Source organism: Cajanus cajan, chromosome 8, assembly GCF_000230855.2.
Source record: "Cajanus cajan strain Asha chromosome 8, NIPB_CcT2T_4, whole genome shotgun sequence".
Taxonomy (NCBI): domain Eukaryota; kingdom Viridiplantae; phylum Streptophyta; class Magnoliopsida; order Fabales; family Fabaceae; genus Cajanus; species Cajanus cajan.
Genome location: NC_138524.1, coordinates 56983515 through 57055603, shown reverse-complemented (window position 1 = coordinate 57055603; position 72089 = coordinate 56983515). Strand labels below are relative to the sequence as shown.

General features: G+C 30.0%; 4 protein-coding genes across 5 annotated transcripts; 2 read left to right on the top strand and 2 right to left on the bottom strand.

Annotated features, from left to right (window-relative positions):
- Positions 1-13406: 13406 nt before the first annotated feature.
- Positions 13407-14432, top strand: LOC109812955 (uncharacterized). The gene has a single exon (XM_020377038.3). It carries the CDS (start codon positions 13436-13438, stop codon positions 14183-14185), a length of 750 nt encoding a protein of 249 aa, XP_020232627.2. The 5' UTR covers positions 13407-13435; the 3' UTR covers positions 14186-14432.
- Positions 14433-43933: 29501 nt separating this feature from the next.
- On the bottom strand, positions 43934-46992 carry LOC109812962 (cation/H(+) antiporter 2). Its single transcript, XM_029274302.2, has 3 exons — positions 46653-46992; positions 45551-46543; positions 43934-45245 (listed from the first exon to the last, which is right to left on the bottom strand). Exons 1-3 carry the CDS (start codon positions 46803-46805, stop codon positions 44043-44045), a joined length of 2349 nt encoding a protein of 782 aa, XP_029130135.1. The 5' UTR covers positions 46806-46992; the 3' UTR covers positions 43934-44042.
- Positions 46993-55043: 8051 nt separating this feature from the next.
- LOC109812957 (small G protein family protein / RhoGAP family protein) lies at positions 55044-60556 on the top strand. 2 transcript variants are annotated; one of them, XM_020377041.3, is made up of 10 exons: positions 55044-55173; positions 55574-55695; positions 55788-56050; positions 56580-56642; positions 56725-56743; positions 57008-57106; positions 57244-57321; positions 57409-57653; positions 58616-58781; positions 60069-60556. In XM_020377041.3, exons 2-10 carry the CDS (start codon positions 55635-55637, stop codon positions 60212-60214), a joined length of 1140 nt encoding a protein of 379 aa, XP_020232630.2. In that variant the 5' UTR covers positions 55044-55173; positions 55574-55634; the 3' UTR covers positions 60215-60556. The 2 variants fall into 2 exon arrangements, with proteins under 2 accessions (XP_020232630.2, XP_020232631.2); XM_020377042.3 differs by lacking the exon at positions 55044-55173 and adding an exon at positions 55219-55351.
- Positions 60557-61079: 523 nt separating this feature from the next.
- On the bottom strand, positions 61080-63009 carry LOC145950665 (transcription factor DUO1-like). The gene is made up of 3 exons (XM_083062204.1): positions 62620-63009; positions 62175-62406; positions 61080-61697 (listed from the first exon to the last, which is right to left on the bottom strand). The coding sequence occupies exons 1-3, from the start codon at positions 62811-62813 to the stop codon at positions 61212-61214; spliced, it is 912 nt and encodes a 303-aa protein (XP_082918330.1). The 5' UTR covers positions 62814-63009; the 3' UTR covers positions 61080-61211.
- Between the last annotated feature and the right edge of the window lie 9080 nt (positions 63010-72089).

Sequence of the window (72089 nt, the reverse complement as noted above, 5' to 3'; positions counted from 1 at the left end):
CCAACCCTCCTCCTAGTGATTCAGACAATGATGAGCCTGCCCCACAAACTGTTGCTCCAATCTGTTTGGATAGGCAACGATTCCTTACCAAGTCTAAACAGCAAAGGTTTGCGGAATTGGAGCCTAGACAGAAAATTGCTGAAAGAAGAGTGGAGTTAAATGCAGGAGAATATATGGAATTTCAAGGAGAGCTAATAAGAAGGAAGTGGAACAAATTGGCTACCCCAGAAAATAAATATAATGAGGATATCATCAAGGAATTTTATGCCAATGCTTTCCCTCTGCAGAAGCATGATGAAACAAGGAACAGTTGGGTGAGAGAAGTCATAGTCAGCTATGCTAGGGACGCCATTAATGAATATCTGGGAAGCCCTTACAGCTTAGGAGATGATGGACTTGATGAGTATGGCCGACTGAAGAAGGCTCGTGCTTTTAAGGTTGATAAAATGGTGAAGCTTCTATGTTTGCCAGGTTGTACTTATACTGTGGGGGTGACAGGAAATCCAGTCTCAATTCTTAGAAAGAACTTGACTACTATTGCACGCATTTGGCAAAATTTTCTGTATTGCAATGTGTACTCTATTACACACATCTCTGATCTGAATATGCCCAGGGCAACCCTTCTCTACTTTATTTTGACTAAGGATGGCGTAGACATAACTTTAATTATTTCTGATGAAATACACAAGGTCGTCCTTTCTACTCCTTCTCTTATAGGAGTTTCTAAACCCCTGGGATTTCCAGGACTGCTTACAGGGCTGTGTAAGGCAAGTGGTTCTCGCCTCCCAAACAATTTGAACAAATCTCTCCGACCTCCAATCAATGCTTCATACATCAAAATCCACTGCAAGAGTGAACAGCAGGGTGACACTTCACGACCTAGATCTCAAAGACATTGGCAAGCATCTTCCTCTTCCCAAGTAGCTAGTCCAACATTCATGGCAAAAACAATTTTTTCTCAAGATAGAAGCATCTCATGTTTTTCACTTTTGCTCCATAAAACCTATAAATGATGGTATTGAGAACTTACTTTCTAAACTTACTTTCTAAGGCATTCATCATAAAATCCATATACTTGAATAATCTGCATTAAAAAATAATAAATGAAGAATTAGTTCATCGTATAATAAACATCAAACACCTACACAAGTCTTCAAATCACAGCCAAAAATGTTCAGAAACAATAATTAGCTTAATCTAATCCAGTCCTTCTAGGAGGTTCTGTCTTAGTGAATCTCATGCTGGTCAGTGCAGTATGTATTGGTTTATATGTTTACTACAACAGAAGAAGTTCTACCAATAAAACTGTTGCAGAGAGAAATTTGTGCAGTTTCACCTTTGGAGAGCAACAAATAACTTCAAAGAAGAATTGAGAAGGGGGTCTTGTGGCATTGTCTTTAAAGGAACAACAGATTAGGTTACTATTGCAGTTAAGAAATTGCACAAGATGCTCAAAGACAACGATAAGGAATTCAAAACAGAAGTGAATGAGATTAGCCAAACTCATCACAAAAACTTGGTTCGCCTACTTGGATATTGTGATGAGGGAGAACATCGCATTCTGGTATATGAGCTCATGAGCAATGGCACTTTAGCAAACTTCCTCTTCGAAGATTTCAAACCAAAATGGAACCAGAGTCCAGATTTCCTTTGGAAATATTATACAAAGCAAAAATAGGGAATCAAAATGGATATGAATCGAAAACTCACCTTAAATGGAAGCAATCGATCGAAGAACGACGTAGAGAAGAGAAAGCTTAAAAAGCTCTTGCGAAATCACTATCCCCAAATTGAACACTTAGCGAAATGCTTTCATCGCAAATTGGCTCAACAATTGTGTTGAGCGTGAAGTGAAGCTGAAGGTTTAACAAAAGAAGAAGAAGAAGAAGCAAAGCAAAGCATGTGTGACGCGAAGGAGAACGTGATCTAGGTAGGATTTTTTTATTTTAAATTTAAATTTTTTAACTCTTTTATTTTTATTCTTTTAATTTTTTAATAAGAATAAAAATATATTTTAATTAAATTGTATACGTGGTGACAAGAGTTGATAAATACATATCCGAATATTTAAACATTGTGGCAGCTTAAAATCGCCAAAACTTTAATTATTTTGTGGCGGTTAAAATAACCGCCAGAACTATAAAATTTTGTAGCGGTTTATTAAAACTACTGAAAAAAACGGCCACTAATTAACTAATTTTTTTGTAGTGAATAATTACTCTTGATTCTTGTGTGTATGTAAAAAAGATTGATTTTAATTGTGATGTCATATAACGATATATTGTTATTTGACGTCTTGAAAGTGGTGATCAAAATTAAAGAGACTTTAAATTATAAATTTAAGATCAAAGACTTAAGAGAAACTTGTGTGATTTTAGCTATTAAAATACAAAAAAAAAAATTGAAAATGGTTTATTTCAAAGTCAACCTTATTATATTTAAAATTTTATTAAGGAAATTTCAATAGTTTTAATGTTGCACATCATAAAAAACCATATGATTATAGCATTCATCTTAAAAATATGATAAAGTAGTGTTTCTTAATTTGAGTATGCAAAAATAATTGGTAGTATGTATTTTATGAATTGTACTAGCTTGATTTTACATATGCTTTAAAGTAAATAGGGTAGATACACACTTAATTCCAATAGTGACTTTTGGAATGTATTTTTATGCCTTTTAAAGTATTTAAAGGTAATACAAAATAGAGTTACATTTTACTAACTTTCCTACTTTCTTTAGCCATAATTTGTTTTCTCTCTCTTTCATTTATTTATCATTAGTGGGAGATTGTAAAAATAATGACATATAAGTGCTAATTATTTCATTAATATTATTGACATATTAACTATTTTGTTACTATTATATTAAAAGTTTTTATTAATTATTTGTCAATAAACTAATTCTTCAAACACTATATAAGAAGTGATATAGAGACAATTTTAATTTATTATACTTTCTTTCATACTAATTATTCTTTTGGATAGTACTTATGAGATTATTCTTTTGGATAGTACTTACGAGACTTACTTTGATCTTAAGTGTACATATTTAAATCGATGTGTAAACTTTACAGAGTAAACTAGATTTTAGATTGCAAGAGAGTTGCACTAAAATTTCCCTTCAAAATAGTAACCAGTACCATGACATTATTATTTTTCATTCATTTTGTATTTATATTTTCATATGGGCCATCATCGCACCGTAGATTGAATTAAACTACGGAGTGCAGAAATTTGCACTGTAGAAATTATTATTATTATTATTTTTCATTTTTCAATTTATAATTTTCAGATTTTTAAAAGAATTATACTATTTTTTAACAAAATAATTTAGTTAAGTTTTTAGAATATAAAAAACATATTTAATATTTAAATTAAATAATTTTTAAAGAATAAAAATTTAATAATTAAATTAATATTAAATAAAATTTTAAATAAATGACAATATTTTTATATTAAATATTAAAAATGGTAAAAACAAAGTACAACATTTGGAAAACATGAAATTACAAAACATGAAATTTTTGGAAAACACACAATATTTGATTATCAATTTCAAAATATATCTCACGAGCATCAATGTTCTATATTCTCGGGGCCCATGAGACCCGTGAACAAGAAACTATAAAACCAAAAATCCTAGAGTTAAGAAGGCAGATTACACTTTTGAATGCTCTGACTTTGAGGCTTGACCTAGGAAAAAACCCTAGTGCACCCCGTGGCCCGAACAATGTCTAATAACAATGTTAAATGTAAAACTTAAATCACAAATCCATGAATTTCTATAACATCTTGTAACTTATTACTTTTTTAGCCATTATAAATTTTTCTTTATTCTCTTTAACCATTCATATTTATTACTCAAGTTATTTTGATATCATTGTTTTGTCGATATCTAATAAAGAAAAATGGATTAATATTTCTGAATTTTGTTCAAGAAAAATGGATTATCAAAATACCTAACAATTGAATACTTTTTACGTGTGAGAATTTAACTTGTAATATTTTTGTGGAACTTTTTACGTGTGTTAGTTTATAGAGAGCATACTTTTAGTTGTCTCGGCAAAAATGTCCTTACCGTCAAGGAAATTAAAGTTAACAAGTTTAAATTGATAATGTTGTGTGTTTTTTAAAAATTTCATGTTCCGTAATTTCATGTTTTCCAAATGTTATACTTTGTTTTTACCATTTCTAATATTTAATATAAAAATATTGTCATTTATTTGAAATTTTTTTAAAAAAATTCTTTGAAAAATCGGTTACCCAATAACCGGTTTTTAATAATGCTTGGACCTCAAAAATGGGTTATTTACATAAATAATAATAGGTCCAGGTTATTTAAATAAAAAATAGTATATTAAAAAAAAAAGTCACTGCAGGAGACTTTTCAAAAAAAAAAAAACAAAAAATCATAAGTTTTTTCCTCATGACATTTTTTATATTTTCTATTTCAAAATATATCTCACGAGCATCAATGTTCTATTTGTGGGTGGTAGAATTTTACCCCCTCATCGTTTTCTGTCGGTTGTTATTATGAGTTCAATCTCTCACTAATTGCATGCACTATCTTCTATCCAAAATGCAAATGTGCTTTTTTTTTTTCTTGTGCTGAAATTCGCGGTAAAATCTATTTGTAATATATAAAAACAAAGCAACGTAAGCGTACGCTGACTCGTTGGAATATTAATTTTTATCACATCAATATATAATTGTTTATATGTTAATTTTACTATTTTGTTTTGTGTTTACATCTCTCACTACTTAGTAGTCTACTCAATCCACCTCTACCTCTATATGAGAATTCCAGAGAAGCTTTCCGACTGTCATTTTTAATGTCACAAACGATTTAATTTCACTACAATTAATTTTTTTTTATATTTATAAGTCTTCATTTTAATATTCTATCCAACATCAGAATCTAATATAAGAACAAAATAATTTGTTTTAACAATATTCTTAACTTATTTTTCATTCACATGATTTGAAAATTAATAACTCTTTATACAAACTAGTGAAACAATATTTTTCTAATGTGATATTCATTTTTGATTTTTTCTTATTGACATATGAATCTCTTTCTTCTTCTTTTTTTCACAGTTTTTAACAACGCAGTGAAATTACTTGAGTAATAAATATGAATGGTTAAAGAGAATAAAGTAAAAATTATAATGGCTAAAAAAGTAATAAGTTACAAGATGTTATTACTTTTTTAGTGTCCTTATTTATTTAACAAAATTCAGAAATATTAATCCATTTTTCTTTATTAGATATCAACAAAACAATGATATCAAAATAACTTGAGTAATAAATATGAATGGTTAAAGAGAATAAAGTAAAATTTATAATGAGTAAAAAAGTAATAAGTTACAAGATGTTATAGAAATTCATGGATTTGTGATTTAAGTTTTACATTTAACATTGTTATTAGATATCAATATCATTATTTTCAAAAGACTATGCTCATAGGTTATTGACTAATTTTTTTTTATTTACATAAAGTAATGATTTGTTGGGATACAACGTATTAGTTATATAAATAATATATACTACTATATTATAGTTAAAATTATTAGTTTACAGTTATGATGTTAGGAACATATTATCAACTATACAAGAATTATTGAATGATGTACTATTTAAAAAATTGTGTTGAAAATATATTTAAATTTAAATTTAAATATTAAATAATAATTACATGTGTAAAAATAAAAATATCTGTGCGAATACACGGAGCACCTCCAGTGGCAGGTGTTTAGTGTGTTGCTTATTGATAAGCAACGGTGCTTGTTAAAAACTGTCATTGGAGTTATCCTACATGGCAACTGAGTCTCTTAAATTTTTTTGTCAGTTGCTTGTACAAGCAACAGTCCTTAGCACTCAGAAGAAGAATTTCATTGGTTGAAATTGATCTATGTGGAATATGGACCACATTTATGAAAAAAAAAAAACCATGGTTCACCTCCTGTTCGTTCGTCCAGGGAGGTTTGGCAACGCTGGCCAGTGGCCGTTCGCGCGTCACCGGTCGCGCGTCGCCGGTCGCGTGTCTCCGGCAAGTCCCGTACGCCCCGCGTGCGCAGCTCAAGCAGTTCCGACGGTCCGCTCGAGAACAACCTCCGCCCAGCATGTGAACCGCCTCCGCCCAGAAGCCACCGGCCAAACCCCTCTGCCCCCATGCGCGACCCGTACGCCCCGCGCGGGAACCACCTCTGCTCCATATAGCCAGACCCGCGGCCCGCACGGGCACCACCCCTGCCCCGCAAGCGCCAGAACCCCTCAGCCGAACCCCTTTACCCCGCGTGCGACTACCTCCGCCTGTGACCCCTCCGCGCGCCAGTCAGAGAAGAGAGAGTGAAGAAAGAGTGAAGGGAGAAAGGGAGAGTGCAGAGAGTGAATGGAGAGTGCAGGAGAATAAACGTGAATAGAGAGTGATAGACTTTGATAAACGTAAATAAGAAAAAAGAGACGTTGGAGACACGTTGAAACGTGAATAAATTTATTTTTATTATTGTAATTTTTTGTATTTTTTTATTATGTAATTTCTTTTTATTATTAAAATTTTTGATATATTTTTTATTATGTAATTTTTTTTATTATTGAAATATGAGTTGTAAAAAAATTGAGGTGTCAAAAAGTGTAATATGAGTTGTAAAAAAGTTGAGGTTCTTATAAGCAATTTCTATTGGAGCAAAAGTTGTAAAAATATAGTATGAGTTGCTTATGAGTGACGTGGCACAATAAGATCCATTTAAAGTGGTTGGGAGATACTCTTAGTTTCGTATTACTAGTCTAAATAAAAAAAATACTTATTTCTTATTTTCTTTATTCGGTTAGAAACCGAGAGTCAAAACTTGAAATTAATATGTTTCAGACTTTCAGTGATATATCGAGTAGCAGTTCAATTATTATGGATAAAAATATTATTATAATATTGTGTGAATTTTATTTATTTACTATTTTTCAACTTGTGAGAGTGAAAATAATTATTACTTAAACCTATAACTTTACCTAAAGTTATATTAATATAAAGTTATATTAATAGAGGAGAATTGCAATAATTAAAGAATTAATCATCTATATATATTTTCAGTGTAAAAAAAAATTATACTAACAATTAATTAGAATCGTTAATAGTACCTTTTTTATTTTAATTTAATTAAATAAATAGATAAAAAGATATTATTAATGACTCTCGTTGACTGTTTTACACTGATAGTATATAACTAAAACAGTCTAGACAAAATGCCATTAAATTTTACGGAAGCAGATGAAAGAAGAGAACTGAAAATCGATGTTGTATATGTCTAGGTAAGTGAGAAGTTGAAGTACAATAATCATAGGATGCTATAAGCATAAAAAATGTGGGTCTAACTTGTTGGCAGGCAAATGAATGAAGTGATATCCTTATACTTGCTGAAGCATTACTAGCGACAAAAGTGATATTAGGAACAATTGCACTCGCCGCAAATATCCACCGATAAAACGTGGAATCACATGGAAAAGAGAGACGTAAACATAGAGAATTATACACGTACTGCCTAGGATGACAATGGGGTCGTCCCAGGGGTCACTAGGATACTCCATCTCAACAGATGAGAAATGAGATAAACATTTGTTTCATATCTCTTTTATATTTATATTTATAAATATTTGCATATATTTATATATATTTATGATTTTTAATTTTTTAAAATATATTACAAGTTAAAATTTGTATATGTTTATTTTATTAAAATATTAGAAATAAATAATTAATATTATTTTTTAAACTTATATTTAATGTTATTTTGATTGAAATATTAAAAATAATATTGAAAAATAAGGAGAGATAACATATATAAACATTTAACTAATCTTATTTAGTTGGGACCCATGTGTATGATTATTATTATATTTGCTTTTGTTCTGTTTATTAACGAATAAAAGAATATTTGTATCCATTACTTGTAGTTATGAATTTTTTTACTATCTCTAGTAGTATCTAACCATGCTTTAATTATATATATTTGACATATATGTAATTAAAAATTATATTTTGTATTATTTTATTGTTTGTAACTTTTGTGGGATAGAACTGAGAGTTGTGATAATTCTAAACTTAAGTTATAGAAGATAGATATTTATGCTGTTACCTATTATATTGTTATTGTAAGTTGAATAATTGTGAAATGATATTATATTATGTTGATATGTGATGTTGTATGATTAAGATTCATTATGTATCGATCTAGAATAATGTATAGTAAGGCCTTGAGTTGATGATTTATTTAAGTTCATTAAGTTTTTTAAACATGTGGTGTTGTGATGCGTGTCTTCATGGTGTTAAGTTGATAGTTGATTGGTGTTGATTAAGTTGCCTAGACATGTGATGTTGTGATACATGTCTCCGTTGAGATACATAAAGACTAGAAGAGAGAAAAATAGTTTACGAAAAATTTTATATCTCATTGTGTGGATATTAGTTATGATGCTCAAAGAAACTAGTTTTTGAAAGTTTTCGTATCCATTATGTGAATATCAGTTATGGTGCTTAGAGAGGCCAAAGTTGGAAAACCCTTCAATGAGTTAATTGACTCTTGAATGGGAAGGTGTTTTTCTTTAAGGTGTCTCCTTTATAATTTATGCAGCACAATGTGGAGGTTTGGTCAATCCATATTGTTATTGAAGTGACTTATTGAGTAAGGTGTGAAGTCGAGAGTTAAAATCCTTAACCGATTACTGGAAGGGTATATAGTACTTTAAGGGTAATCAACAGACTAATCTCATAAGAGACTTAAGTATGAATGTTAAGGTCGTGGTAAGCTCACACCCAAGCCATTTATACTGCTCACCATGTGATAAGAGATCACCATTAGATGTTATCCATGACGACACATTCGTTGTTAAGTTGTTTAGTAATTATTATTAGTGTTTAATAATTGATCCATTGTTAGCTATTGCTTCATTGTGTTTGAGGTTGTTTATAAATTATTATTGGTATTTAGTAATTGCTCAAATGTTAACTAATTGTTATGTTGTGTTTGAAGTTGTGAAAGTGTTATGATGTGTTTTGAAGTTTGTTTACCATCTATACTTGGTTATGTATATGATGATTCATTGTTAGTTGACCTTGTTTAATTGTTGTTTTCAATCTTTGGTGAATGATTTTCATTGAAGCTTTACTCAAGCTAATTATTTAGTTGAATTGTTTTTATTGTTTAGTTATAATTTTATTGTTGAAGTTGTTGTTATGATTTCAAGTTGGAAGACTAATTAATTTGTTGATTTTAGTTGATTTATGTGGCTGGAGTTGTTACTCTCCTTATATGTTGATTTGTCATTTATTCTATCACAACCTTACCCTTTCGTTTTCTTGTGGTTGCAACTATAATGATACTTGGTATGAGAGTAGAACATGATTTGTAAGTTTGCTTGGTTAGTTGGTGGAGAGTCATGTTGATGATAACTCCTTTTGGTGATGCTACTTTGATGTAGTGGTCTTTGTTTATACATTTGACTCATGATTAGGAATTATTATGTATATAGTGGTGTATTTATGTATATTAAATATATGTACAAGATTCGTGGTAAGTTCGTATGGGGATTTATGTTTTTCAACTAATGAACAAGAATTATTTTTTAATTTTTGTACCTTATACACAGTGATATATAGATCCATAAATTTTAGACTTATGCATAAAGTTGTAGCATTAAACATATAATTTCACATTTTTTTGAAATATAAACATACATCACAATTACTCTTTATGAGATTTTATATTTTAAAGACTTTGAATAATATTTTTATTTTTAACACTTTCAAAAATATATTTTGTATATAAATAACTAAACAATCATTTAATCTCTTGTATAAAAAATTTTTGACCCATCTTTTTTTTTAAAATATAGTATAATATAGACTTTTGTCAACCATCACCCTTTTGTGTGTGTGTGTTAAACAAGAGAAAAAGAGACATTTTGTATTTTGTTATTAAAAAAATATAAAAATGCATTAAAAATGATAAGAGAGTGTATAGTTAACTCTATAATAGCGAGTAGTTTGTTATAGATTATAAGATTGTACAAACTATAAAAAATATTTCAAAAGATTAATATATTGAATTTTAATTTTTTTTTACAAAATAATAGGAAATAATAAAACATATAATTTTAGTTTGATAAATGAGAGATTATATATATATAATAGAGGCATTTGCACCACACTCATACTCATAAATTTGTTCTTACTTATACATATTTATTATATGAATAATTATAAAACTGTTGTATGATAATTCTAAGATAGTTGATTATTGTTTAAATTAAATTTTTACTTCATAATAATTAAATTATATTAAGTATAGTAATATCTTAGATTGTTACGTTCAATACTTAAAATATTTATTATTATATATATTTTCAATCATATCAATTACTATTTTTTTTATCTCAAATATTTATACTCTATATGTGTTTTAAAAATCTCTTTTCCTTTTTTTATTAGCAAAGAGAACGTATATCGAAAAGGTTACAAGGATATCCATATCCATATATTAAATACAATGTTTTTTGTGCCATAAACCGTCAAATAAAACATTATAATTTTAAAAATTATGTTAACCGTCACAAACAATTTCATTTTTTAAAACACATTTGAACCGCCACAATTTATTAAATACCTTACTTATATTCCTTTATCGTTGAATAGTAAAATTACTTTAATTTTATTTGATGTTAACTGTGTTAAAAAATAGATCGAATAAATTTGTCATTTTAAATGTTGATAGTAAAATGTTAGAAATGTTTAATTGAAAAACTTTGATTAATAATTTTGTAATAAAAAATTGAACTTTAAACATTAAGACCTATAAAAAAATATGAACTGAAAATTATATTAAACTTAAAATATATTTAAATATCTCTTAAGGCGTCATAATTTCTATACGGCTTTTACATGGTTGTGATATAGTTGGGAATATAAATGTTTCGTTGGAGTATTTTTGTGGATACAGGAAAGAAGTACTGCTATTATATATCTTTATAGTATGCATGTTATTATGTTCCTATTATCAACTTTGTATGTGTAGAGTTTTCCTAAAGTAAATGTTTGAAAAGAATTAAATTAAATCTCATTAAGCATTATCAATAGTGATCTAATAATCATGCAGATTAGCAAACCAAATTGAACATGAATATCTTATATATGTTGGAGGACTCTAATTATCTAACAAATTAAAATGCATTCCTAATTTTAACTTTATCCAGCTCAATTTTTAAGCCAAATATTGCATATGCTTGCGGCCGGAATAGTATATGCAGTGCATATCGTCTTTAGTAGGAGTGTCTAAAAAATTTAAGTCCATATTAATCGGTTCATAATCGAATTAATCACATTTAAAAATCTAATCTGTTTTGAAAAATAAATTTAAATCGATTTATTTTGTAAAATTAGTTTGATTATCTGATCCATTTTTTTATAAAGTAAGTTAATTCAATTTGATTCAATTTTCTTAAAAAATTAATTTATATAAATATAAAATAAATAATCACATTGAGTTAATTTAATTTAAAAAAATATTTATATTTAAAAAAATTCAAACTGATATATTTTATGAAAAAAGTGGATCATTTAATTGATCCATTTAAATTAATTTAAATTTTTTAAAAATCTGAACCATAAACATTCTCGGTCTTTACTTTCTAATACTATTTAAACGCATTTCCTCATTACAATATCTCAAGGGAATTCATGCTTTCTCCCGAGATGTAATTTTTCGTGGGAAAATTTTATCTCTTGAAAAAAAAGTTGTGTAGTAAACTATTTCTATAAACTTTAGTGGAAAAAATTGAGTAGAACAAGTGACATTTGAGCCCAGCCGAACATAGCAAATCTCGTCCAATTTAAATTATAAGAAAAACATTACTTAGCTAGCTTATTATAATTTTAGTTAGCATTAGGAACCGTAAGTGAGTCAAAACATGAATTATGTTTCAGTGAATTATGTTCTAGTTGGTACTAGGTTCGTACACTCTCAAGCTGTAATGGATTATATGTTGTGAATTCACATGGAAATTGAAATTGTGCCGATAATTGTTACTCCTTTCCGATCGAAAGAGATATATAGGAATGCGTACACTATTAAATTTTCGTCCTTCTACTTTGGTTGTTCATTTCCCATTTATTTTCCAACTTTGCAACCATAAGAAGACAAAATCACCGACACAATTATTGAAGTTCCACCCCAACGGTGGTCCTTTATCAAAAGTTCTACCGCGACGTGAAGGAATATTGGCTTGGTACTTGAACCTGAGTAAGACGAATCTAGACATGTAAGAAGGTTAAATTAATTTTTTTTTTTTTTTTTCCGTTCATGGAGTATCGACCGCCGATAGCGGTGATTAATTTTCTCGCTACGTTGGAGACACCTCAAAGAGTGGGATAGTTAATCTCAAGATTTAACGCGACTGCATACACAAGGCAAGATTCGAACCCCTGACCTTACTTAAGCGTGGATCAAACCTTACTACTAAACTACACGCTTGAGGTTAGCTAAATTAATCTATATATAACTTCAGAAAAAATTTACTTTATAAAATAATTTTTCTAGTTTTAAGCATAAGAAAAAAATATTTAATTTATCAAGATAATAAAAACGTTTAAATTAGTTAATTATAATTAATAATATTATAATTTAAAAATTTATTAAAAAAATACGAATAAATTTAAATTATGTATGTGGTAGTTATATATAATTAATAGTACTACTCAAAATTATAAGAATGATTTTTCTGATCAATAAGCATAACCAATAATTTTAGTTGTCCAATAAATATATATTCTTTCATAAAAAATAGTATATTAACAGATTTATAATAAATTCAGGATATAAAAAAATTATTAACCGATACATTTGAAAGTGGACGTATGTTTTTTTTTTAATTATTTATTTATATATATATTTACATTTAAGATGAAAATAATACTCTCATATTTTTTATGTATAGAAATGGGAGTTGTAATTTTTTAGAATTAAGTTAGATATAAAATTACACATTGTTAAGACAGTATAATTTTATTTTATTTTTGTAATTAAGATATTTTCATAAAGTATCTACTTATAATGGTGACTAATTTTTATTAAAGATGATAGATACAAAATAAATATATTTTTTCAATATAATTTATTTCATATAAACTTTAAACTTCTAATTTAGCTAAAACAAAAGTAAACGCAATACTCGTTTGAATCGATATTGGTAGTATCAAAACTTATCTTGTTAATCGTAGTTAAGAGACAGAAGTGACTCTAAAGGGGCCACTCCGACACTGGCAGATATCATACCTTACAAAGAGATGATTATTACTCGGAATAAGGGACCCAAAACCCACATTATTAAGACCCCTCAAGTAGTATAAAAGGGGAGCATGGGTTGTGTTATTCATCAGCAACTAAACAATGATGAGTAAGATGGTTTCCTTAAGCTCCCTAGTGCTGCTCCTAGCAGCAGTGGCTCTATCCCATCAAGGGCTTGCTGATTATATCAAGCCCCCCGTAGGAAAAACACCCACTCACAAGCCCCCTATTGAGAAGCCTCCTGTGTACAAACCCCCTCTTCAGAAACCACCCATTCACAAACCCCCATATGGGAAACCACCTGTGCATGAGTCTCAATACCAGAAATCACCACTTGAAAAGCCACCACATGTGCAACCACCATTTCAGAAGCCACCACATGGTAAGCCACCTATGCATGAGACTCAATATGATAAGCCACCACACGAGAAACCACCACACCAGAAACCACCATTTGAAAAACCACCACATGAGAAGCCACCATATGGTAAGCCACCTATGCATGAGACTCAATATGAGAAACCACCACATGAGAAACCACCACACGAGAAACCACCATTTGAGAAACCACCACATGAGAAGCCACCATATGGTAAGCCACCAGTGCATGAGGCTCAATTTGTGAAACTATCTGTTCATAAGCCACCAGTTCACAAACCACCACATGGAAAGCCACCTGTGGACGAGTCTCAATATGTGAAACCATCTGTTGATAAGCCACCGTTTCACAAGCCACCACATGGTAAGCCACCTGTTCAGGAGGCACAATATGTGAAACCCCCGGTTCACAAGCCACCAGTGAAGAAGCCACCTCACCCAAAGTACCCTCCAACAAATAACACTCGTTTCTGAACTCTGTTACTAATTATCCGTTAAATAATTAAGAGGTGTAGCTGCTACCATTGCTATGCTTCGAATGCAGTTTATTTTACTAGTTCTGGTAACCTTTACTCTTGGCTTCTTCATTTATTTACAGTGTGCTTTGGCGGCCAAGACAAATGTATCACTAGTGATGCATGTATCATGTACGTAAAACATAAAATAAAAATGTTGCTTTTTTGAACTCCAGATTATGAATAAAAGGACTTTATGATTTAGATATGCAGTCTTTGTTGATATGAGTCATATTATTAGTTAATCCTAATTAAATTACTTCAACATAATATGCTCAACTAAAAGATTCTTGTCGTACCACGAGAGTGCATGGAATTTACCGTGAGGTAGAGACGGAAGAAGAGTAGGTAATGAAATTAACAAAACTGTATGAACCTAAACTAATTAACATGGACTTGCTTCGCTTCAGATTTAACTGGGTGATATCTTCACTTTCAGCATGAGTCCGTTGAGGGATATAAATTCAATGGAAACAAAATTTGGATAAATAAAATATATCTTTTAGATAATTATATATATACACACAAGAAGTAGCACAGATAATCGCTTCATCGTTTCTCCCCCACATCGCTAGTTATTCCTGATTTTGTGTTTGGATGAAGAATAAGGGGAAGAAGAAAGTGGTTGTGACTTGGTGGATTTGTACTTTTATGACTTCGTGAGAAAATGAAATGAATATGGGTTTGTATTTTATTTAAAAAAATTGACACTTGAATACATCCTAAAAAGGTGTCTGGCACCGCTAATGTGCAAACCCACCACCCAACCTGCACTTTCTTCCTGATGTCAGCTACACATTTAATTGATATTTATACTCCAAGGTGCTTCAATTATTTGATAGTTAATTTAGATTAAATTAACATAGTTAACTAATATATAAGTAATATATATTATTTAGATTGCATTTTTATTTTTATTATAATTTTGTTCTAAATTATTCTGTAATATAATGATACAAAATTTTAAAAATTAATGAAAATGCATATAACTTTATAAATAAGATATATAAATAATTATAAAAAAATTATGTTAAGTGTTTATTTATAATAAATTCACATCACAACATCCGTAACCCACATTGTAATAGCTACAGTGTCTACAATTGCAATTGTTAGCACAATTTATAGAAATTACAAAAATTCAATGACTTTCAATCACATACGGTTTTCCTTGGACATTGATTTTATCATGTTATTAAATTCAAAATTATTTATGAGGAAAAAAGTTAAGAACAATGAAAAATAAAGTACAAAAAATATAAAGCTAGCTAACTCTCTCAATTCCGTAATTTCACTGCGTTGTTAAAAACTGTGAAAAAAAAATAAAGAAGAAAGAGATTCATATGTCAATAAGAAAAAATCAAAAATGAATATCACATTAGAAAAATATTGTTTCACTAGTTTGTATAAAGAGTTATTAATTTTCAAATCATGTGAATGAAAAATAAGTTAAGAATATTGTTAAAACAAATTATTTTGTTCTTATATTAGATTCTGATGTTGGATAGAATATTAAAATGAAGACTTATAAATATAAAAAAAAATTAATTGTAGTGAAATTAAATCGTTTGTGACATTAAAAATGACAGTCGGAAAGCTTCTCTGGAATTCTCATATAGAGGTAGAGGTGGATTGAGTAGACTACTAAGTAGTGAGAGATGTAAACACAAAACAAAATAGTAAAATTAACATATAAACAATTATATATTGATGTGATAAAAATTAATATTCCAACGAGTCAGCGTACGCTTACGTTGCTTTGTTTTTATATATTACAAATAGATTTTACCGCGAATTTCAGCACAAGAAAAAAAAAAAGCACATTTGCATTTTGGATAGAAGATAGTGCATGCAATTAGTGAGAGATTGAACTCATAATAACAACCGACAGAAAACGATGAGGGGGTAAAATTCTACCACCCACAAATAGAACATTGATGCTCGTGAGATATATTTTGAAATAGAAAATATAAAAAATGTCATGAGGAAAAAACTTATGATTTTTTGTTTTTTTTTTTTTGAAAAGTCTCCTGCAGTGACTTTTTTTTTTAATATACTATTTTTTATTTAAATAACCTGGACCTATTATTATTTATGTAAATAACCCATTTTTGAGGTCCAAGCATTATTAAAAACCGGTTATTGGGTAACCGATTTTTCAAAGAATTTTTTTAAAAAAATTTCAAATAAATGACAATATTTTTATATTAAATATTAGAAATGGTAAAAACAAAGTATAACATTTGGAAAACATGAAATTACGGAACATGAAATTTTTAAAAAACACACAACATTATCAATTTAAACTTGTTAACTTTAATTTCCTTGACGGTAAGGACATTTTTGCCGAGACAACTAAAAGTATGCTCTCTATAAACTAACACACGTAAAAAGTTCCACAAAAATATTACAAGTTAAATTCTCACACGTAAAAAGTATTCAATTGTTAGGTATTTTGATAATCCATTTTTCTTGAACAAAATTCAGAAATATTAATCCATTTTTCTTTATTAGATATCGACAAAACAATGATATCAAAATAACTTGAGTAATAAATATGAATGGTTAAAGAGAATAAAGAAAAATTTATAATGGCTAAAAAAGTAATAAGTTACAAGATGTTATAGAAATTCATGGATTTGTGATTTAAGTTTTACATTTAACATTGTTATTAGACATTGTTCGGGCCACGGGGTGCACTAGGGTTTTTTCCTAGGTCAAGCCTCAAAGCCAGAACATTCAAAAGTGTAATCTGCCTTCTTAACTCTAGGGTTTTTGGTTTTATAGTTTCTTGTTCACGGGCCTCATGGGTCCCGAGAATATAGGGATCTCTTAAGCCTTTCCAATCTGGACAATACTTGGTGAGTGAAGGTGGGTCTTCGCCATTGCCGAGTATCCAATCGGATAATGGCCGAGTAGGCCTTTATGGGTGAGTGAGGTGGGTATCTGGCCGACGTGGCCCAAATCGGCTATATGCCGATTGACTCTGAGAGGTGGAGTCGGCCAAGGTTACAGTTGGGCGATTGCATGAGGGGAAATCATGTCGTGAATCGGCCTAGGCAGCGCACGGGTTTATAGTTGGCCTCACACGCACCAATCGGTCTATGACCGAGACAGGTCGCACGGGTTTATAGTCGGCCTCACACGCGTAAGAGATACCAATCGGTCTATGACCGAGACGGTCCAGATATCAATATCATTATTTTCAAAAGACTATACTCAAGTTATTTTGATATCATTGTTTTGTAGAATCTTGAATTGATTGAATGGGCTAGTCAGGCATCTCCATCGAGTTATTATAGTTCATTCTTTTAGAAAACGCAAAGGCATAACAATGATATTTTTTTCACCCTTAAACGTTTAAATTGTATGAAATTCCTAATATAGAAGTTGTAGAATTCTATATATCTTAACTTTTCAAGGACACTAAAAACATTCAATTCCACATTTATGAGTCTCAGAAGTGACCTACGCAAGACATATGTCAAAATGGACATAAATTAAAAAAATTAATTAGAATTTAGAATTAAAATAATTAATAGTCTATTAAAACAAATCTCAATCAGTAATTCATCAATTTAAAAAAATTCTAAATGCCAAATAAACTCAATTAATGTACTAAATATGTATTAATTATACACTTTAAATGTCCAATATTCAAAGACACATCTTGTCATTCACTAAAATAATAATATATATACAAAATATAACACACACATATAATAAGCATATCCAATAAGATTATGCTTTATTATGAGATATAAGAGGATATAATAAGTTTTTACTAAAAATAAAAACAATTAATAATTAAAATTAATTATAGATACTTATACTATTAATGTACGTATCCACGACCATAACCCACCAGCGTATATAGACTCTTAAGTAAGAAAATTTTAATATAAAATAGAACATATCTGATCCACACAACCATCATAAATAGATTTTCGATTGTCAGAAAGTATCCAAACAAAGATAAACTAACACACGTAAAAAGTTCCACAAAAATACCAAGTTAAATTCTCACACGTAAAAAGTATTCCATTGTTAGGTATTTTGATAATTTTTATGTTTAAGTTGCAATAAAAAGGATAAGAGGTAAAAATTAATTATTAGCTAATTTAAATGAATAAAGGTAATGTTTTTTTATAATTAAGCTATTTATTGCAATTATCATATCTCCTGATTATTAAAATTACAAATTAAATAACGATTTATAATTTATATAAAATTTTAAAACCGTAAAATTTTAAGTTGTAATTTTTAATAATTTTACCAAATAATAAAAAACGTATAAGCGTGAGTTGATTGAAAGCATATATTTCTCTTTTAAAATAAATATCAAATAGAGACCTTTCGATATCTACTCTTGTTCTTCTCTACCTCACAGTAAATTAATTTGATGAGACTTGGAAAAGAATGTTTTAAGGTGAGCATATTACTTTGCATGCAATGTTATTTTGCACAATAAATAATTTTTCAACATATGATAACTTGAGTAGGAATAGTGTGAAAGGTCATTATGCATGTCTTATATGTGAAGAAAATATAAGTTATACCTAATTGAAATATGGATAAAAGACTGGGTACATTAGGCATCGCAAGTTTCTAGTTCGTAATCATTCATACCGTAGATTGAAGAAAACATTCAATGAATATCAGGAGGATGAAATTGCCTCGACACCGCACAATGGTGAAGAAGTATATCAGCGAGTGAAGAATATTAACATTGTGTTCGAAAAAACGTAAAAAAAGTCAACCAAGAGAAATATCTAGAAGAAACGATCAATATTAATTCTTTAATCTTCTTTATTGGTGCGCATATTACGTTAAAGTATTTTGAAATAATTAATAATATGAATATATGATTGATATGAATGAAGAGCACAGTAGCATGTAAATGATAAGGTTGTTTTATTCATATATAATTAAAATGGAGTAGAAAGCAACATAGAGTCATAGATGGTTTGGGTTTGGAGGTGGTGGACTCCTCGGTGGTGTCTTATGAACTGGTGGCGGCTTGTAGACAGGTGGGTTAACATCTTCTTCAGCTTTGTGATGTGGTGGTGGTGGTGGTGGTGGGCCTGGTGGCCAGATACCACGTGCCTGAGACTCATGCACACGTGCCTCTGTTGGTGGCTTGAGAGAAGCAGATGATGCTTTCTCTTTCTCAACTGCAAGCCCTAGAGTGAGTGCTGCAAGTGCAAAGAGTAAGACTAATAGCAACCTTAAGTTCAAGGAACCCATCTTACTCATCATTCTTAATTTCAACTCATGAATAACACAACCAATATTCCTCCCTTTTTATACTACTCCACTTGAACGCTTTTACTCATACCATATACCTGCATGCATGTCTCAATCCAATTTTCCTTCATGTTCTGCCTCCAACGCTGCTTTGTTTTTTTCAATAATTGTTTTCTATTCGTCATTTTGTCTTCCTTTTGCAAATATGGAAAATGAATTGAAAATCAACAAGTACGAGGACCACTTTCTTTTCTTTCTTTCCTTTTTTCATTTTACAATTTACAGTGAACCCATACCTTCTCTCCTTTCAACATGAGGCTTTAACTTCCTTAAATTTTCCTTTAATTTCCATGGTTTGCCCTTGATACTGATCGATAATGCTTAATGAGATTGAATTATTTAATTCTTTTTACACAATTTGTTAGAAATACAAGATCGGAACAGGCTTAAATAAATCAAATATGGTTATTACATTCACGAATTTTTGCTTAATTTCCTCTTATTTCGGTGTGGTATGCATTACATCCTTGCTTGTCATAATTCCCATATTTGAAATGACTCAAAAGTTGACAACTTTTCTTCTCAAATTAAAGTTTGAGGTCCCCTTGCTTATATATCATGTATATTGAAAATTTGAAAACCTTCCTGTTTTGATGCAGAAATTAATTATGAAGTGTCCATTATAGCAATAACTGCTATAAATTAAAGGGATCCGGTCCCGACTCCCGATGCATGCATTGTACTTTTCTTCATAGCTTCTATTTCTCACTCTAGCAACCCACGTGCCCACTTTCTCAATTCCTCAGTTGTTTCTTCTAAATAAGTTTGTCACAGTCAGCAATCTCCCCACAGTTGGTGTTATTATTAATTAAGTTTATACTGGCTAATTTATTTTATAATAATTATTTAAGGTTATTTACATAAAACAAGAATTCTAAACATAATAAACCTTTCTATTTTCATAGAGTGATTTTAATATTTTTTAATATTTTTTATTATATATTCTTTCATTTTTTATTTTATAATAAATGTATATTAGTTGTGATGTATAAATTAATTAAAATTTCTTTAGATATAAGACTATAATTGATAATTAAAAAAATTAATATTATTTTAAAATTTAAAAATGACAAATAAATAAAAATAAAATTTTACTAAAAATCTGAAAGATAAAAAAAACAAAAAAATATTATGGTTTGAGACAGAAGAGCTTGTAGTACGACTTATTAGTTCTTATGATTGGTGATTTAAAAAATAATGCGGGCAACAATGCTTTGGTATATAGACAAATACAAGGGTTCTGTTTTTTTTTTCTTCAAAAGTTAAAATAGTTTATAAAATATTACACGTTAATATATATATATATATATATATATATATATATATATATATATATATATATATTCAAGTCCCACCAATCCTAGATCATTAAAAAAGGGTCACTTACCATTTATCTACGTACTAAGCTCAATAATATTGGACGTGAGGGGGCTGTATCAGGAAAAATCTAAGTCCCACATCGACTAGAGATTAGGCAATTAAATAGTATATAAGTGGAAAGCAACCCTCACCTTACAAGCCGGTTTTGTAGGGTTTAGTTAGACTTAAATCTACTATTCTAAAATGATATCATAGCTATCCTAGATTCTTAAAAATGAGTCACCCACCATTTATTGATACATGCACTATGGGCATGAAGGGACGTGAGGGGGGTGTATTGGGAAAAACCCAAGTCCCACATCGACTAGAGATTAGGCAATTAAATAGTATATAAGTGGAAAACAACCATCACCTTACAAGCTGGTTTTGTAGGGTTGAGTTAGGCTTAAATTCACTATTCTAAGAATATATATATATATATATATATATATATATATATATGAGGAGGGATCCATTTAATACTTACCACATTTAATAACTCATGTTTTACATCAAATTTCAATGGTCTAGCCATTGAATTTAAAGTTCTTAAAAAATAGATCAAATATGTAAATTTTTAAAAAATTTAAAAATCATTTGATACTTCATTTCATTAATTCAAATTGAGAGATAATCATAAAATCATTTTATACATTAATTTGAATTTATGAAACGAAGTATTAAATGATTTTCAAAATTTTTAAAAAAATTTAAAATTTGATCTATGCATTAAGAATTTTAAATTCAACGGTTGGATCGTTAAAATTTAATATAGAATATAAGTTATTAAACGGAATAAATCTAAGTAGACTTACTATTAGTGTAAACGGATATATATATATATATATATATATATATATATATATATATATATATATAATCCAAAGTTAGTTGGTTGCTTTCTAAGGTTGATGTTAAAAATACTTTTGACAAAATTAATATTGAGGAGTTCCAAGGGATCACTCTTCCGGATTTGGTTTTCCGATCATCCTCGTATTCATTGCAGTTGATCATGCATTGAATTTGCTCCTATGTGTGAAATGACTCAAAAGTTGACCATTTTTATCCTTTATTAAAATTTTGAGGCAAGGGCATTTGCCTATTCCGACGAAGTTATCCTCTTATACAAATTAACATTCCCTTACTCAAGTTTATAATTGGTTGTCTGGTTTGAAAGTTAATTTTGAGAAGCGTAGAAGGTGGTCTAACTACAAAATAAATGCTTATAATAATATTCCTTTGCTTAATTAGTAACCTTAATTACTTCGGATTTCTTGTTCCTTTGGTAGAAAATAGCTAATTTTTCCATCTAGTTAAAATGCTTTTGAAACATTTTTGTAAAGGGAAAGTCATCAAAATACACGTGGAAAGATCATAACACTACACAAAAGATATCTACCTATATAAGATATCTACCTATATATTGTTGGTTACATGGCCGATGTCTCATATACTGTATACGTATAAGTTCCTCAAGATATAACATGATTGTCTTAGTAAAGATGAGGAGCAGAATAAGCAAGAATTATAAGTAAGAAAAACCTACAAAGAGAGAAGAGAGCTTGTGTATGAGAGAGTGTTTAAAAATTGAGGCACAGACCTCTATTGAAAGGCTTGAGGAGCTCGAGAGAAGCTCATAGATTGTACAAAAAAAAAATAAGGAGAAAATTCATATATACTTATCAAAAAATGAAATTTTTTTAGTATCAAATATTTTATCTTAATAGATCTAGTCAACAACAAACAAAGATGACGAAATCAGATAAAAAATTAAGATCAAGTCAACATTTAAAAACATAACAGTAAAACGATCATTATTTGGATAAGCCTCATTTAAATAAAATAATTTATATAATTGAAAATAAAAGTATTTTCAAATCCCATAATTACATAAGTAAGAGGGAGGCAAATCAATGAATTTATTAGATCTAAACAATGAGAGACTTCTTTTGAAATACTCTCATATATATATATATATGTGTATGTTTGTATGTATATATGTATGTATGTATATACTTGACCGATGGTACTTCGATAAATTTGTTGCTCCTCTTATGGCTTATGTACCTGTTGAAAGAGAAAGTGGGGTACCTACAAAAAAGTACTTCAACTCCCAAATCAATCTTTGAGAATGGAGAGATCAATGCTAATCAATTTTAGTAATTATGAAAATGTATCTTTTTTGTCTTTAATCATCTTTATTTATACTAATTTTAATGAGTTTAGACCCACAAACAGGTTCATGAAAAGATCCATTAGTGTTAACATTTGTAATATCGAGTAACGCAAGTCTTTGTTATTATGAGCCAAGGACTTCTCGACTTAACCCTTGCGTATAATTATGCCAAGAAGTTTTCAGATTTCTCTTTCTAGTGTGTGTTAGTATTTGTACCAAGATATGGGACCCATTAGGGTTTACAAACAACTTGTTTTATTCATAATGTTCTTTCGACATTAATTATATATATATATATATATATATATATATATATCAGCTTTGGAAACATTTCATTTACATTGTCAATATTAAATTATATTCGGCTTTACACCATTGTCATCAAGATATTTATATAGAATAATTAATGATAATGTCAGAATGACAAGTTGATTTTTATTTATAAAAATTGCAATGATGGCCTCTGGTTTAGCCGGAATGTAGTTTGTCCTATAATCAATAATGGTGGCCTTTGGGTTAGAGATGTTAGCCTTAATTGGTTTGGAGGTTGAAGGAGATCAGCATCTCTAGGTGAAAATCTTTTCCCATAAAAACTTGGGTGGTTCTAATATTAACCATGCATGAAAACGGGCTTCAATACATACGAGGGGCAATTTTCTAAATTTTTTCTGAAATGGATAACTTTAGGAAAAAAAATTCTAAGAATGGGTAAGTGGTGATTAAAAAATACGACTTTTAAATAAAAGTCATATTTTGTGTGCAAATTGAAATTTTTTCTTTTTTACTTTAAAATAATATATATTTTACATAAAATTAAAAAAATGTTTTAAAACATGACTTTGTTTATTTAAAAAAAAATAGAGATTATGTTTATGAAACACTACTATCATTTTATAAACATGACTTATCTTATTTTTAAAAAAAAATCTAAAATTTACCCATTTTTAAAGATTAAAAAAAAAAACCTAGTAACTCAAAAAAGCCTTCAATTCGCGCATATGATGCGTATCAGCATTGTCCATAACATAATATTAAATCAGTTATTGAATTTAATTTAGCTCATAGATTAGCGCCCGACCTTTTCTATATAATGTACATGTAGAAAAGTTTAAAATTAATAACTTGTTCCTACTATAGGCTCATCATAGTAGTATTTATCTATATTATTAATAAAAAGAGATTATTTTATTTAATGAATATATTTATTTGAATAATTTTGTCTTTATATATAATTACATTTCTTAAATTATTCTCTCTCTTTTTTTTTATAATATTTTTCAAAAACAAACTTTCATTATTACAATTATTTAAAAATTGTTTGGATTTTTTAATTTGAAATGAGAATATAATTTTAGGACTTTTTTCTCTCGACTTGCGGTGTTTCCAAGTATCTCCTCCCCTCTTCACCCAAGCCTCCTAATGGTAGGTGGATGGGTCCTTAGACACTCTCCTTCAAGGATAAGGTGCTTTTGGACAAGGATCTCGTTTTCAAGTGAGATAAAGTTGACCTCATTAAAAAAAGTTTTTTTTTGTATTGAGTATGAAGATGATAACAAGTTGAAACCTTATTGTTTCATCAAGGATTCAGTGGGTGGAGAACAACACTCCCCATGGCACGACGCTATTATTGTCAAGTTGTTGGGCAAAACCAAAACCATTGGCTTTGTTACCATGCATGAGAAGTTGAAGACCTTGTGGAAGCCAGCGAGGAGTTTTAACCTTTTGGATATTTAATTGGCTATTGCTTTTACATGGTCAAGTTTGATCTCCCTACGAATAGAGAGAAGGCGATAACAGAAGGGCCCTAGCTAATCTTTTTATCACTACTTGCAGTTCACGAATGAATACTTGATTTTGTTACGTCAAAGGTTAAAATTGACAAAACTCTTGTTTGTATATGCTTTCCTTGCTTAGATATGGAGTATTATGAGGATAATGTGTTGTTGGCCTTGGCTACAAGAGTGGGAAAACCTCTAAAAGTGGATTTGACTTAAATGCCTCTAGAGGGCAATTTGGTAGAGTATGTGTTGAAGTTGATCTAGACCAACAAATAGTAGGGAGAGTGTGGTTCAGAGACACTTGGTTCAAAATTGAGTACGAAGGGTTGCACCTCCCTTGCGCTGGTTGTGGGGGTTATGGTCACGTCACGCGATCTTGCCCTTATAGGTTGAAACCATTGGTGGTGGTTAAGTAATCTCCCACAACGACTAATATGAACCTTGTAGGATCAAAATTTCAGCATCTTAGAACAAGAATTTCTTTAAACAATTTTATAATAAAATAAAGGAATTAGAAAGAAAAAATTTGAATTGTGGTAAGAAACGGAATAACAATGCCACAATCTTTAAAGATTGATAAGTTAAGAAAGATTCATCACTTTGAATTAGAAAATTTAAGGATAAAAATAAAAAATAGTTCCTAAGAACCTAAAGAGAGAAAAACCTTTCAATTAAAAAAATATCCAAAATTTGATTAATTCAATCTCCGTTGAAATCTTACAAAAAATTCTTATTTATAAGTTTAGATGGACAACAAGATATAAATTCTCACTAAGACTTCATTTAGAAATAAATTCCCACTAATTCTCAATAACACTTAATTTCTACTAGAAGTGACTCCCCGCTATTTCCCTAACTATCATTATGATTTAGGAAGCCTAAAAACACTAAAAACTAACCTAAACAATATTAAAAGACAAATGAATTATTTGAATAAAAGAAATATAAAAATTACATTAATAATCAAGAAAACAGATTAAGAAACTATTTAGCCCAAAAATCTAATCAAACTACAATCCATCAATGCTTCTTCTTAATCATGTGAATTTGGACTTGTCATGTTATCTTCAAATTGGACTCAAATCTTCATCAACATGTAGAAAATCACTAGTGCAAAAACATGTTTTTACGTCACCTAAATTACGTCGGAAAGAGGAACAACCGACGTTATAAAAACGCGATGGCAGAACGGTAAATATATGAAAGCTAATTTACGTCGGACCCACACCTGTCCGACGTAAATTAGTTCTCTATTAGGGTTGTTATATTTATTCTCTGTCTATTCCATCCAGTGCCCGCACTGCGTCATAAAATCTTCGTCTTCGATCTCGAATTTTCGGAATCTACAAAAACATTCTAGGAGAGGGCTCGTAATGATCTTCTCAAAGATCACAAGGTGCTGAAGTGGCAGGCTGGATAGGGGGGAGGACCCGTAGGTTTTTGTGAAAGGCTCATACTCCCGTGCACCCCTTCTACTCTAAGTTACGAAAGCCTCTAAGTTCTTCTACGTACTCTAAGTCTCGAAGCTCCTTGTTTGCACACATTACTCTAAGTCTAAGTCCTGTAAGAGTCTGCACTGAGGTAAGTTTCGTCTACCCATTATTTTGTTTATTTTTTGTTTCATCTTCATCTAGAACGGGCCGTTCTGCAAGCAGAGCAGGCCGTTCTGCTTCATTTTTTAGTTTGTTAAATTTTAATTGGGATGTGCAGGGCATCAGATTTTCCTAGGCATTATGATGGTGCGTGCCTTCAGATGAGAATGACATACAGTCCAGCTGCACACTTTTTTCTCTTTTTGGTGCAATGGACAGATTATCATCGACTTGCTGGAGCCTTGAAATGAGTGGCTTGAAACTTGGACAAGATGAAGGATTTGCTTCATGTTGTAGGTCTATGTGGATGGGACAACCACCATGTCTACACATGAAAGAAAAGTAAGTACCCTTTTTACGTCGGGCTAGCCTAAGAACCGACGTAAATTTACGTCGTCCATTTATAGGCGACGTAAATTTACGTCTCCCGTATTAACGTCGGCTGCGATTCCGATGTAAAAAGCTGAAAATACCCGACGTAAAAAGGGTATTTTGTACTGGTGAATAATACTAGACGATATATCTCCATGGGCCTTGTCATGCAAATTAATTCATCTTTTTTATTCCTCAAATTCTTCCAAATGCAACCTTTGGTAGATTTCATCATTTCCTCTTCTAGTAAGAAATTCATCCTCGAATTTGACACTTTATTATTTATGTGAAAGAAAACACAAGTATTAGTTTTAGTGAAAACTAAAAATCCTACTTTTAAGGAGACTTGAATCCTTTACAAAAGGTAAATCTCTTATTATTTATGATTTACATATCCATCCTCCTAGATCAAACATAAGCACAAGGAAACCACCAAACAATACTAAAAGAAAATTCATCCCATTCTTGGATCTTGAGCAATTAAACATAAATTTCATAGCAAAGTCAATCCAATGAGAAGTAAAATCAATTAAAGAAATTCTAAAACTATGAACTAAAAATTTAAATTTATCCTTTTGATGCATATTCCATCTTTCACTAAACTTAACCACATCATGCCTTATGTGATTCTCAAAAAATATCCATGTCTTATTAAATTTTCTCCGTGAATTTCTCTAATTAATAGATCATGTAGTCCATATTTATGCACACAAAATGTCATATTTTGACACAATGTCCCTTTATTAAAGAATCCATCATGATCACTTTCTTTACGGATAGTAAAACACATGGAAAAAGTCTCATGGTAATCATACAAGCCTAAATGATGTTCATTATTCAAAAAAATCAAGGACTTTGCACCATCACCTAAAATAATATAATTTAAACCAAAAGCAACATGCAATTCACAAGATTTTTGGATTAACACATGATTCACATCAATTAAATCGCAAAGTTAGAGATGGTGTAATCCAAAATTTTCTTCCCTCTTTGGTTGCATTGGTCCACATGTGCCTCCACTTTTTCTCCAAATTGTCTTGCCCATTGATCCTTGATATACAATTCTAAATCAAGCATCAAAACAAATGAAGTTCCATAGTTAGGTGTACAATCAAATTCAAAAGAAGAAATGAACTCATTCAAATTAGAAGAAGGAATTAGAGTTTTGTGTTTCTCCTTTGGAAGATCTTATCCACTTTCACATTTAATCAAAGAATTAGAATGTGAGGCTTGACATTTCACCTTAGGAAGCTTTTCTTCAATATCCTTCACAAGAGAATCATTAGAATAAAATAAAGGCTTAGAATAATCACAAGAAAACTCATTTTTCTCTTTATATTTTGCTCTTTGTTTTTCACTCTCTTTTTCAATTAATTTCTTTTCTCTCATCTTTTTTCTTGTAACTCCTTTTCTTTTTCGCTCATTTCTTTCTCTTTTATCTCTTTTTCTTTCACCTCTTTTCTCTCTTTTCTATTTTCGTTCTCAACTTAATTGCTTCCTTTGGTGAAAGTAGAACAAATTTTATCTTATGACCTTTATGTATAAGAGAAATCTTATTATCATTTTCATGGTGTTTCACATTTCTTTCAACTTGTCGTGGTGTACCCAACAAAATATGTCATGCTTCTATGGGAGCTACAACATCACACAACACAAGATGGTAAAGCTCACTAAAACTTGTTGGTCTACAAGCAAATCACCTTCTGCACATAACCATTTCAAGGAATAAGGTTTAGGGTGTGGGGTGGTTTCATGGTTAAGTTTGCTAACCAACCTAGAGCTATCCATATTAGTATAATATTACCTCCATTAATAATCAAAGAACACATATTCCCTAGAACAAGACATCTAGTTTGAAATATGCTCTCCTTCATTTGAACCTCTTCCCCATCCTTATGTTGGATACCTAACAACCTTCTACACATCATCATCTCCCTCTCTAGAGGTTTGGTACCATATCCACTATCATTAAAACTAGAGGTATTGGATGAGTTACTTAAACATAACTTATTAGTGACAACTCCATTGTCCCCAATGACCATGGTTTTCTTGTTTAGACAATGTAATGAAATATGGCCTTTACCTAAGCATTTAAAACATTTAATTGAATGACTATTAGAAGTAGAAGAAATACTAAGGTTAGGAACTTGTTTACCATTTGGAGACTTTGAATCTTGTTGCTTAGTTAAGAAAAATCCCTCTTTGTTAGATTTTTCCTTATCACTAGAAGAATCATATTGATAGGTCTTTTATAGGAATGCTTCCTTTCAAGTTATCTTTTTATAGGAATCCCACTTGGTGCACTGCTGGAAACCTACTTCCTAAGGACCCCTTTGGAATAGATGAGACTTAGAAAAGTGAAGGATGATAAAGTTAATTTAAAAAATTATAGGGTACTTACCTTGTTTTGTAGGGTACCTACCTTTGGAGGCCTACCCTACCTTAGAGGATGGATTGAAAAATTATATACCTATATTTTTTTTTCATATTTGTCAAGTGAAACCTCACTTGACAAATATGAAGACCACATTACCAATATCAACTTTTTTTAGTTTTTGTAATACCTATTAGTGTGATTTGTGTGTGTGTGTATCTTGCACTTTGGTTACTTTAAAAAAACACATACAAGGTAATGGTTTTGAGTATAGGTCGACAAATTGTAAACTTGAATGACTGCAAGTTCAAGCTCTATCTTCCTCATACACAACCTTGTCTACCTAACCAATTATTGCATGATGCTCAATCCGAATAAGAAACACAACCACAAAAATAGTAAGGAGAGTGAGCATATATATCAAGCATGTATAACACATAAGCAACATGGATAGTATCCAAACATACACCACACCATTCAAGCCAACTCAAAATTTTCAATAATAATACTCAATAGCATATTTAATAAGTTAATCTTATAACCATCCACATTCACTATTCAATGAATCATGCATTCTTACTTCTACATGCGCATGTGGTACCGATCTCCAACATAATCAAAGGCGCTCCAAATACAAGGCAGGCTATGGATTGGATCACCACACACTAGGTGACCCTCTCAATCCAACCTTAACTAGGAGACAATCTATTCGGATCTAGTTGAGGCATTATAGTTGGTCGTGTTCACCTCTCATACTCATTAGAGGTTGCCTACCATAACATCCACGAGGCCAATGTAAAGACCATAAAGACCGTCTACATAGATTTATACCAATTCCAAGGAAATTATGCATGAATGCATGAACTCTCACACCACATCATCACACACAACAATTAATACAAAATCTTGTCACTATCATTATTAGTTTGCTATGCCTCCCTATTTGGACTTCCTTACAAAACTAAGCCTCTACCTGAATTTTCTCATCTCATCACCAACATCACCTACTTACTCTTAATATTTCATCTTATTCATCCTATCCACCTCTCCTTTATAGATTCTACTTTTGTGGTATAAGAAGTTTGATGATTTTCTATTAAACTTGGTTTTTTTGAGAGTCAACTATGTCAACTGCATTTATATATTGAAAAGAGGAGAAAAATGTGATCTTTTCTTGTCGTTATACATGGATGATATTCTTCTAGCAAGCTCTAGCAAGGATGAGATTTTTATAATCAAGGGGAAATTAAATTTTGAGTTTAAGATGAAAGATATCGATGTTGTTAAAAGGATACTTGGGATGTATATTGTGAGAAACAAGTCAGAGGGAGAATTATTTTTATCTCAATATGGGTACATACAAAAGGTAGTGGAGAGGTTTAGGATGCATAAATCTAAACTAGTTAGCACTCCTTTGGGTCATCTCACAAAGCTCTCTATCGCAAAAGCTCCTAGCACCAAAAAGGAAAAAGGGGAGATGTGTTTCATTCCATATATAAGTGGAGTAGGGAGTATCATGTATGGCATGGTTTGTAGCATACCTGATTTGGCTTATGCTATTAACATTGTTAGTTAATTGTTATTATGGGGTATGTTGATGCAAACTATGTAGGAAATATGGATACTAGGAAATCTTTATCTGGATACGTGTTCACTTTGTTTGGAAGTGTTGTTAGTTGGAAGGAAAATTTACAACCCGTGGTAGCTTTGTCTACAACACAAGCAAAATACATTGTTCTTACTGAAGGAGTGGAGGAAGCTTTACGATTAAAAGGGATGATTGGTGAATTGGGTATATTACAAAATTGTGTGACAGTTCACTATGATAGCCAAAGTGTTATACACCTTGCAAATCATCAAGTTTATCATGAAAGTACAAAGAACATTGATATAAGGCTTCACTTTATCATATATGTGGTTGAATATGGAGAAATTCATACCAAGAAGATTGCGTCTAAAGACAAGCTTACTTATATGTTTACGAAATCTCTTACGACATCCAAGTTTAATCATTGTGTGGACTTAATCAACTTTGTTTAATGTTCATTTTGAAGTGGGAGAGTAGTATTATTGTGAAAGGGTTCATTTCTAAAGATTTAGAGTCAAAGTAAAGAATTCTTAATTGTTACTCAAAATCTTTTGCATCATTTGTATGTTTTGTAAAGTCTTTCGTCTACATAGTTTTATAGGCTTAGTCTGACTCCATTAGTCTGATGGGTTCAGACTATATATGCAATTTGTCTCCCTTAATCAGATGGGTTTAGTCTGTCTTCATTAGTCTGATGGGTTCAGTCTATTCCATTTTATAAGACTTAGTATTAGTCACTACAAGAAAATTCACTATTACAGACGGCCAGAATTCGTGGGAAATGCCAAAAATTCGTGGGTAATAGTGCATTTCCGACGGATTACCGAGGGACACTAATCCGTCGGTAAATTGCTCGTCTGAAATATTTACCGACAGATTTTTATCCGTGGGTAACTTTCCGACGGATTTTCCCACAGATTTATCCGTGGGTAATTTACCTACGGATTTACCCACGGATATATCCGTGGGAAATTATCCTGAAGGAATTTTTCGTGAAAATTATAATTTTTTTAATTTTAATAGATTTATTAATGTAACAACCCTCATATTTGGCCTCTCAAGGGTTCTATTTCACGATATTTTATTGTTTAGCATGTTTTATCCTTATTTGTGCAATTTCTGGGAAACTTTCCAGAAGGTCACCCATCCCTGTACTACTCCAGGTCAAGCACGCTTAACTGTGAAGTTCTGATGAGTAGGCTACTGAAATGTATATGTATGTTGTCAGTATAACTTGTACAAATTAATTCATTTAAGTCATCCTCAAATATACAATCTCATATTTGTACTATAATAATAATATATAATAATTTTATATTACAAATAATAATAATTAATAATAATAATAATAATATATTTAATTATTATTTATTTATATGTACTTACTTTTATAATTAACATCTACTTATTTTTATTTAAAATTATAATTTAAATTATTTAATTTTATAATTTATAATGATAATATAATTTATAAAATTATAAATATTTATTTATTACATACTTATAAATTAAATTTTAATATTTTAAATAAATTATTAATTAATTTAATATATTTATTTACCTTAAATCAAACATATAAAATTCAAAAAATGTATTTATCCTTGTTTTTTTTTCTCTAATTATCAACTATTAATAAAATACTAACTTAAAATCTTATCTAATTATATATAATATTCTCATATCAAATTTAAAACCAGATATTAGTTATACAAAAATATTAAGATCATATAGTAAATTGTCAATAAGATTTTAGTTAAATAATTTAAAATCATTAATGTTTTAATTATATTATTAATTAGCAAATAATTTATTCAAAAACTAATTAATTTTTTATATTAATTATTAGTAAAATTTAATAACTTTTAATTTAACAATTAATTGGATCGATAAAATTCAACACACGCCATGAGTTATTGAGCGGAATAACTTTACCAAGAGTTATTTTGTAAGTTATCTTTAATCAAACATATAAAATTCAAAAATGTATTTATCCTTGTTTTATTTTTTAATTATCAACCATTAATAAAATACTAACTTAAAATCTTATCTAATAATATCATAATATTTTCATATCAAATTTAAAACTAGTTGTTACATTTTCGACAAATATAAATTTGTCTGAAATATTTCATCAATAATATAACTTTTCCTATAAAAATTTTCTCATTGAAAATATAAATTTTTCGAAAGATTTAATTTTTTTTTATAAGAAATCATCTTCGATTAATATAACATCTTGTATATATGATTTAAGAGTAAAATATTTTTAATTTAACGGTTGAATTTACAAAATTCACATTTAATATAAAGTTATATGTAATCTTGTAATTGATTTTGTCTAAAAAGTAATAGATAATCATACCCTTAACTGATTTTTATTTTATATTTTCTAATTTTATTTGTAATAATATGATTATATATTTAAATAGTTTAATTTTAATAATTTTTTAAGTATATTTTTGTCTTTTCACTTAAAATATTTGAATTTCTATATTTTAATTTGAATTATTTTTTAAGTATATTTTTGTCTTTTTGTCTTAAATTTTTGAATTTCTATATTGTAATTTTAATAATTTTTTATTTCTATTATTTATTAATTCTTTATGTTTTATAACATTATTAAAATTTTATAATTTTAATCTCTATAATTTTATCTTACTTTTTATTTTATAAATATTATTTGGATTATTCATTTTATAATTAAATTAATTTTTTTAAATTTTTTATGAGTTTACATTCTAAGAATGTATTGAAACCCCTCAATCTTTAATTCTACTGATCGTACTATATCTTATTTTTAAATTTGAACTCCTAAACTTTATTTGTTATGTATGACATTTTATTTTGTATGAATGAACTTGTTTTGATTTACATAATTATGATTGATTTAATATCTTTAAATACGATAATTGTTTAATACAATTTTGAATTTAAAAATAATAATTTTTCACAGAATTTCCCACGGATTAGTCCGTGGGAAATTACCCACGGATAAATGCGTGGGAAATCCGTGGAAAATTCTGTGAAAAATTATCTTTTTTTTTAATTCAAATTTGTATTAAATAATTATCCTATTTAAAGATATTAAATCAATCATAGTTATGTAAATCAAAACAAGTTCATTCATACATAACAAATAAAGTTTAGGAGTTCAAATTTAAAAATAACATATAGTACGATCAGTAGAATTATAACATAATATCTAATAATCAGAATATCCATGTTGTTGTTATCTAATAATCAAAGATTGAGGGGTTTCATTACATTCTTAGAATGTAAACTCATAAAAAATTTTAAAAAATTAATTTAATTATAAAATGAATAATCCAAATTATATTTATAAAATAAAAAGTAAGATAAAATTATAGAGATTAAAATTATAAAATTTTAATATTGTTATAAAACATTAAAAAAGAAAATAATTAATAAATAATAGAAATAAAAAATTATTAAAATTAAAATATAGAAATTCAAAAATTTAAGACAAAAAGACAAAAATATACTTAAAAAATAATTCAAATTAAAATATAGAAATACAAATATTTTAAGTGAAAAGACAAAAATATACTTAAAAAATTATTAAAATTAAACTATTTAAATATATAATCATATTATTACAAATAAAATTAGAATATATAAAATAAAAATCAGTTAAGGGTATGATTATCTATTATTTTTTAGAAAAAATCAGTTACAAGATGACGTATATTTCCCTTTATCTATTACTATAGATAATCAAACAACTATATATTTAACTATTTTTCTTCCATTCATTTTCTCTGTCTTTATCTCTACTTTCTATATATAGATTCATTGAAGTTTTAAATACTCATATTTATACTCGTTACTTTGTATTTTACTGATTTACATAAATATAAAATTCAGAAATCAATAAAATGTAAATTTAAGAAATTACTACAACTTAAAGAGATATTTTTAAATCAATCAGTTATTAGGAAAAAAAATAATTATTTAGTGTAATTATTTTAACTTTAATGTTTTAAGTTTTAAATAAAGAAGATTTAATCTAGAAAAAATTTTATTAACCTCTACTTGAAGTTTTTCTCAATAACGTCATACGTATATCTCTTCTCAAATTTTTAAGTGAGTATTAATTTTCTTATTTATTTATTTAAGTGACACATACAACTACTTATATAAGATAATACTATTTATATACTATTAAGAGAAAATAATTTATTAATACAAATATCAATAATTAAATGAGATTTGATCTCTTAGTTCATTATTTCAACTTTTTTGAAATTTATTTTAAATATCATGCACACTGTGATTTAAAAAATATATTAAATTTAAGTAATAATTTAAAAAATGAATTGAAAAAATATTATTTTCAAAATTGAAGATCAATGAAAGTTTTCATGAAAATAACATAGTATTGGATGTAATTTAGAAATATAAATGATAGATACATATATATGATTTGCAGAACATAATTTAACTTTTTTTCCCCCTTATTTAATTAATAACGTTATTTTCAAAGAGATGAGTGATTTTTAAAAATTAAAGAAAAGATACGTTATTCTTAAATTTGAACGTCATGTGTTGGTATTTTTCAAGATAAGTAAAAAAAAACACATTTATGCTAATTAGTTTATAATTTATAATAACCTAATTAAACATATAATTATATATAGGTAAGTCATACCTCACTCACTCTGATTTATATTTATCTTATTCATTACAATATATTTATATTTTGAAAACACCCATATAATAATGAAAATATTATATAGTGCATTGTTGTGTGTAGCGATGAGATCAGGATTTCTTGCATTTAAAAAATAATTGGCTTATATTTTATTTAATAATTTCAGACGGATTTAAATCCGTGGGAAATTCCGTCGAAAATTTCAGACGGATTTAAATCTGTGGGAAATTCCGTCAGAAATTTCAGACGGATTTAAATCCGTGGGAAATTCCGTCAGAAATTTCAGACGGATTTAAATCCGTCAGAAATTCCATCAGTTAAAATTCCGTCGGAAATTTCTAACGGATCTAAATCCGTGGGAAATTTTCGACAGATTTTTGTCCGTGGGAAATTATCCTTCGGAAATTTAACTTTTTCTTGTAGTGAGTGTTTTAGATTCCTATATGTGTGTGTATGTGTGTGTGTTTTGGGGTTCCTTTCTAAGAGTGCAACACGGAGAGAGAAAAGTGTGAATGGAAAAGTGTTAAGTGTGAGCACAGAAAGTTGGGAAGAAGATAGTAGAAAGGAAAGGAGAATCGATTAGAGAGATTAAGGGTTTTTAAGAAGAGAAAAAGTTACTCTATTATAAAGACTTGATCTTGTTTTTAGATAATAGAATCCGCTTTCTTTTTGAGGATGTAGATCAAATTGGCTAAACCACATAAATTTGTTGTATTCTCTTCTCTCAATCTTTTTCGTTTGCTATTGCATTTTTCTTATGTTTACGTTTTACGTTCTTGTTGAATTTTCTCATTTCTACATGTTTTAACTTATTCTTGTATAAGATTTGTTCTTGTTTATTTTCTTTCTTGTTTCAGAACCATCAATTTAAACTTGATGTTGCCAATGGGGAAAATCCTTGAAGATTCACTAGTGGAAAAAACACTTTTAAGATCGGTCATTTTTGAGTTTTAAGATCGGTTGTTTGACCGATCTTAAAAGAGATGATCTTAAAAGTTGGACGTTTTAAGATCGGTCGTCAATAGCCGATCTTAAAAGTCAACTTTTAAGATCGGTCACTCCAACAGCTGATCTTAAAAGATGGATTTTTAAGATCAGTCACGATAATAGCCGATCTTGAAAACTGGACTTTTAAGATCGTTCATGCCAGTAACCGATCTTAAAAGTTAGACTTTTAAGATCGGTCATGCTAATAGCCGATCTTAAAAGCTGAACTTTTAAGATCGGTCATGCCAATAGCCGATCTTAAAAGTTGGACTTTTAAGATCGGTCATGCCAATAGCCGATCTTAAATGTTAGACTTTTAAGATCGGCTATTACCATGACCGATCTTAAAAGTCCAGCTTTTAAGATCGGCTATTACCATAACCGATCTTAAAAGTTGTGAATTTTTTTTAAAATGATTAGTTTGTTTTAAGAAGGTTTCTGAACAAAACCTGCAAATTAATACCAGGCAAATGATATATTTTCAATGGTCCAGATTACATACAAAATACAAGAGAACTTTTTGGAAACATATTCAATACAATAATGTATACATAATAAGTATTTCATAAAGAATAAGTCCTGACTAGTTAGTGTTTCAATGAAAAATGTAGCCCATTGCTCCCTAATGATGTTGATGTCTTCTGATGACAATGGTGATCGATCTATAAATATCTATAAAAAAAAATTAGAAAAATTAGAAGTATTCATAAAACATGACAAAATGAAAATTTAAAATATATAATCTCAGATAAATGCAATATGGATGGTGGCAATAGAAAATTATTGGTGAAATGCTCACAGGTATAATCATCATAAACCTTAAAAAAAAAAAAATCAAGAGAGCTTTGGACTACCTGTATCTCTGTTCCTTTCACTTTGTATGTTGACCATATCACAATATCAAGAGGACAGATTAATTAATTAGCATCAATTGGAGACAAGAACAGAAGCTACGTTCCACTTCAATTCTTTGTATTATGTGTAGGGTGGGTGTGAAATGATATAATAAGACCCCATTATCCATTAATTAACTCCCCTTCTAAGCAAAGGAGAAATTACTAACGACAAATTTATTATCAAAATCATAGTCATTATTATATCAATCACTAACACTACTATAGCCACTTACTTATTATAACCATAATTTCTCTAATAGGACAAGCAAATAATCAAATTAAGTGTGAGAATATGAGCTTCACATATCAACAGAAGTTTGATTTTAAAATACAAAATGTAATTATAGAAACGTGACAGAAGTGGATGAACAACAGAGTAGAAGAATTATTATTTTGTGCTGTAAATATATTATAATTTTGTGACAGAAGTGGATTCAAGGGAAAGGGCTTCTTTGAGGGAAAGAAGCTTCTAGATGATGCTTGCACGAAACAAAGGATTAGGGGAAAGGGCTTATGCCCGCGCGCGGGGAAGGAGGAATGCTTGTCTATATTACCTTAAGCAATGGACGCACGGCTTCTTTCTCCGCTTCAAAATCAACACCGGCAACCGTCCTTGCTCTCCTTTCTACGATCCAAAATCAACGAGTTTTTTTCTCCAGTTCAAAATCAATTCCGAATAACAAAATCATCAATTCAAAATACAACACCAGAGAAAAATCATGTTAATCAATTACTACCTCTATATTCAAGTACAAATTCTCCTCTTCGAGCAACTCTTCAAGATTCCCTATATCTACCTTCGGACTCGACTCCAATATCTTGATCTACAATGTTTCCATGCGATAAACTAGTAAATGAAGTAGAAACTGAAAATAAAAAAAAATGCTATGAATTTTGAAACCTCTTCCTTCGTTAGAGGAGCGGTCTGGTGCAAAGGATTCTCCACCGGCTTCGCGAGTTCGACGGTTAGTGGAACTGAAACATAAATAACGAGAATCGTAGCACAATACAGAGCGAGACGGCGCAAGATAGTGAGTGAAGTTCGATTGTGATACCTTGAGCGGGTCGCCTACTACGCAGGACATTCAGGAACTCTGATAGGAGCTTGCTCTGAGATTCTTCAATGCTTTATCCTTAAAATTTAGAAAGAACTTTTAAGATCAGTCATTTAAAGAACTGATCTTAAAAGTACTTTTAAGATCGGCTAAAATATGATCGATCTTAAAAGTTATAACTTTATTTATAAAAATGTCACCATGTCACTTTTAAGATCGGTTAAAATATGACCGATCTTAAAAGTTGTAACTTTATTTACAAAAATACCAATATGTCACTTTTAAGATCGGCTAAAGTATGACCGATCTTAAAAGTTGTAACTTTATTTACAAAAATGCCACTGTGTCACTTTTAAGATCGGCTAAAATATGACCGATCTTAAAAGTTGTAACTTTATTTACGAAAATGCCACTATGTCACTTTTAAGATCGGCTAAAATATGACCGATCTTAAAAGTTGTAACTTTATTTACAAAAATACCAATATGTCACTTTTAAGATCGGCTAAAATATGACCGATCTTAAAAGTTGTAACTTTATTTACAAAAATGGCACCGTGTCACTTTTAAGATCGGCTAAAATATGACCGATCTTAAAAGTTGTAACTTTATTTACAAAAATGTCACTGTGTCACTTTTAAGATCGGCTAAAATATGACCGATCTTAAAAGTTGTAACTTTATTTACGAAAATGCCACTATGTCACTTTTAAGATCGGCTAAAATATGACCGATCTTAAAAGTTGTAACTTTATTTACAAAAATGTCATCGTGTCACTTTTAAGATCGGTTAAAATGTGACCGATCTTAAAATTTATAACTTTATTTACAAAAATGCCACCGTGTCACTTTTAAGATCGGTTAAAATGTGACCGATCTTAAAAGTTGTAATCTTATTTACAAAATTGCCACCACATTACTTTTAAGATCGGTTCTCTAATAACCGATCTTAAAACCCCGATCTTAAAACTAATTTTTGTACTAGTGATTATACACATTGCATACGTTATCGCCTCACATGTCTATTTTGATGTTTAATTTTGTTTTCTTAGTTTTGTAGGCCTAGTGTTTGTGGAGGCTTAGCGTCCCCAAAACATTGTTAACACCAATTTTGAATACCTGCCTAGCTTGTTCCGGCGTTCCCAAAATATTGTTAACACCTATTTTTGATACACTATTGCGGGTTGCATCAATTGTCCCGTGGCGGAGGCTAGGTGGGCTAAGTCACTGTCGAATCATGGCGCTTGGGCTGCTGCGCTCTTAAGTAAAAAGAGTTGCGCCCTGACTATCAGCTATAGCTTTTGGCCTAGTGGTAAGCGCTCGATCCAACAATTGGTATCAGAGCCAAGGTCATGAGTTCGATACCCAGCGGGGCAATTGCTGAGGGGGAGATTGTTGCGGGTTGCATCAATTGTCCCGTGGCGGAGGCTAGGTGGGCCAAGTCACTGTCGAATCATGGCGCTTAGGCTGCTGCGCTCTTAAGTAAAAAGAGTTGCGCCCTGACTATCAGCTATAGCTTTTGGCCTAGTGGTAAGCGCTCGATCCAACATACTCGCTTAGCTTGTTGTGAAACCTGCCAACTTCTGGTGATTCTGTGACACCCTTACTACCCCAACACATATATTGTAATAATAAAAACTTACAAATAAATTTTTCAATTTCGGTAAAAGGGTTCACATGAGAATCTTCAAAATTATCCTTCAATAACCACAATAATAAAAATGAAACGCAAGAGTTTATAAATTTTTTTCAAAAATAACATTTACAATTCCAAATCCAAATAAAAACATATGTTCTAAAAATCCTCTGCCCCGATGTCACAATATCAGAGCATCCCCACAATTCAACTATTGGCATACTAGATGCCACTCGAAGCAGGATCTCCCTCACCTAAAACATCCACAATTTGTACGGTGAGAAAAGAAAACATTCATATGTAAAGCACATACACAACAATGTAATCTCATTACAATGAAATATTTACAAGCATTTCTATATATATAATAACTCTATCAATCATGCATCATTTTCACTTCAAAATTCGCAATCACACCCATTTATCTCAAATCTTGCAATTAACATTATCATTTTCACATTCATAATTCACACAATCTTACAATTAACACTATGCCAAGGCCATGCCACAACTGACATAAGTGATACGGGCTAATTGCCTCACTCATCCCACACCATGCCAGGGTCATGCCCTCCCTGTAGCATCACTTACCCAGGGGTCGTGCCATCCCTAGTCATTGATGTGAGGAACCACAATCACATGACAATCCACACAATCTCTTGCAATTAACCCTATGCCAGAGCTGCCATATTCGACATAAGTGATACGTGTTAACTGTCTTACTCATCCCACACCATGTTAGGGTCACGCCCTCCCTGTAGCATCACTTACCCAGGGGTCGTGCCATCCCTAGTCATTGATGTGAGGAACCACAATCATAATCATATTCACATTCATACAACATCTCATCTCATAACTCAATTCCATACACACATCAAATAGATCCAAAATAATGGGTTTCATACATATCAATCAATTCACATTTTAAATCATCAATTTTTATCAAATAATATAACAATGATATTCATAAATTAATATAATAATCAATAGAATTAGCAATTTAATATAATTTTAGCATAAACAGTAAAACCCCTAATTGTTCCAAAACCTAGCTCACAGGCACTTTTCTACAATTTCGTTCTCTCTCCCAGATCATCATTCTTACAAATTATTAGCATATTTATAATCCTCAACACATACAGAATCTAATGGTATAATTAATTCCTCAAACAGAAATAATCCAATTTTCCCAAAACTTAACCTATAGGCACTTTTCTATAATTTCGTTCTCTCTCCTAGATCATCATTCTTACAAATTATTAGCATATTTATAATCCTCAACACATACAGAATCTAATGGTATAATTAATTCCTCAAACAGAAATAATCCAATTTTCCCAAAACCTAACCTACAGGCACTTTTCTATAATTTCGTTCTCTCTCCTAGAGTATCATTTTTACAAACAAATCATATATTTGTTTTCCTAAATATATACAAAATCATATGAGACCAATAATTCTCCAAACAGAAATAATTATAAAATTTCTCATAATCCTAAGGGTTCTTCCTCTACCCATTCCCTCATGTAACTCTACATATAAATGATCCCCTTTTCCCCCGTACCTGGATATGTAGAAGCTGAATTTATACGAGATCTGGTTGGTCTCCCTCGTTGGGTTCCCCTCGGTCTGAAGCAGAAAGTAGAGGGAAAAGAAGAGAGAGCAGAAGAAAAGAAATCAGAAAATGAGAGGTGTGCTTTTTCAGAGTGGCAGACAACTCAATTTATAGGCCTCAGACTTCGCCAGAACGGCCCGTTCCAATTTCGGAACGGCCCGTTCTGGACCCCAAAATCGTGGGCAAAAATCACACCCAGAACGGCCCGTTCCCAACCCAGAACGGCCCGTTCTGGTTGCATTTAATACTCACAACTATCGTAGCCCGTTCCAAGCCCGTTCCCACTTAAAGTATAAAGCAATTTTTAATAGTCCAGAACGGCCCGTTCCAACTTGAGAACGACCCGTTCTGGCCTACGAATTAACATACAATCTGGTAATCTGGAACGGCCCGTTCCAATTCCGGAACAGCCCATTCCCAGCTACTAAATCACATACATTTTGGTAGTTTGGAACGGCCCGTTCCAATTCCGGAACAGCCGTTCCAAGCTACTAAATCACCTCTATACCTTTATAAAATTTACCAAAATACCCTAAAAATAAAATAAAATTGAAAATACGAAAAATGGGGTGTTACAGATTCCATGCATTATAGCAAAATTGCAAGATTTTCTTTTAATATTAATGTTTTCTTATATCAAGATGATAGTATTGAACCACTTAGACTTTGGATGGTATGCAGTTGTAGTGGAACTAGGTATATGTAGTTTATTGAGCATTTATTTATTATTTTTTTAATCAATCATGGATGTTATATGTCCTGTTCAATCTGTTATCATGTCTTAGTTTGTATAAAATGTGTAATAACCAATTTTCTTAAGTAAATTTTGGTGTCTTTTATTTATATATATTGAGAAAAACTCAAGTCCCACATCGATTAGAGATTAGACAATTAAATAATATATAAGTGAAAAACAACCCTCACCTTACAAACCGGTTTTGTAGGGTTGAGTTGGGCTTAAACCCACTATTTTAAGATGGTATCAAAACTATCCTAGATTCTTAAAAATGGGCCACCCATCATTCACGTATTGAAAAAAATCCAAGTCCCACATTGACTAGAGATTAGGTAATTAAATAGTATATAAGTGAAAAACAACCCTCACCTTACAAGCCAGCCGGTTTTGTAGGGTTGAGTTAGGCTTAAATTCATTATTTTAAGAATATATAAATTTTAAACTAGGTAAGAAAGGGAAAGAGATTTGAGGGAATTTTTTTTTTGTCTTTTTTGGTGGTTTTGTGTGTGGTGCAACTTTCCTTGTGTATTTTTATATTTTCTACTTATACTCCTAGACCGAGTTAGAGGTTTGAAATAGTGGCTATAATGATGTAATGGTATGGCATGTTTGATTTTTTAGAAGACGCTATAATTTATGCATGCTTAATCATACTTAAAGTTGATGTTTATTTTGTTATAAAGTATAAGCCTAAGCTTACTATTGTCACTATTGTGGTATTGTGTGTTGTTTTCATGGTTAATTAATTGTCATTATGATGGTGAAATGAGAAGGATGTGTGACTAATGGAGCATTTACATGTTATTGTTTGGATTTTATATTCTGTTTTATGTCTTGTTTTAACTTTTAGCATGTTAATGTTGGATCTAAAATTAAGAAATTATTTAAATGAAAAACTATGACTGGCATTACTGCGATGCTTCTGCCACTCATGACGATAAGTTCAAGTAAAAGACTATGATACACGTACTTACCGAAACAGAGAGCATGAGTTGTATACGGCAACAACAGGCTCAAATAAAATTAAACACTAACTTGCACTCTTTTTTTTTTTTTAAAAAAAAATACAATCTTATTTCATACATATAATTTATAATTGTATCCTGTTTATATATATATAAAAAAAAATCTTTCTTAATAAGGTTAAAGAGAAGATGTTTTTTTTTTGTCCTGTCACAAATATCTTCAATTCATCTGTTGATTTCTTGTTTGATTTGTAAAGAAATCGGAGAGAAAATAAAAATAATATAATTTTATACGCTTATAAATATTAATAGACTAGTGAAAAATAAAATCTTGCGATAATTTAGTAAACACGATTTATATATTATAAACTATTAAGAGAATAATAATGCAATTCGTTATTTTCCTATCCTTAGAAAAGTTAAATAAGAATATTAGACAAAATCATTTTGAGAGCTCAAGCCCTCTCAAGTCTCAAACCCAAAGTCATAAAAGTAATTAAATATTAGACTAAAATGCAATTCCCTATTTAATCAACAATTTCTCCATGATCAACTAGATACTTGAAACTTTAAAAAAAATGTACAAAGTTTTTTTTTTCTAAAAAAAAGGTTTAGCATCCTTACATGGATACAAAGCAAAGATTGTCGGATTTGTACAAGATATGTTGATAAAGCTAAGTACATGAACAAGTATTGTACTAAAATAAGAACTAATCATGCAAGAGGCCTTTCTTGGCATCTCTATGTTGTTGAACAATCAAAACCGAGCCATGAATATCAAAGTCTGAAGAGGCCAAGACATCACCCACTGTTCCAAGTTCTGGACACTCTTCCCAGTCACTCATCCCAATTGTCAATGAACTCTGTCCTCTACCACCTTTTCCTACTATAAACAAAGAGTACATGTCCCCTATCTCCTTCAATGACTCCACTGTTTGTGCTCCATCCGTCACAAACTTCTCCACATACCCTATTTGTCCAGAAGTCACATACCTGTTGTAGAAATCAACCATGAAGGTGTTGTCAATCTCATTCACTGTCTCCTCCCCAGACAGTGACATCAAAATCTCTTTGTCGTCAGATTCTCCACTCTCAATCTGATCATTCTGTGATGAAGAAGTCAGCAGAAATCTTATGATTGTCAAGTTCACACGTGGACTACCTGAAATTCTTAGGCTCCAAGCAATAGCCTCACGATCATCAGGGCCTCCAAAGAAAAGTGTTGCAACGTTTTGTACGGCTTCAGATGATACTAGTTGTGAGAAGCCAGGTACCCTTGCAAGTCCTCTTTCTACTATCACACCAACTGAACAAGGAGCATGTCTCAGCACCTTCTGATTTGTGATCCTTATACCCTCTTTCCCACTTTCCAATTTTCCATCAATTCGTTGATGCTTGTGGAAGGGGACTAGAATAACCGACACTTGAAGATCTTCTGCTTCATTGCACACATCTTCATACAAAGCTGGGAAAGAAGACACTGCCCTTCTTTGGTGGATCAGAATCTGTGTTTCTGTTGTGAATGTATCCAAAGCATTGTTGATTTCCACCACATCATTGCCACCATAGTCCTCGTCATCGCTCAGGTCAGCGTTTTCCTTTTCATGGAACAACAGGTTGGACTTGATCTTCTTCACAAGCTCTATTAGGTGCATTAGGTAAGTGGTGGATGGTGACTCTCTTGAGCCATGCACTGCTAGTACTGTGGCTAGGATGGAAGATACCTGACGAGGGTCATACACACAAGCCAGAATTCGAAGCTCATCCTCCGCTTCCTGTGGCTCAATTGCAGTGTGGTTGTTTGCAAACATTTTTTCTTCCCCTCTTACTAGGAAAGCAACAATCATTCCTGATATTATTGTGTTAAGTACTATTGATACCAACAAAACATTGTATGCATCTGAATCAAAAGTCTGTAAATCAACACGAGCCATTGAATTAGTATATGGATTTGAAATTTCAATTTTGATTAAGAGTATGTGGATAAATCTCTCTATAAGTGCTTCTAGGAGAAGAAAATAAGAAGATGTGATGCATTGTACTTGTCTATAAGCTAAAGTCAACTTATGCACCTTAACTTTTGGACACATTAAATGATCAGTTTCAATAGAAGTTAAGTGCATAGGTTGATTTTGGCTTACGTGATTTCTTTTCCTGCTACCGGAGTTGATTTTATTCGATCAGGGTCTAATTGAACCAAGTCAAGAAATATACTCACAATCACTTGCTTTGCTGCTGCACCAATGAATAGAAGATCAGCATAACCTCTAGTGTTCAATATGAAGCCAAGAAAAATTCCTTCACTGGTAGAGATTTTAAGGTACCGGCAAACTATGAGAGTACCACCAAGCTTGCTTCCGATGCTCAACAATATCAGTATGGCCATATTGCCTGCACGCTCCAGGCTCTTGAAGACATTTATGAGGTCACATTGTAAGCCTAAGTAGCCAAAATATACTGGAAGTACAAAGTTGTATATAGAATAACCAAGTTTATGCAGCAATGTTCTAGCTGTTTTGCCTTCCTTAGGGAACAACAAGCCAATGATGAAACAACTAATAATACTGTTGTAACCCCAAATTTCTATTACCATTGAGCTAGTTAGAAGCAGGAACAGAATGAGTAACAACTCAGGAGCCTTGAGGTACTTCTGGTTTCGGTGTCTTGCGTTTAACCAAACGGCTAAGTACCTGTTTATGATAACCACCAAGGCAGTGATTATAAGGCAACCAAAACCAGCAGTTATGTGGTTTTCTTTCCTCCAGTTAACCATCACATTGAAGAACAACAAGCACCCCATTTCTGTGATCAATGCAGAAGACACCGCGATTCGCCCCACAGTTGATGCTGCAAACCTCAACTCTGCTGCCAAACGAATCACCATAGGGGAGCTTGTGTATGACACCACTAGCATAATGATCATGCAAAAATAATACAAGGGGGCATTGTCAACGGTATTCAACTCTTGGTGCAAATAGAAGGAGACAGATAGACCAAAAACACCACCCATTATTGCACCACCACAGGCTACTAAGCTAACCATACGCAGATTACGCATGGTGTAGTGGATATTCATCTCTAACCCAAACAAAAACATGAAATGTATGCGACAAAAGAAGCTCACAACTTCATAGTAATTTACTGAACTTGCGGGAAAGAATGTAGCCTTTATATACTCAATATGTGACATTGGACCTAGCACCAACCCAGCCTGTTGAACAATGCAACTAGAGTTAATAAAGAAAACTTCAATTTCAATACAATGATTGAGAAAAGCATCAATGTTAATTAACAAGTCAAGGTGGTTGATGATTTATTACCAGAATTTGTGCAACGGGTCCAGGTTGTCCCACAGTCCTAAACACAACGTTAAAGACGTGTGACACAACAAGAATGCAGGATACTTGCATGCCCATTGAGCTTAGAGGGTTAACCAGATCATTGTTACAGAACATGCTGTGAGTGGCGTCCATTGTGCTTCTTGTGTTTGTCAATATTCAAACAAAAGGTCAGAGGAATTCAATGTTGGAGAAGCAATTCATATGACTTTCTAAGTTCTTACAATTGTTTTGCATAAGGGGGTGATGAGCTATGTGTTTCAGATCCTAAATTATTGGTGGAAGACACGTAACAGAACATTAGGCCCCTTTTACTTTTTCTTCCTTTACTTTAGCTAATGCTAACAATTAATTATTTATTGTAGAAATCAAAATAAATTTTATACATTACATCAATTAATTTATTATAATAAAAACTATCTGGAGAAGGAGAACCACCACAATAACTTGAAACCGACGACACACATAAACATAAAATGAAAAATATGTTATAATTTGAGTTTGATCTTTGAAAATTTCGTCGACGTGAAACCATTTAAATATATTGACTATAGTCTACGGCCCTTGGTCCAATCAACTATTACTAGTTATTAACAAGTTCAATGACAAGTATTTATTGTTGCCAATTTTATGGATTCATTTTTCTGTTGTAATATAGTTTGGCCTGGAAATATAAAATGTATAGAAAGATGTTGAAGCAAATTAAAATTGTAGGCATGCGTTCGAGGGGTATTAAAGTTTCAAATGCTAACTTCTTGAGAAAGTAGAGAAATGAGACTTGCATCAAATTAAAGCATTACCCTGATCTTGATTTAAAAACTTCGGAAAATAAGGGGTTTTTTCAATTTTCATTTTCAATGAAAATCAAATTTTGCGGTAAAAATACGTATAGTTTGATTTTTGAAAACATTTTCCCAAGAAACATTTTCAAATTGAAGTCCAAAGCTGGGAAAAAAAAAGAGAAAAGAACATCGTTTTCAATGTTTTAAAAGAAAATGAAAATTGATAATGAAAAAGTAGCGTATCACGTAAATACAATGACATTTAACTTCCTTTTTCTTCTTCAAACCGCGCAACATGCGCGCGGTCGTGGTCCTGGGGAAGGGGATATTGAGGGTTGCTTTTACAACCTTCAGCTCATTCGATCAGTTGCAACTAGGCATATTTTCTCATAGCATAAAAAAAAAAAACACTTTTTTTTTTTTTAATGTAGCTAGTGAAAGTATGTAATTGAGTAAGATGTTTACATAAATATATCCTCAATCTTTTCGCATATTCTTATGTTGGCCTAATACAATATAGAATATGTTTAGGTACAAGCTTAAAATTTTTTTAAATTTTTTTATTAAAAAACACTTTATTTTTAGTAAAAAAAAATTCTCAAAAATCTTTTTAGATTGTATTAAAACAAACTTATAGTGCCTTCTATGTTTTAAAAGTAAAATAACTAAAATAACTATATTAAAATTAAATAAAATATGTATATTAATTAATAGTATGTATATTTCAATCATAAGTGTTTGAATTTATGATACAAGGTACAAATTATCCTAAACCCTAACCACTCACACGAGATAGTTTTGATACAAGGCATAAATGTGCATGACTTTGCATTTTCCTTTTAGGTTTTTTTCCTCTTTGTAATTCTTTATTTGAGTCATGGTAAGATTATAATGTAGCGAATGGTGAGTCATAATTCTCAACCATAGCTCTCCCAAAATCCAAAGCATATAGATAAACTTTATTATATTACCCAAAGGTCATAGCTTTTTCTAGAGATGAAAATAGGTAAACATAGACTTTGAATATATTGATCGGACATATTTTATAAGATTAAAACCTAAGTTTAATATATTATCTATTATAAACTTTTTTTATAATCTTGATTTGACTTTTTTAGAAGTTTAGCTTGATTTATTAATCTATTTAAAAATTTATTTTACATTAACAAGTCAATAAACCTTTTTTATCCAACAAGCCAATAATTTTTTTTTAAATAAGTCAATAAATATATTTTTAAAAATGCATGTGAGTCTATTTTTAGATTTGTCCGATAAAAAATAGTTTATTCCATTATAATTAAAATTTAGATTTTAAAAATAAATAAAAAAACTAACATAAGAGATACAACTCAAATATACTCATGTACACTAATTACATGAATGCACATGTTGTGATGAAAGAGAGTAATCTTATAAAAAAAAAATTTAAATCAACTCTTATATATTAAATGCGAATAACTATTTTATGCAAGAGTATTTTAGGGACTGTGACAAGAATATTTTTAAGGATTCTTTTAGTTAACTTCTTAACCACTTCATTATTTATTTATCATATTTATTTATGAATTAAAATTTTAATATTTTATAATAAATTATCAACAATTAAAAATAATCATGTACCATAATATAAATTATTTATCTTAAAACAAAATATATTCATTCTTTCTATAAAAATTTATGTACTTAATTTGGTTGTATCATGTTTTGACAGTAAGATGAAACACCTAATGGTTTTTCAACTTTAACTTTTATGTTATTGTTTGAAACATGAAGAGGCTTTGTTGTAAAGAATATTTGGTAGTTGAAGCCTGTAAAGACTTTGTTGTAAAGAATACTTGATTGTTATAGCCTGGAAAGACTTTGTCGTTCAAAAAATACTTGGATAGTTGCTTGAAAAGACAAGTCAAAGAATAATTAGGTTGACCCAAAAGTAGCTTTTGAAAGAATATTTGTATATTTTTAAAAGATAATAGAACTTGATTAGGTTGAATAAGAAATGGACATAGTCTTGGTAGTTGAAACGAATCAGTATAAAAATATTGTGTGTTCTTTAATCTTGATTCTTTGTTTGCATTCTTAAGGTTTTTTATACTACTTAATTGTTTCAAAAAAGCATTAAGTTTTTTACTGACACTTTGTTAAACTCCTTTCTAATGTCTTTCTTTTCTCCACATATAGATAATTTGATTTTTTTATTATAAATTTATTTATTTTATTTTTATTAATGTAATGTGAAAATTAAGTTTTTTATTATAATATATGTAACATTGCATGCTTTATATGCTTTATTATTTAATAATACTATATGTGATATTTAAATGTGGATTTGTTGTATTTGTTGTTGTTTTAAAATTTTAAGGGTTAAAAGATCTTTGAGAGTTAAGTTATTTCTGAGTTGTTTTTAGTTAAGGTCAAGTTGAGCAAGTTTAGGAGAAAGTATTTAAGATTTTCTTTAGACTTGAACTTCATAAATTCATATCCTAAAAAATGTTAGAGAAAAGTTGGAGAGATAGGCTTTAAAGCTAGAAAGATAGGCTTTGGAGCTAGAGAAATTCTTTTCTTCTTTTGATTCTACAAGAATATTCCATATCCTTCCCTTAGCTAAATAGTAGTGGTAGATTGGTGGATTCAAAGTTGTGAGATGAGAATCAAGGTAGAGTTAATCGTACGACAAGCTCTCGAGGGGCCTCTATGCTCTATCATTCTTCCTTTCTATTTTCTTACTTTCAAATGATTCGAGGTATGAAAAGTTTCTTGATTGATGTTGTTGAATGGTATCAGTTGATTTCTAATAAAATCCTTCCAATATGTGGATGTTTGGAGCAAATGGAGAAGTGGGATCTCTTAAGTTTTGAGTTTTGGTTGTTCTTGAATGTGTTGAGATAAGAATTGATGATCCATGTATGTTAATAGTTATGTGTTGTACATTTTGCTGAAATTGATTTGCTTAAGATGTGTAAATTCTGAATTGCTGAATGCATGTTGGATTGAGTTGGATTTTTGCAAGTTTTGAGCCAAAATCATGATCTTGCTTTGTGTATAAATCACCTTCACGTCAGGCATGCCTTCATCATGTCGAGTATGATGCAGTTTAGGGACTCTCTATCTCACTTGTGTTAGGTGCGAAATAGTTAGTTTGATCATAAGTTAGTTAGGAACCCTCTAATTTAGTTATGTCCACTAGTGCAAAAATTAGTTTTAAAATCGAGTTTTTAAGATCGGTTAAAAGGTGATCGATTTTAAAAGTGACGCGGTAACAATTTTGTAAATAATATGAACACTTTTAAGATCGGTTAAATTTTAACCGATCTTAAAATTACTTTTAAGATCGATTCTTCTATGACCGATCTTAAAAGGTATGTCTAACACAACTTTTAAGATCGGTTATAAAAGAATCGATCTTAAAACCACTTTTAAGATTGGTTCTTTTGTAACCGATCTTAAAAGTTGTGTCAAACATACCTTTTAAGATCGGTCATAGAAGAACTAATCTTAAAAGTACTGTAACTATTTAAAAAATGCAATGCTCTCCCTTAGTCATTCTTTGTCACATGTGCCTCCCTTAGTCATATTTTAAGATGAATAAATATATTAAGTTAATTGATAATTTATTTAAAATGTTAAAATTTAATTTATAAAAATAATATTTTAAAAGAGAAGGGTTATAATAATACTGGTGTAACTTTTACTAAGTATTACACCGCTCAATAACTTTATATTAAATGTGAATTTTATAAATTCAACTATTAGATTGAAAGTTTTTTACTCTTAGCTCATATATACAAAATTTTATATTAAATTCAAGATGATTTGATACTTCATTCTTATAAAACAAAATTGACGTAATATATACATTTCAAAATATATTAAAATATGAACACTTTGATTACCTTCAAGTGGTTGTTCAATTTTAACAAAATTTGATATAAACATATAAAGTGATATGAACTTTCAATCTAACGGTTAGATTTATAAAATTCACATTTAATATAAAGTTATTGAGCGGTCTAATACTTAGTAAAAGTTACACAGGTGTTATTATAACCCTTATCATTTTCAAATATATAAATTATTATTTAAACTTTTAAATTTATAATAAATAATTTAAATTGTATCATAATAATAATTTTAAATAGAAATAAGTAGATTGTTAATTACACAAGTAAGTATATATATATAAAGATTAATTAAATATAATATAATTATTATTATTGGTAATATAATTATTATATAATTTTTTATATTTTTATAGTGGTCTGGACACACCAAAATGAGAGGGATCTAAAAATAGTATAAGTATGAGATTGTATAGTTGAGGATGGCTTAAATGAATTAATTTGTACTACTTATACTAACAACATGCATTTGCTTTTCGGTAGCTTATCTCATCAAAATTACATAGTTAAACGTGTTTGACTTGGAGTAATATAGGAATGGGTGACCTTCTAGGAAGTTTTCCAGAAAATGTGTAGCAAGGACAAAACACGTTGAAAAGTGAAGTGTCGTGAAATAGCATCCTTAAGAGGCCAAATATGAGAGTTGTTACATTAATAAATTTATTAAAATTTAACCTGATACTTTTAAGATCGGTTATTTCGTAACCGATCTTAAAAATTGGACTTTTAAGATTGGTTAAATAACCAAACTTAAAAGTTCAGCTTTTAAGATCATCCCTTTTAAGATCGGTTCTTTAACCAATTTTAAAAGTAAAAAATAACCGATCTTAAAAGTCTTTTTTCCACTAGTGGTCATACGTGGAATGAGAGGCGTTAGGTGTGATTGTTTGAGGAGTTCTCTAATGTGGTGACGTTAGATGTAAGATTTGTGATTCCAAAACAAACAAGTCAATAGTTATCTCTTTAAACAATGTTGAGCATGAGTTTTGTAGCATCGGACATAGGTCAGCCAAAAACTCTTTGCCTAAATAACGTTAAATGTAAGATTAGTAACAATGGGTATGGTGTACACAAGAACTCTTTATCTCATTCTCGCCAAATGCAAGTGGTTTAGTGTTGGGCATGGGTCAACCAAAGGCTCTTTGCCTTATTCACATGGGGCATTGGGTGAATGACACTAGACATGGTTATGCTTAATGGAACTTGTGTTTTAAATGCTTAAATGTTGAAAGTATGTTGATGACTTACATGATGTTTGATGAGGATTGAATTTAGTTCATTACATATTGACCTATGATAATGTATGGTGATGTTTTAAGTTGTTTATGTTGGAAGTTGGCTATTGTTTGAAGTTGATTAAGTTAAAAGTTGTATACTACTTGAAGTTGTATGCAATAAATTGTAGGTTGTTAAGTTGTATGATACATGTAAAGTATGTTTTGAGTTGATGTTGCATAAAAACTAGAGGAGAGAAGAATTGTTTTATAAATTAAAATATCTCATTGTATAGATATAAGTTGTGGTGCTCTGAGAACCAAAAGTTGAAAACCCTTCAATATGTTGCCTCCTAAATGGGAAGTTGTTTCCAAGTTGTCTCCTCTAGGTTTTTCAGTTGAAATAGTGTAAGGGAGGCTGAATTGTACTTGCCATAAGTGGTTATTAAGTAAGGTACAAGGTTAGAGACGAAAATTCCTAACCAAGTATTGGAAAGTGCATAATATTTAGAGGGTAGTCGGCGAGCTAATTTCATATAGGTTTAGTTATGCAAGCTAAAATTGTAGTATACTCACACTTAAGGTGTTTTATCCTTGACACTAGTATTGGAATTTCCTAATTTAAGTAGTGAAGCTTGAGAAATCAAATTAAGTTGTTAAAAGGGCACGAAGTTGTCTATAATTGGCATAGAGAAGTTAGGTTAGACATTGTAGTTCGATAGGGTCAAGCCACTTAGATTACTTACCTCAATTATAGGAGATCTCCATAAGTTGATATGTGTGACAATACATTAGTTGTTTAAGTTGTTCATTGGTGTTTAAAGTTGCTTATGTTGAGAATGTTGTATGATGTGAGTGATGTTGAAGTTGTTGAGCTTTAAGTTAATTTGTTGATTTAAGTTTATTATGTTGTTGAAGTTATTACTTTCTTATTTGTTGTGTTTTTTCCTTTCACAAGTTTAGCCTTCTTTTTTCATGTTGTTAAACTATAATGATTATATTTGGTATAAATGCAGCACAAGATTATGATTGAAGGGTATGTTTGGTGGATGATCATGTTGGAGAGGAGCTTATTTTATTATATTATTCTGATATAATATTTTGCATAGCGATACTTGACCGACAATTAGGTTTTATACTTTCAGTATTTTGTACCTTTGATGTATATTGTATATATGCACAAGGCTTATATGTAACCCCATAAGGAACTTTATGTTTTTAAGTCATATTGACAATAATTATTTTATATTTTTTACACCTTATACATATATTTGTTGCATGAATGTCCAGGTATTATTGCACGAGAAAATTCTAGTATAGTTGAACTCTTTTATTTTTTTTACTATACTAAATGTAGTGACCTGACAAGTCGTTACAATATAATGATATATATCTAAATAGGTTGGCTTATTAGACATAACAATGGTTTTTATAAGCTTAAGCCCAAACTTTTAAAAATAAATATTATTTTTAAAATCCTAAATCTAATATTTTTATTAAATAAATCAAATTTGGTTAGACTTTAAGCAAGACAAACTATTGGTCTTTATTTAGAGCCCAACCTATTCTCATCTATAATTCTCATTATCAAAGAACATGTATCATTTATTTTAAAGATTTATAAAAAAAAATTAAAAATAACACGTAAATAAAATATCATAAATAGTTGCGGTATGATCACATAATCTTTTAATGAATACATAAGTTGTTAAAAGTGATCATTAAGGATGGAAACCATAGTTTCAAATTTTAGAAGAATGAAAAAAAAAATTATAGGGACTAAAATCGAAACATGCTCATTTTACAGGAACTAAAAATATATTTAATTCTAAATTATATTTTAATTTTATAATAAACTATTTATTTATAATGTAATATAAGTATATTTTAATTATTTTTAAAATTGAAATTCATCATAAAATTAAAGAAAAAATAAATTAATTAAAAGATATGAGAGATTGAGTAGAAGGATTTAGATGTGAAATGTACAACTTAAAAATTAAAATACTAGTTAAAAAAAAAAACAATAATAAATTGAAGAAAAAAACAAAACAAGATAACAACTCAATCAAGTCACTCAGATCCCTATGTATCTATTATAATTTTTTGGTAGATAGTCTTCTTTTGGTAGATGTATCTATTCTAATTTAAAAATCAGTAATTTATATTCTAATATAAGATTAATTTTGTTATTAATAATTTAATTTAAAAAATTGAAATTCAGTTTCAAAATAAAAACAATAAATTGAAGAAAGATAAACGTTATAAAAAAATCCTAAAAAATTTCACATGGAATTTTTTTTTCCTCTTTTCTAAAAAGAAAACCCTCGGTATCTTTTATAATTTAATAATAAGATATCTAATTAGTAATTAATGCATTTCACATACTAGTTAATATAATTTCTACACATTTTAAAATTAAAAAAAAAAAAAAAAAAAAAAAAAAAAAAAAAGTGGAAGTGAAAGACAAAAGAAGTACCGTTATTGGGTGCTTAGCTGATCCTGGGACTTAGTCAGAGCAGTCTCATTCGTATTCCATATCTTTGTTATGTGCTGCCGTCTTTTCTGAAAATTCCGTTTCTCTCTCTCTCTCAGCTTTCGCATAATCAAGGTAAATTTTATCTCATTCTCTCTAATTCGCTTCGTTAACATGTAGGGTTTTTTAATTCCTTCGATTTTCGTTCCCCTTTTTTATCAGATTCTCTTGTTTGGTTTTCACTTTTCAGCAGTACTACCCCTATAATAGGGCTGATCGATTCTCTTCTTTGGCTTTTACTACGCAGTCTATTGTTAGTTTCATTCGACTATTATATATGTGTGTATATAGATATGGAAAAAAAAGAAAATAAAAATATGGGTTTGATTGATTATTTTGAATTTTGAAGAAATCGATGAAAAAAACAACTAACTCGATTCTGTTTCATAAGGATTTTGGATCGTATTAATGACTAGAATTTTGTCAATTACTGTTGTTGACTCGTCTTATATGGGTCCACTTCTATGATATGCAGGATCAAGTAACAACTGTTGGGTTTTCCATTGCGTTTGATTTTGCTGTTAGCTTCAGCTTCAATGCCTTCTATCATGTCACCTCAGTGGCAAGACAAGGCTGCTGGTTTCTTTTCTTCCTCTGGTATATATCTTTCACTTAATCTGTGCACCTTTCTCTTTCTTTCTTTACTTTCTGGTCTCTTTTTGTTCAAAGACGAGTTTCATTTCATGTAGGGGTCAAGATTAAAGAAGCTAAGGAATCAGCAGGGACGTTTGTTGGCGAGGTCACTAAGGATACAAAGAGTAACGTGGCTGAAGTGGCAGGGCGAGTTGGGTCGATGGTCAAGAGTCGGTGGGCGCTTCTTCAGCAGCCTTCCACAAGACATGCTGTGCAGGATCGGTTGATATCGGCGGCTGCTACTACTGGTACACTCCTAAGGAGGGGCTTCTCCGGGACAAAGGATAAGGTGGTTGTGGGAAAGTCCAAGGTTGAAGAGGTAACGTTGTTGAGTAAATGATTTGGGATTGCGATGGATAACTTTTTAGAAAGGCATGAATGCATATGACTTGGTTTCATTGTTTTCTGTTTTTGTTTACAAAATTTTGAAAACGTGAAACATAATGAACATAGTGTGGCATTTTTGTAAATGTTGGCGAAAATATATGAAGTATGAACTAAAACTGAAAGCGAAAATAAAAAACAAGCACTGTCTTATCATTGGTATTTATTATTACCGGTAATCCTTTCCTTTGGGTAAAGGGAAGGCCTTATCAAGGTGATTTTGGATTATATAGTTCTGTAAGGTTGATGTTGGATTACTTGTGGTTTGGTTGTAGATTGTTTAAAGCTGTTATTCAGAACTTGGTATAATCAAATGGGTCTTTGAATTCTTTTTCTCTCTTCTATCCTTTCCTTCTCTCTATACCTTATCTGCTAGTCACTTGCATATCATTCACAATGCATTTTCTCTGCACCAATTTGATGCTCATATTCTTTACATTTAGCGTCATGTTCATTTATTTCAGGTGGCAAAAATAACAGCACAAAAAAGTAAGACTATCTTAACAGATATTGAAAGATGGCAAAAGGTAAATGTCATTCAGCTAACTTTGACCTATTTTTACCTTATTCATCATTTTCAAACATTCTTACTATAATTTTCTTTCGCAGGGAGTTGCAAGCACTGATGGTAAGTTTCTCAAACTGCATGACTGAGAGAGAGCAATTGTTTTCATGCATCACAGTCTTTTGTTGGCTATGTAGAATTAGTTCCATTGTTCCCACAGGCATTTTGATACTTCTACAGTAACATTTTTGATTATTAGTTGATTATCAAGTTATATAGCAGTATAGCATTCTTTGTTTTTCTGTAAGGTTTTGCTTTATAATTAAATTTGTTGCCTGCCTAGTGCCTGCATAATGATACTTGATTATTCACTTATCTTGACCCCAGCATTTGGAGTTCCTATTGAGGTTACTGTGCAGAGGCAAGATTGCTGCAGACCTATTCCTCAGATATTGGTCAATTGTGCAGATTATCTTATAGTTACAGGTAGCTGCTTCTAGAGTAAGCTTCCACATCCATGCATCAATCTATGTTTTTCCTTTTTGATGCTTTGTTTTGATCCAATAGTTTTTTTTAAAAGCATTTCGATCCAATAGTAATTTCATTAATGTTATTTTAAGCAGGATTGAACTCGCCAGATCTTTTTAAATCTGAAGGGGATAAAAAGGTTATTCACCAGTTGGTTTCCCTATACAACCAAGGTAATTCAATCATTCTATCAGTAATGGGTATGTTTTCTTTATTATATTTGGATGATGTTATACTTGCTACTATGATTGCATGTTCAGATCCAACTGCTTCAGTGCCTGATGGCACAAATCCTGTTGATGTAGCAGCTCTTGTGAAATATTATCTTGCTAGCCTTCCTGAGCCACTTACTTCATTAGAGCTTTATAACGAGATTAGAGGTGCTCGTTCCAGCATATATTCCATGAGAAACATACTCAAGAGGCTTTCCACTGTAAACTACATGACTCTGGAGTTTATAACAGCACTTCTACTCCGTGTTAGCCAGAAGTCACTTCTCAACAAGGTAGGAGACTTCCCTATGTCAGCATGTGTGTGTTTATTTAGTCAAAGCCGGGGTGGGTGGGAGATTGGGTTTCATATGCATGGTGAGCACTTACATTTGTTTATTGAATAATGAACTATGTATGGTTGAATCTCCTGGCAGATTTCCTTTCCCTTTGTTTATGATATAAATTTTCTCTCCTATAAATAATCTCCACACACTTAATATACCTGCTTTGTTATGCAAATAACTTTCAAAACAAATATGGAAAAGGAATTGAATCTATGCATTCTATTTGTTGTTTTGTTATCATCCTTATCATTTGAAGTTGTTAATTTCCTTTATGGTATTTAATTTGTGTCCATATTATTAAACCTTGTATTTAACTAAAAGGCATTGCTTTTGACAGCTGAGGTCTTTTAAACTCTTCAGCTCGTTTTGTGTTTTTTTTTTTTCTTCCTTAGCTGTCTCTGACTCATTTTTATTTTCTAAAATGTGTTTAGACACCAACTTACCTTCATATTCTTATTCTTGATTTTGTTAAGTTTGGTTTTTTATTTTGTTTGATCAATATATTATTGACATGGTAAATGGAACACACTATTGTCCAATATATTTATATTGGAATTTGGAACAATAAATTTTATTATTCATAATGGAACAAGAGTAATCATCAGGGTAAACTATCCTTGTAAAAAAAAAAAAAAGAAGAAAAAAATATAGGATATGAAAAAGAATAATTAGCAAAATTCTCCTACTAATGTTTTTCTTCTGCTAATATCACTATTTTCCTAGATGCATAACTTTCTTGCTTTGTTATAGTTAGCAGATTTCCTCAGTCCATGCAATATGATCATTGTTATGCTTTACTATTTTTGGTTTCCCGTCAGTTGGGTGACTTTTAACGCAGTCACATAGTCATTATTTGTTTCTACATACAAATTGGTTTTAGTAGCATGATCAAGTTTGTTGATTTTCTCCAGATGGATGCACGGAGCCTTGCAATGGAAATGGCACCTGTTATTATGTGGCAAAATGAACGGAAACCCGAGTTTTATCGTCAATACTGGAATCAGATGTCGAAAAATCCTTCCAAAAAGAGTGTGGATCCACCACCTGGTTCAGATACTGCCTGGGACATGCTTGCAGGTAGGGAAAATGATGCTAAAATAAGTAAATTTTTTAGGATAACCATCTTGACTTAAAATATTATTTATTATTGGCCATGGCCAAAAGCTTGATGACCATGTGGGACATTACATGAAAATCATATTCTAGTATTAGGCAATGAGGATTTTCTAATTCAAAATTTTCTATACACAACAATCTTGACTAAGCATAAACCTTTATATTAGTCATGTGAGTTAATCATGAGAGATAACTAACTAAATAGGAGCAGAGGAAGACCGTGGAAAACCCTAAGGGAGCCTTTGGTATGCAGTCTTCTTTTGGTCCTTTGAATTATATTCCTAGGATTATTGATTCTTAAGAATCACGAGCTTTTAGAATGTTATTAATATGTTTGGTATACCAGAATGTTCTTCAATGTTTCATTGTTTCATGGGCTTGCCCCATACTTTCTTACCTTCCTGACAATCTTGGATTCCCACTTCCTCCCATGGGAATTTTTTTTGGAAAATATGGTTAAAAAATCATACATAGGCATATTAGTTTCCTGGAAATCTTTTTTAAAAATTCTAACTAGAGATAGGAACCTGAGATTCTTGAGTTAAGGTTCCGGGAAACTTAATCCCCCTACCAAACACCCCCTTAAGAGAAGCCATTGAAAATTAAAGACCTTGATTTAAATTGAATGGCCTTGTCAAAACCTTGGTTTTTGGTTGTGCTTAGTGGCATTGTTTGATCCATGTTGGGAACTGTGGGAAAAGATTCTTGTTTCTGTAGTTGTAAGCATAATTTTTTTAATGTTCAGTGCTGAAACTTAATTGTAGAAATCAAAAGAGTTGCAGTGCCATACTTCTTAAATAATTAGACCTCAAAAGTGGGTTTCAAACTATCAATGATGTGTCCTACTCCTACCGAGTAACATTGAATTGTTCAGCATTTTTTTATAAGAATGATCATTTGACCTGAAAATGATTCAAGAAAGTAGGGCACTATTTTCTAATATTTTACAACAGTTTGGTTATAGATGCAAGTCAGTTACTTCTAAAATTAACTGATTTTATCTTCATCTTCGGATTATCTTGCTATGGCATGAGGCTGAACATTTTAAAATTTGCTTGAAGTTGTACTTTGAACTCACGAGTCACTCGTAGATTTCTTTTGTTTTTTGGAAGGGTGCCCAATTTAGTGTAAAAGTTTATTGTTTTACTTCTATTGACCTAAACTGGGTCCGTAGAAACTAATGCAAATTACAGATTTATAGGATTAGTGCTGATTGGAGATCGCCATTTCTTGTTTCTTGTGCTGCAGATGATGGGGAAGCCATAGATGCATCATCTCCTATTCCCTTGGATGATGGCACGCCAGTAGACTTTGGTGCAATTGAGGTTGTTCAGTTGCTCATAGAACATCATAATGCAATTTTCACAGATGCAAACGAGACAGTCTGGAAATGAATTGCTTTACTCCTCATCCTGTATTTATTGGTTGACTTGGATATATTGGACTTGGAATAATTTTTTTCCCCAATCCAGTCATGATGATCAATCAGCGGGCTATATTTGAAGTTATCCACAATCATCACGCTGCGGAAAGATGTTGGACACTGGGCAGTTTTAGTTTTAAGGGTATCTCATTTTCTAACTCATGCATTTAATGATCGTTTTACTTCATGGTGGTGGGGAGTAGTGTTATAAATAGCGAAAGTATTGTACAGCTAGTGTCTTGCTGAAATTCTCGTCACTGATAACGTTATTGTGGTCTTTCGCTTGATTGATGGAAGTGATCTTTGTTTATAATTTTTACGTAGAGTTATTCATATTCATCTATTTACATAAAGGTCAATTTGGTATACCTTACCTACTAGTAGAATGGATCATTTAAGTCTCGTCGCTGATTGCAACAATGCTGTGAAAGGGGGTGGGTGTAGGCTTTGATTGGAGGAGCAAAGCAAGGAGATGCCACGGTTTTTTTTTTTTTTTTCAAACTTGGAGATTTATAATTTTATTTAGTCTTAGGAGTTGGGACCTTAGAATTCATGGTGTACTTACGGTGCAGACACAAGTTTTCAATTTTACTATTTTTTTGGGGGGTGAGGACAGCTAAAGACTTGTAGGTATAGTCTTTGAGGAATACCTCAGCTTTTATTTGCTATTTGTTTCAAAGAGCTGTTTCTGGCTAATAAAATGAGTTATCTACATCTACAGAGTATATTAATAAATATAGGATATACACAAATGTGCAGGTATTAAGTTCTTCAGAAAATTAGATATTTGCATCGAGTTTTTCTTAATCAAAGTGACTCGATACAAGTTCGTACATTGGTAAATTGCAAACGCAAATTACAGCAATTTAGCATTAACTGTATAACAAAAGGATGGTACATGTAACATAAGAGCAAAATGATTACTGGGCATAGCAGTTAGCTGTCTGTCTAATAAAAAATAAACAGTTCTATACCTCTGATGAGGTTGGAATCTGCTCGAAATATTCAAAAATCTCACTTGAGAAGTCCTTAAATAAGCCATTTGAACTTGTACTTTGAGAATTTCCTTCAAATCCAAGAGTTGGCAACATGGTTTCAAGCTCCTGGCTGCATACACCTTCTGAACATTTTTTCTGCTCGAACTCATCAATAAAGTTTGGATCAAAGGGCTCGGGAACAAGGTCGTGGCACTCTGGGAATAGTGGATAGTCCATTAGTGGTTCAGGGAGTAGAGGGAAGTTGTACCCTGATGAAGACTCAAACGATGGTACTGTGTGAAGTGGGGTGGCGTCAACCTCAACCTCAACCGCACTAAGGGGATCACTTTCCAAGTATTGGTAGTTTGGCTTTATCAAATCTGGTAGGTTAATCATCTCGAACACCTCGTTGTTTCCCATATAGGAAGTAAGGTAGGAAAGGTTTTCCTCCACCTGATTGGAACTGCATGGAGGAACCTGAAAATAGATATATATTTTGATTTTTGACCACTATATTCATGAATTAATGATCTTTTATGTATCAAATCAAGTGTTTTATTAAATATATATTAAAACTTACTTCAATAAAATTGTTTAGTCATATCTAAGTTTTAAGATAGAACACAATTTATCACTTCCCCTTTCCTCCCCTATCTCCCGGATCACAGTAAAAAATTATAGACATTCTCACTGTCAGTGTATTGTAACAGTTGAATGAATATCATATGGTTCACATCTCAAATGTGCGTTTTAAATTTAATTTATAAAAATAAAATAAAATATAAAATATGAATTGTTCAATGATCACAAAACACTTACCGAGAGAACCCTTATAGATTCCTTAAACACTAGGAGGGTAATAAGAGCAAAAAAAATGCTGTGGTGTTTATGTTGTGCATGCTTTCTAGTAATGAGACACAATATCCTGAAGTAAATGATACTCCTCAACCTTACCTTTTCCACTTGCACTAGATTAAGAGGAAGTTTTCCGTTGTTTTTATGTGGCTTTAACGTTGGTGGCCTCTGCAACATCCTCTCCAACCTCTTTCTCCTACTGCTCCAGAAGTTTTTCACATCATTATCGGTTCTCCCATGCAAATACGTTGCAATTTTGGCCCATTTGTTCCCAAACTGTGCCTGTAATTCTATCACCAACCTTTCCTCCTCGGCTGTAAATTTGCACCCACTACACGTTACAAAATACAAACAATCAAATTCTGTACATTATTATTTGTACACACACCAACATTAGGAATACAAGAATAATAGTTAACAAAGTACCAAATTTATTACATATTTTCACATGCTCTTGCAATACAGCATCAACATAACACTAAACAATAAATACAAAAATGGAAGTGTTAGGCATAAAAAGGTGACACTGACACATGCAACTTACGTCTTCAAGTTTGGTCTAAGTTTGTTAACCCATCTAAGGCGACAAGATTTTCCTGTTCGAGGCAACAAGCCTTTGGATCGAATGGAGCTCCATTCCCTAGGACCATATTTTGTGACATGTCTCAACAACACCTCATCTTCCTCACTACTCCATGGTCCCTTCTTTATGTACCCTCTATCAAACTCTTTTTCCATTTCAACGTTTGTTTCTATATTTTCTCGGATCAAATAAAAGGCACCAGAGAAAGTGTTTGAAATGGATGGTTTTACTCCTGTGTGATTAGATTCACGGGTAAGTGCATGCACTTGCGCACGCGAGGGTCGTTAGTCGTTACTATGCTGTGTTTTTCTGATGTTGTGGCGTGGCAGTGTAGGTGCTTGATCTGTATTTTGATCACCGTGGATGCAAATGTAGAGGATTATTGCTCCCACTCTGCACTTGTGACGGTTTTGACGGTTAGTGGGGGAACATGCACACGTGTTTGCTCCCGTCCCGTTATAAATTGGAGGGTTTCCGTTGCTTCACCGTGACATGGAATTTTTTGGTTTAAAATAATTTTTCAATTTTAAAATATTTTACAAAATGTAGAAAGACCGTTATATCTTTTTCTTTTGTAAAAATACCATTATATCTATACAATTAATTTATATTTTAAATGAGTGACATTTTTATAATATTTTTCTATATTTATACTATTAATATTATTAATAAAGACCATATATACCATTTTATAACAGTTTTTCGTTTTCAGAATCATTTTCATACGGGTATTTTTGCTAGCTCTTGTTTATATTTTGTAATTTATCGTTATTTATTTTATTCTAAAACTGCTAATGAATAATTGTTTTATTATTATTTTTCCTTTTTATTCATACAGGCAACAAGTGTATTCTTCCTATTAGTAAAACTAGTGGAAATGCCTTTATATGTTTTTAAAATAAAATTAATGTTCTTGGTGGTTACTTGAATAAAGAGAGCTTTGGGGTATCAAGTATATGTTAAAATAAATAAAAGGAAAACAAAAAGATAGTGAGAGAGATTCAATAACAACAAAATGATTAATTTTTTTATTATTTACAATATAGTGAGAGAAGTAGATGTATTGTGTATATTATTAACTAGCGTAAAAATGATACTCTATGTCTTCGTATACTTTTAAACAAATAAAAATATAGTAAAATAAAATTAATTAAAATTAAATAATAGTTAGCTATTTTTAGGTAATTATAAAGAGTAAATGAGATATAATATAAAAGTTATAAAAACAAAATAATTTAAAAATAGTGTATATTAAAAGGAGATATTCATTTTATTACTAGTATAAATGATATAAAATAAGTATTGATAAAAATATATTAGCCTATGTTTGCACAAAGTTCTTAATTTTCAAATTTCTCTTTTTTTGGGTAAATTTTCTAAAGGATATTTGTTTCCGTGTTAAAATATTTTGCAATATCAATACATACAAATTAATTAAAATCATTTACATATACTGTGGACATAAAAGTAATATATGTATATATATATATATATATATATATATATATATGTGTATATATATATATATGAGGAGGGTTCAAATGATACCGGTGTAACTTTTATTAAGTGTTACACTACTCAATAAATTTATATTAAATGTGAATTTTGAAAATTCAACCGTTAGATTGAAAGTTCATATCTATTAGATAATATATATCAAATTTTATTAAAATTGAACAACAACTCAAAGGTAATCAAAATATTCATATTTTAGTATATTTTTAAATGTATATATTACGTCAATTTTATTTTAAGAGAATGAAGTATCAAATCATCTTAGATTAATATAAAATTTGATATATATGATCTAAGAGATATGAACTTTCAATTTGATAGTTGAATTTTCAAAATTCACATTTAATATAAAGTTATTGAGCGGTGTAACACTTAGTAAAAGTTACACCTGTGTCGTTTGAACCCTCCTCTCTCTCTCTCTCTCTATATATATATATATATATATACTAATATATAAAGGTGATACCACATTCAATAACTATTTTTGATTTCCATTTTTACACGGATCATTTTATCTTTTGTTTATTTTTTCAAAATTACCTTTTTCATGAGTTGCTTCTCATTTTTATTTATTTATTATTTTTTTTAATATAATGCAGGCACGGAGTGTCTTTTTCTTGCTAGTATATAATAAATTGGATATAAGAGCATGTAACCGGTTTTTGTCTCTACTTTTTAGTAGACCATTATATCCTCTGATGTAAAAAAAAATCTTATATCCTCTATCCTCTTTGAATAACTACACAACTTTTTAATATTGTGTCTAGGGATGACAAAAATACTCGCACCCGCGGATATCTGCAGGTAAAATCCGCTACGGATAATAAATGGATAGGCTAATTGGGTACCTACGGATAATGGGGATGAATAATTTTTTACCCGTTTATAAATGGGGCGGGTGCAGGTATGATGATATCTATACCCGCGGGTACGCGTTTAATAATATTTCTTAAATATCCTAATTATCCTTGTACCACATAACCCTTAAACTACACTTTCTCATCTTATTTTCTTACAAAAGTGAGGTTGATGAAGTTACCAATATGTGTTAAGCATGTTATAGAATTATGTTAGATGTAATTTGATTAATTTTCTAGCTTTGATTGGACCAATAAGATTTATGTATTTTAAGTTGTTTAATTTCGTTTAGAATTATGAGATTAAATTATTGTACCTCTGTCATGAGACTTTAACTTATTTGTGAGATTGATGTATTTTAAATTATTGATTATCTTGCATTTTTATTATTATTTCAACAAAATTAACGTTAAATACAAGTTCAAAATTAACACTGAATTTTTATTTTTAATATTTCAATGACAATAAATATAAACTTAAAATTATTTATAATATAATTTTTTTAATTTCTTAAAAAAATTATAAATATCCATGAATATCCATGGATATCCGAGGGTATTTAAGAAATTCATGGATACTCACGCGGATATGGGGTGGATATGGGGCAAATTTTCATCTAGCGGGGCGGGGGCGGGGGCAGGTTTACTACTACCCGCCTTCATGGGGCCCCATTGCCATCCCTAATTGTGTCTGTGTATAACTATTAGAGGCACGAAGTGTCTCGACTCCGTATATATAAAATGCATTTATTAATAGTGTCAGCTTTTTTTTTAAAAAAAAACATTTAATACTCTCTTGTTTAAGAAATAATTATTGACATTTGTAAAAAAAAGTCAAAAGTGATAATCCGACCGACATATTTAATTATAAAAAAAATTGAAAAAATAATTTACTAAATATTACACCACTCAATAACTTTATATTAAATGTAAATTTTGAAAATCCAACCGTTAGATTAAAATTTCATATTTCTTAGATCATATATATCAAATTTTATATTAATCTAAGATGATTTGATACTTCATTATCATAAAACAAAACTGACGTCGTAATATATACATTTCAAAATATACTAAAAAATGAACACTTTGATTACCTTCAAGTTGTTGTTCAATTTTAACAAAATTTGATATATATGATCTAAGATATATGAACTTTCAATCTAACGGTTGAATTTTCAAAATTTACATTTAATATAAAGTTATTGAGCGGTGTAACACTTAGTAAAAATTACAGCGGTGTCGTTTGAACCCTCCTCATAAAGTGTTAATTTTTTAGTATATTTTGAAATGTATATGATCTAAGAGATATGAACTTTCAATCTAACGGTTGAATTTTCAAAATTCACATTTAATATAAAATTATTAAGCGGTGTAACACTTAGTAAAAGTTACACCGCTCAATAAATTTATATTAAATGTGAATTTTATAAATCCAACCGTTAGATTGAAAGTTCATATCAATTTATATGTGTATGTCAAATTTTATTAAAATTGAGCAACAACTTGAGGGTAATCAAATTGTTCATATTTTAGTATATTTTGAAATAAATATATTACGTCGATTTTGTTTTATAAAAATGAAGTATCAAATCATATTGGATTACTATAAAATTTTGTATATATGACCTAAGAGTAAAGAACTTCCAATCTAACGGTTGGATTTATAAAATTCACATTTAATATAAAGTTATTGAGCGGTGTAACATTTAGTAAAATTTATACCGGTGTCATTTGAACCCTCCTCATATATATATATATAAATATATTGAGTAAGAATTAAAAAAAAAAAAAAAAAGCAAGAAACAGAATTACAATCTCAAGATTAACATCTCTATAGCATCAAATAACAATAGATAAATTAGTTGAGATAGACAGAATTTCCAATGCTGAAAATAAATATTATGACTGACACCATATTTTATAAGTCAATCGTGATATGAATTAGCTTCACCAAATATGTTGTAAGATGAGGTTATAAGATAATTGCAATATATATATATATATATATATATATATATATATATATATAATTTTAAAATATTTAAATGATTATTATTTAATAATTTATCTAATTTTAAAAAAATTACAAATTAGATCTTGATCGGAAATAAAATTAAAATTTAAAAGTAATTAAATCAATTTTTAAAAATAACATTATACAGTACAATGATATTAAAAATAAAAAAAATTGGATGCATTATAATTTAATAATTTTTTTAATTTAAAAAATTACAAATTAGATCTTGACAGGAAATAAAATAAAAATTTAAGAGTAATTGAATCAATTTTTAAAAATGACATTATATAGTGCAATGATATTAAAAATAATAAAAATTTATTAATCAACATTCACATAATTTTATTTTATAAAAATAAAATTAATAATAAATATTATAAGTCAAATATATAGATAATCATGATTAAAAATTAGGGATCATAAATTTTAAAAAATAAAAAATAAATTTCATGTTTTCTATAAAATCATGATTCATAATTGATTTCTATAATGAAGAAGATTATGTGATAAATAAAATCAATATGCCAAAATATAATAACCGAAATTCACAATATAAAAAAAAGTGTGACATAACTTTGATAGAGAAATTTTCAATAAAAACATATGTGGTATTATTAGAAGAAAAAAAAGTTACATATTTTTTTTTTATAAATAGGGGAGTTTTTTTTTTTTTTTTTTGAGGGCGGGGAGGTAGATAGAAATTTTTTTTAAGGAAAGAGAAAAGAAAATAAAGGGAAAAAAAACTTTTGTTGAGAGACACAGATATATGTAGAGAGTAATGAAAAAATATATATAATTAATTTTTAATTAATAATGAAAAAAACTTAAATAAAAATTATTTGCATTAGTAACACGATTAAAAAATAGATATTTTTCAATAAGTTCCTATATAAGGTAAGTAGTCAGATACATTAAACAATTTATCAAGATAATTCAAAATATCTTATAGACTATTCACATAAAATATTTTTATAAGTTTGTCCAAATACTCTACAAGTATTTATATAATAAGATAAAGACAAATAAGTTGTTTAAAAAATATTTCAAACGAGGCCAAATTTCTTTGTTTAAATATGTAACATGTTTTGAAATTAAGTATAATATTACTTGATTTTTTTTTATTTACACTTGTGAATTGAAACATCATAATTTTTTTTTTACTTTAATTTTGGATTTGTCGAATTGTGTTGCTTTAGTTTATTGATTTTAAAAAAAAAAAAACTTATGAGATTAAAGTACTATAACAATTAAATTTAGTTTTCATATAGAATCTTAATTAATAAGATTGTGTTTAATATTTGAATGATATAAGTTTTGACCATGACATACTCCTACCTCGAATAATTATATAAAGAAATAAATAATTTAATCAACAATTTTATAAAATAGTAATAAAGCTCTTTTTGTCGATATTTTATAAAATGATTCACAATACTTTTTTTTCCATCATTTTATTAATAGAAGAAGATATAGAAAATAATATTTAAATTAAAGCAAGACACAACCACCTAATTTAACAAAGCTCCAACAAGAAAACTTAATGAAATAGAAATCTAACAATAGCAAATAATTATTAAATGATTATTAAGACTAAAACTTTGCCCTGTGTACTATCAAAACAATGTTCTTTTTGTCTTTCCTTCATCAAATACATCTTCTTTTACCTGTTCTAGTCCTGCAAATGACGTTCAGCTCAAACACAAACATACAAACATAGGAAGTGAGAATACATGTCATTCATACATAACATATATAAGGTACAAAGGCAGACACACATATCTATAACATCAATGGTGCATTCACACATATAATCATTCTTCAATACATATACAATAACTATCTTCAATATTCATTCATCATCAATGAACAACAAGTTGTACAATATATATCAATCATAAATTAAGACTTGTGCAATAGAATGCTTCTAAATCTATATATGCTTATGGTTAGGGATGGAAATAGGCCAAACCTTAAACATTTGGCTTATGACCTAACTTCTTTAAAGTCTGTCCTAACCTAATCTGTTTAATAAAAATGTCAGGCTTATGCTTTTAAAAAGACCTATTTATATAAAAATGTCAGTTTTAGGCTTTTAGAAAAGTCCACTACACATGATAGATCAACCTATTTATTTATATAATATAGTAATGAAATAATATATATTATTAAAAATATAAATAAATAAATAAATTTATTAAATAAAAATAAATTATCAATATTTAAAATATTTTTTTTTATAAAATTATTTTTTTCATTATAAGCTTATGACCTGTGTATGAATGTACATCAACATAAATAATTACATATGAATTGTTCCTTTAATAGAAAATTATTCAATTTTTCTCCTATATTTATTTTAAAATTTAAATGTTAATAATATTAAGTAAACTATATTTTAAAAATAATTTTTTTGATTTTTAAAAATTAAGTTTATTAGACTAATTAACATTAATAATTTAAATAGGCTAATAGGCCAAGTCATACTTTCAAAAAGGTCAGGTCAGACCTATAAAAAAGTCTATAATAAATAATAGGTCAAACTTAGGATTTAATTTTGTAGAACAGACTTACGTCCCTACTTATGGTATCAATCTCCTCCTCATCAATACATAATAGTCTAGGAGTCATGGAATGAGATCACCTATTGAATAGTACAGGGACCACCCATCAATAGTGATTCCCCAAATCACCTCAATTAGAGGATGTCTATTAAGGTCTTATTGAGGTGTTATAATTGGCCATGATAGTCTCACATTCCCATTAGAGGTTTTTCCACTATGACACCCCATAGGGCATAAGTAAATGACCTATGATATCCCACTTGCATAAACTCACATTATCCTACAAACAAAATGTGGATGTATGGACTCAACATTCATATTATAACAACACAATAGTGATTCACACTATCCTTGTTTATCGGTCCATAACACTAAACTTATACACCTCATCTCATCAAAATACTTATGGTGACTTATAATATTATGCATTCTCATCATCCATTGATCACATATTATAACATCATTATCATTATATCATCATCATCATCAAACCTCAAATGCCATCACACCCCATAACATTTTTCATTACTATTACTCATACTAATACATCTTATCTAAAGGTAACTCCATATATGACATCATTAATATATTACCCACCAGAATACATTTTTTTAGCCAATTCCTTACATATTTCTACTTATTAATTTATTTTCTAGTTCTCGATATTAATCCTTCCTCTCGACTTCTCAATCATTAATTAATTTGTGAAAATAATGCTATAAGGAAAAATGAGATGGTGCCTAATGAGGTCAGACTCACACCCAATGCAAAAAGGTAGGGACCTTTCTGCCAAACTCATGTTTGGCATGGGATAACCCACACCTGGTGTGACAATATTTAGGACCTCTATGTCTTAGTCTTGGCTAGCATGGCTATCCCCACCGCCCGACATCACTTCTTTAATGAAAATTAACATTAAATGGCATCGATCACAACATTTCATGCTCATAGTCGAGGGGTTTAACACTTCTCTAGCAACCCTACATCTAGCATGGCCATCCTCACGCCTGATGCATTCGTCACTTCACAAATTCACGATCTGCATGATTCTCCTCCCCAAGTTTCATACATACTCATCCATTTTACAATTCAATTGGCCAATTAGTCAAATCATACTAAAATAACATTACTATACCATCAAATCATGCAAAATCATCCAATCAAGTCAAAATCCCTAAATTCATGCATATAGTAGCCCTAACTCACAAACACATTGATTCATCGCTAGTACTTTAATTCAACACAAATTAACACACAAATTCATATAAGATAATAGGAATCAACCATTAATTCATTCATAAGAAGTTACACAGATTAAATTCATTAACTTATGAGGCTTAAGGATCATCTCTCTACTTATCCCTCATATATACCCAAGGATTCAACAATTTCACTCCCCCTTACCCGGAGTGATGATTTTGTGAATCCATGCGCTTCTTATAGCTTTAGTTGCAAATTTGCACCTTCTCCAACGATCTCCTCTAAGTTTCTTCTTACAAGTGCTCTAGGTTTTAGAAGACATGCAATAACCTAATCTTTTCACTTTTTCTTCTTTTTAATTAGTCTTTGGATTGGACCAAAGTCCAACCCATTATCCTCTTATATATCTTTTCCCTTTTATTTTATTAATAAAAAAAACTTCCCTCATATTATATTACAATTATTCTAATATTTTATTATTTTTTTATAAAAAAAATGGAATGTTACAACAAACCAAAAACTGATAAAAGAAATTGAAAACTGATGAAACATCATAAATTAACAATTCAGTTCCAGTTTTTATTTTACAAAACCACATGGGTTATTTTGATTTTCATATTAAAATGTGAAACTAATCCAAATCAAATAATACAAAAATATTATATATATATATATATATATATATAAATGCATAAAATTAACGCATAACATAAAAATATGTTTTATAAAATTGTAAGTCACTAAAAGATTTTTTTTCCCATATGTACGTTATAATATTTAAAATATATTTTTAAAATTGTAAGTTTTTAAACTAAATTTTTGAATGATAAATTACAAAATTATTATAACATTTGAAAATAATTTTGTTTTAAGTCATAAATTATATATATATATATATATTATTTATTTTGATATAATTATATATATATATATATATATATATATATATATATATATATGAGGGAGTTATTGAAGAAAATAATTAATATTTAGAAAAAACTTACTGGAGGAAGAAATATTTAGGAGAGATATGGGAGGGAAGAAGTTATTCCTTTTATTTTATTTATAGATTATAATAATGTAGTAATTTATATGCGCTTAACATATTATTATTATAATGTTCTAAAAAAACATATTATTATTATAATGTTCTAAAAAAACATATTATTACATTTTTTAATTTATAAAAATTTACTATATAAAAATTACTTAGAATTATATATTTTCATTTGTGTAATATCTTCATTTGTCACCATTCAACATATCCCAAGTCAAATT

Coding starts and splice junctions, on each gene's coding strand:
- LOC145950665 (XM_083062204.1), bottom strand. CDS start 62,813: ATGGAAAAAGAGTTTGATAGAGGGTACATAAAGAAGGGACCATGGAGT. Junction 62,407..62,619: donor CTTAGACCAAACTTGAAGAC/GTAAGTTGCATG, acceptor TGTAACGTGTAG/TGGGTGCAAATTTACAGCCG. Junction 61,698..62,174: donor ATCTAGTGCAAGTGGAAAAG/GTAAGGTTGAGG, acceptor ATCTATTTTCAG/GTTCCTCCATGCAGTTCCAA.
- LOC109812962 (XM_029274302.2), bottom strand. CDS start 46,805: ATGGACGCCACTCACAGCATGTTCTGTAACAATGATCTGGTTAACCCT. Junction 46,544..46,652: donor GACCCGTTGCACAAATTCTG/GTAATAAATCAT, acceptor ATTGTTCAACAG/GCTGGGTTGGTGCTAGGTCC. Junction 45,246..45,550: donor CAGCAGCAAAGCAAGTGATT/GTGAGTATATTT, acceptor GTTGATTTACAG/ACTTTTGATTCAGATGCATA.
- LOC109812955 (XM_020377038.3), top strand. CDS start 13,436: ATGATGAGTAAGATGGTTTCCTTAAGCTCCCTAGTGCTGCTCCTAGCA.
- LOC109812957 (XM_020377041.3), top strand. CDS start 55,635: ATGCCTTCTATCATGTCACCTCAGTGGCAAGACAAGGCTGCTGGTTTC. Junction 56,051..56,579: donor GAAAGTCCAAGGTTGAAGAG/GTAACGTTGTTG, acceptor CATTTATTTCAG/GTGGCAAAAATAACAGCACA. Junction 57,322..57,408: donor GGTTTCCCTATACAACCAAG/GTAATTCAATCA, acceptor TTGCATGTTCAG/ATCCAACTGCTTCAGTGCCT.